The sequence below is a fragment of the Sciurus vulgaris genome (assembly GCF_902686455.1).
Source record: "Sciurus vulgaris genome assembly, chromosome: 2".
Classification (NCBI taxonomy): Eukaryota; Metazoa; Chordata; class Mammalia; order Rodentia; family Sciuridae; genus Sciurus; species Sciurus vulgaris.
The window spans coordinates 110,715,764-110,787,852 of NC_136462.1; the positions used below are offsets into that span (position 1 = coordinate 110,715,764).

The 72,089-nt window shown below is 38.4% G+C and overlaps 2 protein-coding genes and 1 long non-coding RNA gene across 9 annotated transcripts; 1 reads left to right on the forward strand and 2 right to left on the reverse strand.

Annotated features, from left to right (window-relative positions):
- Positions 1 to 20,504: 20,504 nt before the first annotated feature.
- LOC306653001 lies at positions 20,505 to 32,054 on the reverse strand. Its single transcript, XR_013761603.1, has 2 exons — positions 31,747 to 32,054; positions 20,505 to 23,381 (listed from the first exon to the last, which is right to left on the reverse strand). It is a non-coding gene; the product is annotated as an uncharacterized lncRNA (long non-coding RNA).
- On the forward strand, positions 31,224 to 53,620 carry LACTB (lactamase beta). Of its 6 annotated transcripts, none has more exons than XR_013761591.1 (6): positions 31,224 to 31,643; positions 32,061 to 32,127; positions 34,203 to 34,393; positions 34,701 to 35,046; positions 36,081 to 36,242; positions 52,843 to 52,982. XR_013761591.1 is itself a non-coding variant. In XM_079125675.1 (6 exons), exons 1-6 carry the CDS (start codon positions 31,287 to 31,289, stop codon positions 53,366 to 53,368), a joined length of 1,653 nt encoding a protein of 550 aa, XP_078981801.1. In that variant the 5' UTR covers positions 31,229 to 31,286; the 3' UTR covers positions 53,369 to 53,620. The 6 variants fall into 6 exon arrangements, 3 of the variants coding, with proteins under 3 accessions (XP_078981803.1, XP_078981802.1, XP_078981801.1); XR_013761592.1 differs by lacking the exon at positions 52,843 to 52,982 and adding an exon at positions 50,652 to 50,761; XR_013761593.1 differs by lacking the exon at positions 52,843 to 52,982 and adding an exon at positions 36,394 to 36,440.
- Positions 53,621 to 59,407: 5,787 nt separating this feature from the next.
- On the reverse strand, positions 59,408 to 62,621 carry RPS27L (ribosomal protein S27 like). Of its 2 annotated transcripts, none has more exons than XM_079125757.1 (4): positions 62,475 to 62,621; positions 61,508 to 61,616; positions 60,684 to 60,794; positions 59,408 to 59,600 (listed from the first exon to the last, which is right to left on the reverse strand). In XM_079125757.1, exons 1-4 carry the CDS (start codon positions 62,478 to 62,480, stop codon positions 59,572 to 59,574), a joined length of 255 nt encoding a protein of 84 aa, XP_078981883.1. In that variant the 5' UTR covers positions 62,481 to 62,621; the 3' UTR covers positions 59,408 to 59,571. The 2 variants fall into 2 exon arrangements, with proteins under 2 accessions (XP_078981883.1, XP_078981882.1); XM_079125756.1 differs by lacking the exon at positions 62,475 to 62,621 and adding an exon at positions 62,166 to 62,429.
- Between the last annotated feature and the right edge of the window lie 9,468 nt (positions 62,622 to 72,089).

Below are 72,089 nucleotides of genomic sequence, written 5' to 3' on the forward strand. Positions count from 1 at the left end.
GCTGGCAGAACTGGCCTTATAATTAGTTCCACTAGCAGGGGCTATTGTCACTCAGACCAGGAGGTGCCAGCTCTGTCATCTCAGTAGCTTAACTATCCATTAAATAGACCCTCACATGAAAAATTCAGTGAGAAGACCTTTGCTTACTAGGATCATATTATGATTGTTATAGACCATGGATACTTTTTCCTTTGTGGATCCTTTCCTCCATAAAATAACCTACCTCCACCCTGAATACATATATAAATTATATTTTATAGTTGCATTGGTAAGAAAACAAATAAATTAATATTATATAGTAAAACTTTTTTAACCTAAAAGTTTTCTCTCTCTCTCTCCTGACTTTAAAAGAACCTGAAGTATTTCCAAGAGTATGGTGGACCCTGGACATAGATTCCTTAGAAAACTTGGAATTGACCATTTGACCCAGCTGTCCCACTCCTTGGTTTATACCCAAAGGACTTAAAATCAGCATACTACAGTGATGCAGTCACATCAATTGTTCATAGCTGCTCAATTCACAATAGCTAGATTGTGGAAACCAACCTAGATGCCCTTCAATAGATGAATGGATAAAGAAACTGGAGTATTACACAATGGACTGAATAATACACAGTGGAGTATTATTTAGTCATAAAGAAGAATAAAATTGTGGTATTTGCAGGTAAATGGATGCAGTTGGAGAATATCATGCTAAGTGAAATAAACCAATACCAAAAAACCAAAGGCTAAATGATTTCTCTGATAAGTGGCTGATGATACATAACAGGGGGTGGGAGGAGGCAAGAATGGAGGAAGAATGGATAGTGTAGAGGAAAATGAGGGGTGGGGAGGGGGTGGGGGAAAATGAAAAATGATAGAATGAGACAAAATTATTACCCTATGTACATGTATGAATATGCAAATAGTGTGACTCTACTTCATGTACAACCAGAGAAACAAAAGTTGTACCCCATTTGTATACCATGAATCAAAATTTAAAAAAAATAAAATAAAAGGTGGGGTTGGGGAGTGGTCAGGGAGAACTTGGGGGAGCCCAGGCCTAGGGACCAGAGACCTGAATCTCAGTGGGCTTTACCACTTGACTCCTCAGCTGCCCCACCGGGACACAGCTCTGGCTCAAAGGGTAGGGTGAACATCAAAGGAACCCAGAGACCACATTAGGAGCAGATGAAAATGAAACCAGAATTCAGATTTATTTTAAAACTTTCTATCAGTGAGAACAGGTCAAAGGGCAAGCAAAATCCTTGTCCTGATAGATCATGAGGTCTCCATTCTGGGAAATGTCCTACCCTGAAAGTTCTGGAGATAAGATGCATCAGCAAATGGTTATGAAATTAGATGGAGAAAAATGTCATTCTGCAGGTTCAAGGGAGGGAGGCAATGCAGGTGTTCCTGGAAGGTCTGCTGTTTGAAAAAGAAACAGCCAAAAAATGGAAAGGGACATTAGTGTGCAGGCTCCCCACAGAGCTGTGCTGGGCAGGGTGGCCATGCTGCAGGCAGAGGCAGTTTGGAGAATGCAGAATGAGAGAGGGTGGGCACTGGTCGAAAAGGATGGAGACAACAAGATGGCAGAAGGTTGCAAGGTATCTAAGAGACTGCTCTTCATGGCCCTCAGAATTTGCTATTAACCTTACAATACAATGTAACAATGGTTGTTGCAGTTTTACCAACTGCAACAAAACAGGCAGATAAGTAGGATCAAGGAATCAGAAAAGGTGTTGGAAGGGAAGTAAGGGACAGACCAAAATCTTGGCAAGGGCTCTCAGCAAACACAAGCAGAGTCATCTGGTCAGTAGGTCTCCCTGGCACAGAGCTACCAGACAACAAGCTTTTATCAAAGGCCTGTGAGAACATTTGAGACATACGCAGAAAAAGGTTTTTGGCTCTAAAACACAAAAACAATAAAAATGAAGTAATACATTTTAATTAAATGTCTATAAAACATAATCATGTGAACCTTGTTCATTTTTAAATTCAGCATTTCTAAATTCTGTGTATGGAAATAATGCTAAGGTTTGATTTTCTCACTGTATAAACTTTCTTGTGCATGTACAATGATGACCCAGAGAGAACAGCCAGCCGTGTAGTAAATGAATACTTGTCGTTAGTAATTCCGAAAGCAAGAATAGTAAAAATCCTTTGGATCCTTTCTACACACAAGAAAATTATATTTATTGTGAAATATCTATATATGCTAATGTGTTAGATATGATATAAAATGTGGACTCCATAATTAGAAGACTCTGGGGCCCCAAGATACTTGATCTTAGTCAAAAAACTAAGACACATTTGTAGATGTCTTAATAAATCAGTCCTGGTCACAGTCCCTGGAATTGGGGTTCAGTCTAAATTGAATCAGATCTCTGAGGGGTGAGATGGGGGGCACATATCTGTCTAATAACTGGATTAGGTGAATCTCAGGACCTTCCAATTCAGAGTCTGTATACAGGTGCTATCACCCCTGAAGGGCTATTCAGAAGGAGAAGCATTCAGATGGAAGATGTGAAATTCTCTAGAAGGAAAGAAGTGCCTTTCAGGTGTAATGAACTGTTACGTTAAGTGCCCTCTGGGGCTGATGTACCCATGAAAGGGAGTGAACCAGAATCAGTGGGTGGCGTTGCACGGCTTGGCGGGTGGAAAGTGACCTGGGTGTGAGGCCAGGCACCAGAGCTTTGGCTGGCAGCGACCCCTAGCGGTGGCAGGTTCCTGACTGTAGCTGAAACGTCTGCACCCATTCAAGCACCAAGAGTCTGTGTGCACTGATGGCGAGTTTTCCTTTGAAGAGCATCTTTTTCTTCCTTTAATGATTTCACTCTAATGTTTGAGGAAAGGGAAGAAAAAAACCAGTGTTCTCCAGGCACCTCTCTTCCAACCTTATTTTTTGTCTTTGATCGTTACCTGTCACACCTGCTGGGTTCTCTTCTCCTGCTCTCACCAGCCAGGTTTCTTCAGGGTGTCAAGAAACTTCTTTCTGTGAGGCAGTGAGGGTGACAGCAGATGACCCTTCAGCGCCCTCTCACGCTGCGTGCGGAGCTGTGAGTGGTGGAGAGGATAGGCCAGATGGAAGAAGCTGCCACCGGGCCTGGCTGCCACAGGTTCTAGTTTTCCTCTCCTCCTCCCACTCCCACCACTTGCTCCCCATCTGACCTCACTCATAAAATAGCCAGTGAGAAGGCATTTGCAGGGCCACGGGTGTTTGCTTGCTCCTCACTGACAGATGACCTGGGGGGGACAGTTTATAGGTATGTGTACCTCTCTGTTATGGATGTCAATGACCAGAAAGGCAGAGACCAAAGAGCAAAGGTGACAAATAATCCTCTTACTGGGGGCAGACCCAAATGTTCTTTCTGAGGACCCTCCTCCCCCTCCTGTGCCTCCCTCCACTACACAAAGCACACAGGTCACTTTGGTTTTCACAATAATGAGCTAACATTCATCTAACACTCTACTGCTCACAGAGAACATTTACACATTTTATTTGGCATTTGTTGCAATGCCAGGAATAAAGTAGAGCAGGCACCAGAATTATGAGCTCAAAGGTGATCTGACTGTGCTCTGTGGCCAGTGAGCATATGAGCTAAGCTTGGGTCCTCTGATTCCAAGCCCCGTTGGGAGTGGGTGTCAATCCTGAGAAGCAATAGGGAAGCACCACTCTCACTATGGGTAGCTGAGTGAGCAATGAGTGGATTTGGAGTAGGGATTCACATGTGGTGAGTATTTGTGAACCTAGAACCAGAATAGCTGTCTCAGGAAGTTTTCAGGGTTCTTAAAAGGCTGACATCATATAGCCACTTGGGAGGCTGAGGCAGAAGAATTGCAAGTTCAAGGCCAGCCTCAGTAACTTTATGAAACCCTGTCTCAAAAAATAAAAAGGGCTGGGATGTAGCTCAGTGGTAAAATGCCCCTGGGCTCAATCCCCAGTTTAAAAAATCAAAATTTTGTTAGGGAGGGGGGCAAGTGTGGAGGAAGGAAGCACTGTATAGAGGGAAAAGAGGGGTGGGAGGGGTGGGGGGAAGGGAAAAAATAACAGAATGAATCAAACAACATTACTCTATGTAAATTTATGATTACACAAATGGTATGCCTTTACGCCATGTACAAACAGAGAAACAACATGTATCCCATTTGTTTACAATAAAAAAAAATTTTAAAAAAATTTTTGCTGACATCATGTAAAGTCATTGATTTTTAGATGGAAAGATGATTCCATTTATGTCAAGATTCTACAAATCCATCCATTCATCTATGAATTCAACAAATATATAAGTATATTGAGCACCACTCCATGTTCAATAAATGTAAGCCAATTTTCTTACAAATCAGTATAATCAAATACACAATCCACTGAATTGTCAATTTAATTAAATTTTCAACTGACTAATTCACCCACATTTTTGCCAGATTTACCCTCTGAAGTTGTAAATGCTTATGCAGTAATGTTTTAACAATTAAAATGTTGGCTAAACAAAAACATAAAGAAATTTAAAATTTTTTTCCACTTGAAACACTATTTTCTGGACAGAATTCCAGCCTTAACTTTGGCTACTTCAAGTTTCTTTCTTTACATGCTTTTGAAGTGTGTATTTTCACACTTAAAAGAGTAAAATTTTTATCAATTTCTCAAGAGACATTTAAGCCTTCACTTTATCGAGGCACTGTATGCAGTGGTCACACAGAAGAGCCCTATCCTGGTGGCAGTTATCCTGATCAATAAGCTCAGGTCTGCCACTTGCTCAGCTGCAGCACCTTGATGGATTTACCTGAACATGTGTGATGCGATCTCATTTGTATTATTTACAAATGTCAGGGGTGGGGACACAACACAATAATGTCAAGGTTATTTCTGGGTGACAGAATTCTGAGTAACTTTACTTACCTCCCTTATAAGCTTTCTATGTTTTAAGACATTCTTTTAACAATTTTAAGTGATCAGTATGTGAAAGGAACTACACCAGATGGCCTCATATATGTGATTTTATTTAATCCTTATAATAAACTCACAAGATAGCTAATAGTATTACTATTTTACAGACGAAGAAACTGAGGCTCCGAAGCATTAAGTAATTTGCACAAACACCTCAAAGAAGTCTAACTTCTAGTCTTATCTACCATGGAAGATATAAGGTAAGGAAATTAATATCTGAGTACCTACTATGTGCTAGGTGTGTATGCATACTTGGAACATATGATTCTAGAGGCAAGAGTGTTATTGAAAGGGCAGTGGTAGTAGGGAAAAGAGCAGGAAATAGTTACTCTGTGAGAAAAACAAATGACAAGTTTAGACTCTGTACTAAGTTATCTACTAAATAGCAGGTGTGTGGCTCCAAAAACATCTAGCTAATCATATATGACTAAGCCATTTCTCTTCCTAATTTGATGGAATAATAATTGCATCTCAAAATATGGTGGGAGAATGGAATGAAATGATAAGAATGAAAGTACACTGCAAATAATAAAGCCTCTATAAAGAACAACAAAAACAAGTAATATGTATTGTGTGCACAGTGTATGCCAGGCGCTTTGCTATTCCAAAGGCTTTGGATGTATCAGGTTTATCATCTCAATGACCCTTTTGAGTCAGGTGGCCATTATTATCCCCATTTTACACTAAAGGTTGTGAAGACTAGCAAGGTAAATACCATGCCAAGGTCACACAACTATACATTATGTAAGTATCAAGAGGAGAGTCTTTCCATTGTACATGATAACTGAATCATCTCTCCCAGTCTTCTTCCCCACTTGTTCCTCAAGGATATACTGCAGAGAATGAGAAACACCCTTCTAGAATGCAGCTAGTCCACCTGATTCAGCAAGTGAATGAGGGGTGGGAGACAGGTCAGAGATGAGAGGTCAAATATTATTCATGCCTGCCATGGTGCATACATACTGACCTTGCTTTCCAAAGACGCTGCTGCCACCTGCTGTTCTCACATTCTCCATCCAACCACTTCTCTCCAACACCTTCACACATGAGCCTCTCAAGATCTAGACCTATTCTGCAGTCTAAGTAAAAGAATTTCAACCTTTGCTCAAGTTCAAATGCAGGAAAGGTAAACCCTTAGCAGAAGAAGGGCTTGAATAAGAGAGTCCAGATATACCTTCTGACCAGGCAAACTTGGCCTTTATTCTCTGTACACCGGTTTCCTCATTTGTAAGATGAAAACCACAGTAATTATCTCCACCTCATACTACTGTTAGATGAAATCTACATCTATATTTCTACCAAAAATGAAGAGTTAAATATGTAAAGGACAAGTCAAAAGGGGGCACAAATCTCCCCAAATACCAAAATGATCACTTCTGCTTACCTGATCATTTTTTAGCAATTTTTAACAATTTTCTCTCAATAAATTATTCCCTTTGTATTTTTCCATTGACTTTAAATTTATCAAAGTTAAGTCTCTTTCATTTTCTTTGCATTAAGAGTATCTGAATCAGAATATGAAATAGTGGAAAAGGCATCTGATTTTTCTTTTTAATGAAAAAAGTTTCCCCAATGATAATTGTCCCTTCCACCTGAGATTATCGGAGTATTTTTCAAGATTCAGATTTTCAATTTTCACATCACTTCTTTCAGGCAAATGGGCAACCTAAAACTGAGAAAACTGGAGTGGGCTGTTTCCTCTCAAGTTCCCTAGGGAACTGATGCAAATGGCAAAGCTTAGAGACCTGGCTCCTCTAAGCAGCTATAAACATCACACCAGATTGTTTGCCTGAAAATTCCTTCTGACTGAGTCTAGATGCCAGTTGTTGGATGGTAATCAACTTGAATGTTGCCAACCTGGATTCTTAACTTGTGTTGGTGGTTTAAAAGTTCAACAACACTAAAACTATCTATTAGTGACTTTCAGCAAGTACATGTCTGTGTGTGTATACAAATTATATATTATATACCATATCATTTAGAAACAAATTATAAATAAATATTTGATACTATCCACTCTAATAGATATTTCAGGCCTCGATGTGATGGAGATGAGGAAGTAGATCTGGCTGCTTTCACCCTCTAAAAGGAGGTTGAATACCAACCTGCTCTCCTACATCCTTGGTCAAGACAAAAAGCTAAATGAAGATATTATCTGCTACCTGGATTTCTCTTTGTGTTGTCAAAAGTTTGCCCCACAAAAAGTAACCCTGGAAATAAAAATCGCATTTTTAAAAGAGCATTTTATTCTTATTAAATTCATAAAATTTTATTATAAATCACTCATTGCTGGAATGTTTGCAGTGAAATCAAACATGCCTGATGGCATTATGATTTTTAAGATTCTTTTGGGAATCAATGGAAATATATTTGTGATAACTAAAAATTTTTCATAACTTTGATGGTATCAAACTAAAAATCTTCACTGCAAAGAAAACAACCAAGAACATGAAGAGAGAGCCTACAGAATGGGAGAAAATCTTTGCCACCTGCACATCAGATAAAGCATTAATCTCCAGAATATACAAAAAACTTAACACCAAAAAAACAAATAACCCAATCAGTAAATGTGCAAAGGAACTGAACAGACACTTCACAGAAGAAATAAAAATGGTCAACAAAGATATGAAAAAATGTTCAACATCTCTAACAATTAGAGAAATGCAAATTAAAACTACACTGAATTCCATCTCACTTCAGTCAAAATTGCAATTATCAAGAATACAAGTAACAAGAAATGTTGGCAAGGATGTGGGGGAAAATGTTCACTCATACATTGCTGGTGGGACTGCAAATTGGTGCAACTACTATGTGAAAGGAACGAGGCTGTAGTCATTTGTCCCCTGATTCTGCCCCCTCTGCACACACTATTTTTCAGACTAGATTGTTAACTTCCTGCTTAGTCATTGGTCTAGTTAGCCCGTGGACTAAGGGTAGTTCCTCGGCTATTAGCTTCCCCTCTCCCTCTCTCCCTCTCCTTCTCCCCCCCTCTCCCTCCCTCCCTCCCTTAAGGGCAGTTCTAACATCCAGAGTGGTTTTCTGGGTGCTTTCATTGGTGCCATGACTTGGATGGGCTCTTCTACTGCCACTTAGGTGAGTGGAATCCCATCTGATGCCCCAGACCCCCTGACTCTGGTCTCACCTTCCATTTGCTGGGACACTCTCCTTCACATCAGACACATGCCTCATTCATTTGGTAAGTGGCTCCTCCCCCCACTTTTGGTTAAACAATCAACCAGTGACACCTGGGAAGTGACCGTTGAGCGTCCAGTACCCCTGAGTCTCTCTGCAGGTCAGGGGAGCCCCAGTCATGGTTCTTACAACTACAGCTGAATCCCTATACTGATTGATGTGGGAGAGCTCTGGGCTGATGGGGGACTCTTTCCTGAGAGGCAGGAAAGCTCCAGACTGATGGGGGATTCTTTCCTAAGAGGACTGCCTCTTGCAAGACCTACTCCCATCCTGGGTTCTCTCTATGACATTTTTGTCAATACGAAAGCCCCGGCGCTGGGCACCCAGGCACCCTACAGACTTACTCTCAATGCTTACCTAGAGGGGAGTGACAACTCCCGCTTGGTAATCCATCCTTCACTCAGGTGATTCCCTGGGGGCTGAGGGACACCTCGCCTTTACATTCACCAATTCCTCTCTCTCAATGGGCAGCTCACTCTCAATCCCCACTCATATCCCCCTGGGTTGCCTCTTAGCTAATTTAAAGTCCCTCTGTCTCACCCTGAGCCTCAAACCAAACAGCACTCTAGATCCCAAATTCTTTGGGATCTTTTTAACTTCTGAGAGTGCTCAGGGAAATGGAAAGGGATTTCCCTACATTCAAACTTTCTCTTTCTTGCACACTAAACCTGATCTTTATTCTTCCTTCAAACCCAAACACCTCCTTTTGAAGTCTTCTCCCCTCTCCTAATCCCTCCTCCTCCTCCTCTGACTTTGACCTGGCTAACAAGCCACCCCCATACCAGTCCCCTGAAGCAGAGTTCCCTCTGGCTCCTGCTCCTCTATCTTTTTTGCCCTGCTCTGTTTCTGCTTAGGCCCCCCTCCCCACCAGGCTACCATCACATGATCCCTCCAACACATTTTAGCCCCGCTATGGGAGGTGACTAGTGTGGAGGGAGTGACCAGAGTCCATGTTCCTTTCTCATTCTCCTATCTTTCCCAGATAGAGAAGCAGCTAGTCTCCTTCACCTCCAACTTCACAAACTTCATTAAGGAATTTCAGTTTCTTACTAAGTCTTATGACCTTACCTAGCATGACCTTTATATGATCACGTCCAACACGACCCCTGAGGAGCACAGGAGAGTCTGGGAGCAGGTGTGCAATTATGTAGATGAGGTTCACCAATCGACCCTGACCCATCCCAGTGGGGCTGAAGCAGTACCAGATAGGGAGCCCCAATGAGACTATAACATGGGGATGGGGCGTCTGCGGCGGGATGAGTCTCAAACCTGCATCCTTTCAGGTCTCCAAAAGGCTGCCATTAAACCCATTAATTATGATAAACCTCAGGAAGTAATACAGGACAAATTGAAAACCTATCCGCCTTTCTAATTCACCTCACAGAGGCCATGCTCAAATATACTAACCAGGACCCTGAAACTCCAGAAGGATGACAGATACACATGACTTTTTTTTTTTCCCCCAAAGCTACCTGGACATAAAGTCTAAATTGAGGTGGTTGGACAGGGAGCCCCTCACCCACAGTCAGAAGTTCTAGCAGTGGTATTCAGGGTATATAATGGAAGGGAAGAAAAAAATGCTAACCAAAGCCTTTGGCCAGCTAGACCTGCCCAGCCTACCACTTCTAGGGGCACCCTAGCTCCCAGAAGACCTCCAGACCCATGCTTCAAGTGTGGAAAAGAGAGCCACTGGGCACGAGCCTGCCCCAACCCTGGCAGCCCCCAGGTTCTTGTCCAAAATGCCACCAGCTGGGACACTGGGCAGTGGATTGCTCTGGTGATCATAGAAGTGCCAGGTGACCCTCTCCCACTTCCCCCAGTAACTGGGATTGAGAATGGATTACTGAAGGGGCCTGGGACTTCTACACCTGATGACCATCACTGTTCAGGAGCCCCGGGTGACCCTTGCAGTGGCAGGCAGGCAGCTCCCTTTCCTTATGGATACTGGAGCCACCTTTTCAGTGCTGTGGGAGTTTGGGGGACCCACTTCCCCTGCCAAATCCTCTATTGTTAGGGTAGCAGGAAAACCATACCACCCCCTACAAACCCCTCCAATAAGTTGCCATATGGGACAAATCTGCTTCACTTATTTCTTTTTGATAATTCCTATTTGTCCCACTTCCCTCCTGGGAAGGGACATCCTAACCAAACTGGGTGTCTCTATTTCCTTCTCACCCACCATGCGCCTCCACCAAGACTCCTCTGCTATTCCTCTCCTCATGACCTTGCAGAAACATACAACCCAGCCTGAGTCTTCATATCCCCTTCCTCCCTCCCTTGTTGACCCCAAGGTCTGGGATACCCACACACCTTCTCTAGCTACATGTTCACCTGTACTCATTTGGTTGAAGGACCCAACATCCTACCCAACACAAGCCCAATATCCTCTTCCCCAAAGGAACCTCTTAGGGCTTCAACCAGTTATCTGGAATTTAAGGCAGAAAGGCTTCCTACACCCTGTCAGCTTACCTTATAACACTCCCATCCTGGCTGTCAAAAAGCTCAATGAATCTTTCCATTTGTTGCAAGATCTCCACATCATCAACTTGGCAGTTGTCCCCATCTTCCCCACTGTTGCCGCCCGCAGCAACAATCCCGTGGGAATTTATCGGAGGTGGACACGAACTACTTTTATTATCTTTCTCTGGGCTACTTCCTTGCTTGTTTGCTTGTTCGCTAGTTTATAGAGGAAGAGAGGCTTTGCTTAGAGGAAGAGAGACTTTGCTTAATTTTAGAAGTGTTACTCTTTCAGAGAGGCTACGCTTATCAAAGGCTTCTTAAAGGTGGGTCGCTTCTTAGAGGTGCGGGGTGTGGCATGCGGCCTGCGGCCTGCAACGTGCAACCTAGAGGTGTGTGCTTAGTCCCACGTTCTGCGATCCGCAATCTGCGACCTGCAATCTGCGAGCTAGAGTTGTCTGCTTAGTCCTGTGTTCTGCAATCTGTAACCTGCGACCTAGAGGTGCGTGCTAGAGGTACGTTCTTAGTCCTGCATCCTGCCATCTCCGCCCAGGTGAAGAGAATGTCTTATATACACTAAGGCAGCCAATCAGCTTAGGATTAAGTAGCACGGTTGGAGCATGTGCCACTGTACTAATCAAGAATGAGAAACATCTGTTGACCACTAGGGCAGAGGAGACATTAACTAATCAGGCAAAAGTAGATCACGCCGTGTTGACACTAACTATGTGCCACCTCTTGGCTCAACACCAGCCACCATCCTAGGGCTACTTAATCATGTCTCTGCACCCCACTGTGTCCAGTCCCTACACCTTGCTTTCCTCTATCCCTCCTTCACCACATACTTCTCTGTGTTGGATTTGAAGGGTGCCTTTTTAACTGTCCCTCTTCATCCTGACTCTCAGGATCCCTTTGCTTTCACCTGGACTGACCCTCTCACTCAAGTTTCTTCTCAACTGACCTGTACAGTTCTCCCACAGGGATTTCAGGACAACCCTCACCTCTTTGGCCATTGTCTCATGATCTTGCCTCTCTTACTTTCATTTCCTCCTCTCTTACAGTACGTTGATGATCTTCTTCTTTGTAGTCCCTCTCTCAAGGACTCCCAAGGAGACACTATTAAACTTCTAAATTTTCTGGCTGACAGAGGATATAGGGTCTCTCCAGCAAAGGTACATCTTTCCCAACCTCAGGTTATTTACTTAGGAGTCAGCCTTCACCTAGATTTAAGGTCATCACTGTAGAGAGAAAAGCATTGTTGCAGGACAAGCCCACTCCATCTACCAAGGAAGAAATCCTTTCCTTTTTAGGGATAGCAGGATATTTATGATACTGAATCCCAAATTTTTTTGTCCTGCTGCCCCTTTGTCTTCAAAGTGCACTCCCACTGAACCTCTTCTCAACCCAGTGGCAGCCCTTTTCCAGAACCTAAGGAAAGCCCTTCTTCATGCCCCAGCCCTACATTTCTCTGACATCACAAGGTCATTCTACCTCTTCATCTCTGAGAAAAATGGGTTCACTCTGGGAGGTCTTAGTACACGTTTGATCTTGGTCCAGTAGCATACCTATTAAAAAGGCTAGACCCCACTATGAGAGGCTGGGCACCATGTCTTAAGGTATGGACTGCAGCATTTGTCTTAATCCAGGAATCAAAAAAACTTTCCTTTGGGGCTCCCACTGAAGTGCTCTCACCTCATCATCTGTCCAAGCTTCTTACTTATAAGGGTCTGTAAACTCTACTGCTCTGTCGGGTATTAGCTTTGCAAACTGTTCTTATTGAGGACTGTTCGTTTCCTTTGAGACATACCCTCCTTTCAATCCAGCCACCCTCTTACCCCCACCTTTCAACATACATGTTTTAGCAACCCTAGCTGCCTTGAGAATGTCTTAACCAAACTTTCTTTAGAACTTCACCTTGACTGAGTTAAACTCCTGCCTCTTGCTCTTCTGAATCTTTGCTGGCTCCCAAAGAAGCCTGCCAATATCTCCCCTTTTTGAGCTGAAGTCCCATCCTTCCCCTGGGGTTATTGCCCCTTCCTTCCCCTCTTCCTTCTCAGATATTCATTCCTCTCCTAAACCACATTTGGGCATTCCTAGGGGATTACACTGACTTCCTCCTGCCTAAACCCTTACCTGGCCCCCTGGCTCAACCTCTTCAAATAGGAGACCAAGTTCTTATCTCTCTTCCTCAGAAGGCCACAGCCCCTCCAACTCCCAAATGGCAGGGACTCCATATGGTGATCCTGGCTACACCAATGGCTGTCAAGGTGCGAGGTTTACCAGGATGGCTACACATTTCTCCGGTTAAGCTCTACTCTCAATCCACAAACTCTTCTCTAGCTTCTAACCCTCAGGCTTCTTCCAACCAATACTCAGCCACCCCAGTGGGACCTCTCCACCTCAGGCCAAAGGCCATCAAGCCCTCCACCCTTCTTCCCATTCCAGAGGCCAAGGACCAGAACACCGAGGCACCAGGAAACTACATCCAGCCATGAGGACTGGATTGCCAGCTACATTCTTGCCTCCCCTGCCATTCACCCTATCTGCCATTTTCCTAACTATCTGTCCAACTTGTATTACAGGACTGTCAGAACCTTATAAAGGATGAATCAGAGTCTGGCTACAAGTGCACTTGCTGGGAACTATCCAGTCCCCAACCTCCACCTAGGGCAATGACATCTCCCTCCCCTGAATCAGTTCTACACCCATGTCCAGCAGGAAGCAGTCATTGAAGATGGATCTTCACCCATATGCCCAAAAGGGATCTTCTTATAAAAACAAAGGGGGAATGAAAGGAACAAGACTGTAGTCATTTCTCCCTTGATTCTGCCCCCTCCCCACACACTATTTTTCAATCTAGAGTGTTAACTTCCTGGTTAGTCATCGGTCCAATTAGCCCATGGGCTTTCACTACTTAAGGGTAGTTCCCCTGCTATTAGTGCTCTGTCTCTCTCTCTCCCTTAAGGGCAGGCACTCTGTTCATCTTCCTATTAAAATCTCTTGTGTGAGTTCCCATGTCCAGAGTGGTTTTCTGGGTGCTTTCACTATGGAAAGCAATATGGGGATTTCTCACAAAACTTGGACTGGAACCGCCATTTCACCCAGTTATCCCACTCCTTGGTATATACCCAAAGGACTTAAAATCAGCATACTACAGTGACACAGTCACATCGATGTTTATAGCTGCTCAAATCACAATTATCAAGCTATGGAATCAACCTAGGTGCCCTTCAACAGATGAATGGATAAAGAAAATGAGGTATATATACACAATGAAATATTACTCAGCCATAAAGAATGAAATTATGGCCTTCGCTAGTTAATGGATGGAACTGGAGACCATCATGCTCAATGAAATAAGCCAATCCCAAAAACTGAAGGCAGAATGTTCTCTCTAATATGAAGATGCTAACGCAATATAGTGGGGGAAGGAGGGTGATGGGAAGTTCATTGGATTAGACAAAAGGGAATGAAGGGAAGGGAGGAGGAATGGGAATAGGGAAGACAGTAGAATAAATTGGTCATAGCTTTCCTATATTCATATATGAATACGCAATCAGTGAAACTCCACATGTACAACCACAAGAATTGGATCCTAATTAGAATAAGTTATACTCCATGTATGTATAATATGTCAAAATACACTCTACTGTCATGTATATCTAAAAAGAATAAAAGTTTTCATACCCGTTGAGCTAATAAATCCACTGAAACTTTATCTTTCAAAAGTGGCAAAAAATTGCATTTAAGAAGCTATCACTGCAGAATTAATGCCTGTAGTAGCAAAAGAAAAACCTGGAGACAACCTAAATTCTGACCCAAAGGGAATCATGATTATGTTCATGGAGTATTACTTTGACATTAAGATGATAAACATGGAGGCCAGGTGGAAATACAGAGCAATGTTTGCTATAATATTCAAAAAAGGTAGAAAATAAATGATGCCATTGTCATTACAGTCATCTTAAGCTATCCATGCCAGTTCTAACAACTTAAGAGAAAGTATCACACAACAGAATGGGGAGTTATGTTCTTTCAGAGAGAAGCTAAATCCTTAACCCACTGATATAAAATAGCAACTGTTTTAAAGGAAAAGAAGTAAATAGCTTAATTCTGAACCAAATATGAATGACTATGACTTGGAAAAAGGATTCAAGTTACTCGGAATGGCATGTTCCACAGTGGAATAGGTTACACGAACTTCTACAGTCACAGAACAAAAGAAAATCATAAACTGATGTATTTACCAGTTACATTGGTGGGAGCATTAGAGTAGCAGGCTACCACAAGGTGGGGAAATCAGTTCTGTGGGTTTCAGATGTTAGAGTATTCTTAGACTGAAGGTTGATGGAGGCTTGGGGTCTGCTAAGCTTAATGATACATTCCAAGAAATTTACATAGTAGTCATGAGAATATTAGGCTAGATACAACAGTCAAGGTAAATATCTATTAAAGACCCTGAGATAACAAAAGAAAATGTTGGCTTTCAACCTACAATGTTGTATTTCTCCATGATCATGGTGTTTTAGTCAGCCAAGGTCAAACGGTCTGCAGGATCTTCAATACAGATCCGGCTTCTTCAGAGAACTGTGGAGGATGCATTTGGAGATAATTACTATCACTGGGATGGATCCTACAGACCTGCACTTGGAATCTTTTCCTAACATCCTCTTCACCTATAGCTCTGGGAATAAGAAAATCTGCCTTGCAATTTAGCTTTTCCCTTTTCTTAAGGTAGAAAGATTGGCTAAGCCAAGAGGGGTTTTAATCCAAAGTGGAAGTCACAATCTTTAGAATTGGGGAGTGTATTGAGGGTGTAGAATTCCTGAGTATTTTCATTTGTGTGAAAGACCAGCCCGACCAGAAGAGAACTTTGAAAGGAATAATGGAAGTTGTTTTGGATAACCTTTCCTGGGGCCCAAGTGCAGAATCTAGACCGAAAGCTGGCTCCACCCTCCCACCCCACTGGGACCCTCTTCAGGAAAGGAGGCTGAGCAGAGATATGAGTTACTGGGAAGGAATGTGCAAATAAAGTGATGATCTTTGTGTTCTTTTCCAATTCTGAGATTCAATGATTTCTCTAGAAATGTGCTTATATGGATTTATAGAAATTGTGTCCTATAAAATGCATGTGTTAAAGCACTAATCCACAATATGACAACACATAGGGATAAGGCCTACAAGAAGGCAATTAAGGCTAAATGAGGTTAGTAGGGTAGAACCTGATGTGATAGGATAAGAGTTCTTATCAGAAGAAACACACAGAGCTCCAGCAAGCTCTGTCCCCTCCTCCCCTCTGCCATGTGAGGCTATAGGGAGATGGTGACTGTCTCAAAGCTGGGAAAAGAGTCCTCACCAGAACCTGACCATGCTGGCACCCTGATCTCAGACTACCAACCTCTACAACTGTGAGAACGTAAGTAATTTTTATTCAAGTCATCCAGCCTGTGTGTTTCCTTAAGGTACCCCAAGGTGATGGAATACAAAACCCTTGGGGCAGTACCCAATGCCTACAGTTTACTTTGTTGGTTCACAATGACTCCAGCCATTTTTATTGTAATCTCACTAATTTTGCATCTATGCCTTTTTTTGTGGGGGTCAGGGGGTACCAGGGATTGAACTCAGGGGTACTCAACCACTAAGTCACATTCCCAGTCCTATTTTGCATTATATTTAGAGACAGTCTTATTAAGTTGCTTAGCACCTCACTTTTGCGGAGGCTGGCTTTGAACTCATGATCCTCCTGCCTCAGCCTCCTGAGCTGGGATTACAGGCGTGCACTACCACGCCCTGCACATCTGTGTCTCTTTAATCCTCATCACCCAAGTAAATGAATGACAAACTTTGATGTTTTTAGCTAAAATTAGAATAATGTATCCTCTGAATTACAAGATCAAAAGCAGTAAGCTCCAGAGTCTGCTAAGAATCACTTAACCTTTCTGGGCAAGAAAATAGGAAAAGCAGGGGTAGTATTTGCTCTATTTCATGGATTGCTTATAAGGATCAAAACATCTACCCACAGTCCCCTGTGGGAAGTGTATGGGTTGAGTAAGCATGACAGAGCCCAGATCTTATTGCTGGAGCACAGAATTAGGGGAGGCCAAAAAGGAGAGAGCAGAGGGTAAGGGTCCATGTTTTTAAACAAACACAAGGTTCAGAGTTCCAGTGCTAAGACAACATGTAGGTACTGGCCTCAAATGGACAATACCTGCCAGTGTCTCGTGGGGGAGGTATGTACTGAGAAAGCTGAACAAATGACAGAATGGAACAGAAGTGACCACATCTTGCCTTCCAAACAGACCCCCCAGGTAAAATGCAAATGGAGTTAAGTTGGAGTGACTCACATATAGCATGGCGATGAATAAAATCATTACCATGGGAATTCGTTATTTTTAAAAACACACCTCCCAACTCTACTCCTTAAGTGAATCAAAGTGCAGACAAGTCTGAGAATCATAGACATTAATGATGAAGTAGGGGGGAATGATGTCAGGACTCAGGTATGAGGTTCTGGAAACTTCCTTGGATGTGTATTGGATGCAATAATTATCAAGCATTAATTTGTTTTCTTCATTCTTTCCCCTTCCCATAATGCACAGTTGAGTGAAAATAACCACCAGGTTCAGTGCCCACAGGTCAAGCTCCCTGATTGTGAGCCTTCAGCCTCTTCCCAAGGCATATACGTACTCCAATGCCCCCACCCTACTGCCCCTCTGCTGAGCTGGGAGACCAGGTCTCTGATTCTTGGGTAGCAGAATCTGACTGGATATCCCACAGGGCCCACTTGCTTTATAAAGTCACTTTAATTAGGACTTCAAAGTGGTGTCACCAGGATGCTTAGGATCAGAGACTCAAATTTGAGATCTTGGAAATTCTTTCCCAATAAAGTAACTAAATACTTTAAATAGGAAAGTACGTTGAGAAAAAAATGTAGATTCTCATTGTACCAAAGAATCTGTTCTAACTGAAAAAAGTAAAAGGGCAAGGATTCCAAGACCTGCCCATTAGAGACAGACACCTAGTCTGAAGCAGGGAGGCAGACTGTTCTGAACTCCATTGACCCTTGCACCCAGAGTTAATTGGTTTGACTGACTGCCAAATCCTAAAGTTCAAAAAACAGTCACAAGTTGGGGCAGGGGGCCAGCATTCCTGGGGTTGAATTCCCAGAATTCTCTAATTTATTGTAAGCCTCTCACTATAAGGTCAGCCTCTCTCCATGGTGGTTTGGTTTTAGAGACAGTTCCTCTTCTTGCTATAAAGAATGTTAGGGGGATTCTGATGATGGAGGTATCAACAATGTTGACCACCCACGGACTTGAACTTGGAAATATAAACTTCTCCCAGAAGCCACCACCACAGTCATTCCTGAGGCTCCCAGGATGGAGAAACCCCCACACACCAGAGGCAGCTTTGCTCATAGGCCTGTTGTGAAATACATGAGAGCTAGCATTTCCCTCTTTTAAAAATGTTTCATTGCAATTCAGTGTAAACATCAGTCCAGTTAATAGTAACTTTCAAGGCCATGAAGATGGATTTCATCTTTGAAACTTCCACTCTCTTACCCCATATTCAAACTTTTAGCACGTCCTGTTGTGTTTTTATTTCTAAATTACCCACCAGGAAACCAACTACTTCTATCCTCCTCTGCCACCACCATGATCAAGTCAACTTCATGTCTCCTTTCTGTAACCACTAGAACCTCCTCACTGTTCTCTCTGTTCCTGTTTTGCCCTCTCCTCCCCACAAAATCTGTTCTTCAGAAAGATGGTTTCAAACACAAATCTGATTGCATTTCACCACCCTCCCCTTGCTGGAAAGCTTTTACTTCTAAGGTTAATGCTCAAAACCCTTCATACCTGACCCTGACATACCTCTGCAGCCTCACCTGGACTCTCCCCATCTGTTCCACTCTGGCAACCACATTTACCTCCCAGCTCCCCTCACTCTCCCCCTCCCCCGTCTGATGATCACAGTTCACATGGTACTTAGAAAAGTTTCTCTTGAGGACCCCCAATCTAGGGCAGTTCTCTTTGTTCTAAGCTTTCATTAATCATGTTTTTCCCCTTAGGAGCAATTATGTCCATTTATAATTACACATTTATGAGTGTGATTAGTGATGAAAATGCACCTCCCTTACTGGTCCCTAGACTGCCTGAGCACAGGACCAAATACACTCACCATTGAATCTCTGGGGCTATACCTGGCACCTGGCACATAATTGGGTTTCTCACAGAACATTTATTGAATGATTTTCAGAAAAGAAGACATTGAGTGGGAAATACAGAAAACTGAGAATCCAAGTTTTGTGGGATTTTGTTTTCTTTTCTTATTGCAGTTCTGGGGATGAAATCCAGGGGTACTCTATCAAAGGGCTACCCAAAAGCCCTTTGTATTCTTTTTATTTTGAGACAAGGTCTCACTAAATTGCCCTATCTGGCCTTGAATTTGCAATCCTCCTGCCTCAGCTTCCAGGAGTAACTGCAATTACAGGTGTGAGCAACCACACCCCGTCCCCCAAGTTTAAAAAAAAAAAAAAAATAGCACAAATGTGCTAATGTGTTCCCAAACTTCAAGACAAAGTTACTCATAAAACTCAACGCATAAAGGATGAGATTATTTGTGCATAAAATCCAGAGGGGAAAGTCCTAACAGGTTTCCAAAATCACAGGGAAAAGGCAGAACAGGTGTTATAACTAGAGTGGGTCCCAAAAGTCAGAGAGGTGGGAGAGAAGGGCAAGGAGCAGTGAGGTCCTGAGCATAAACACATGTCACATGCTGTCACCAGGGGCTACTTTACAGAAAGGTCTGTTAGAGAGGCTAATGGGCACAATTAAAGGGAACCCAAGGTGGGACAATTTTCATCCAGCAACCAAAACAGACCAGTAAGACTGATTTCAGACTTGACTTTCAGAACTATAAGAAAATAAATGTTTTGAAGCCACAGTTTGTGGTAATTCACTACAGCTGCAATTAAAAAAAAAAAAAAAAAAAAAAAAAAAAAAGGCCAGTGAACATGAATACAGTACCTGGTCAACAGATTAGTACCTAGATCATACATCAGTCTCTGGAGAATTAGGCCAGTGTATATAGTCCCCTGAGCTAGAACCATGCTTCTGAATTGGTAAACCAAGAACCAGTGTGGCTGATTTCAACTTGTCTAAGGTCCCCAGGTCTGGGGAGCCTGGTCTGGCCTAAGAAACTGCTGACTCTTCCTTACAAAGACCATGCTGAGTGGTCCCTGAAAGCTACTCATCTCATGTGGGCTGATGGGTGAGCCCTTGGGAATAGAGCATTGACTTTGGTTCCAGGGAGGCCTGAATTCCAATTCTCTCTCTGATCCACTTAATTGTCACATGACAATAAGTGGATTACTTAACTTCCTTTAATCATAGTTTCCTAACCTGTAATGGAGATGACATCTTCCTGGTTTACAGTGTTGTTATAAAGATTGATAGAGATAAGCAAACACAGAGAGGCATCCCAACAAGGTTGCCTCTGCCTGCTTCTTCCCAGGAAGTCTCCCCTGTGCTCACCTCGGTTACTTGCTCTTCAGTCTTGTAAGCCCTTTGGTGGTTCTGTATTCTGTTTCCCCCATGACTACAAGTCAGTGACCTTACTTATCATGATCCTAGTGACCTGATGTCTTGGTTGAGATTTCCCTGAAGTGGAACCTGAGACAGGGATTCCAGTACAGTTGGTTTGCCTGAGAGATGATCCCAGGAAACACAAGTGGGGAAGTGAGGCAGGGGAAGGAAGGAAATAAAGGATGTGTGATCATGCAGGTTACCACTAGGGTGGAGCTCTAGTTCCCCAGGGAACTCTCGGGGAACAGTGTTATCCTTCCTAAGGGGCAAACATACAAAGCATTTTACTACTCCCATCAGTCCTTTTGAGGGGGAAGCCATTCTGCCCTTCCTCCCATCAGTCAGTTGTTTTTTGTTTTGTTTTGTTTTGTTTTGTTTTTGAGACCTGATTGGGTTATATTGCAAGGCTGAACCTGTAGGTTCAAGTGGTCCTTCCACCTCAGCCTCCCAAATAACTGGAACTAAAGGCTTGTACCACCATGCCCAGCTCCAGCAGTCTGTTTTTGAAAGGGTAGAAAGAGATGAGAAACAGCTTCTGCCTCAGCTGGGGAGCGTCACTTTGGCCACACTGTCTTCTACATACCTGTCTCTCTGATCACAGCTTCCACTCTGGCTTTTCCCATTCGTTCACCAATAATGAGCTCATTGTGCTTATACATTATTCTAGCCTAAGTGGCCAGAATACACTCAGGCTCCAATCTGCAAACTGATAAATAAAATTTTTTAGATGTTATTGTATATGTTTAAGATACACAGTATGATGTTTTGATATACTTATAGATAGGGTTATGATGAGAAGAAATACCACTTACCCAGCAAAAATCGAAGGATGCTTTCCCTGGTCTGTGCTTTCTCTTTGACTTTCAAATGTCACTCACCACTACCTCCATTTGGCAAGTTTTAAAAGGTACAGTCTGCATACATCAATGAATTCTACGAAAAACTTTTCATCACCTTTAAGATCCTTAATTTTCCCACCATCCCACAACTACCTCAGAGTTATTATTATGTCCTGGTTATTGTACCCGAGAACACTGGAAAACACCAAGATCACTGAGAACCCTAATTGACCGAATCCTGGAAAATAGGCAAGTCTCCATATTAAATGCTTGCTTATCACAGGTGGGTGAGGTACTGACAAAGGAGTTTAACAGAAATGTCCAGACCTGAAGATCAAACTCTGACACCCTGGTAAAAATAAATGAATAAGTAAATAAATTTAAATGTGTTGAGTGCTTACTGAGTGCAGAGCACCGTGCTGGGGTCTGTGAGGCACACACAGAGGCTCCAAAAGCTTCCAGAAGGAACTTCCCTTTTCCAAAACAATTTGAGCCTATCCCAACTCCCAATAGCAGAGTTTGATTGTTTCACTTTATTTTTTGCCTTCTCCATTATTGCCTTCTCTAATGAACCTTTTGGGAGATTAAGATTTTTTTTCACAATATTACTGAAAGGGACCTGAGTGTGCATGTTGGTTCACAGATATAGACTGAGATTGAGGGAAGATAATTAGCCTGAAACAACCCACCCAACTTGGTAGAGCTGGGCCTGGAATCCTTGTTTCTTGTCACTGCCCTCTGCTTTCTTTACACTTTAAAATGTTACTAGACCTGCTCACTCATAGAAGTGGTGTGTTAACTTTTCATCACTGTGACAAAATCAGGTTAGAGGAAAAAAAGATTTATTTTGGTCTATAGTTTTAGAGGATCTGATCCATGATCAGCTGGTTCCACTGCTTTGGGCCTGAGGTTAGGCAGAACATTGTGGCAGAGGGAGTGATGGAGACAAGCTGCTCACCCTATAGTAATAGTGAAGCAGAGGGAGCAGGTAGGAGATATACCCTCCAGAACATGCCCACAATGGCCTACTTCCTCCAACAGTGCCCCACCTCCTACAGTTTCCACTATTTCTCAATAATGCTATTAAATTATGAACCTATCCATGATGATGTCAGAGCTCTCACAACCCAATCATTTCCCAAAAGCTCCACTTCTGCAACACTACTGCCTTGGGTCCAGGCCTTTAACAAATGAGTTTTTGGAGGACATTCCAGATCCAACTATAACAGGTTCATTAAAAGAAGGGCTGGACTCTGAGGTAGCTTATCAGGAGCACTACAAAGAGAATTCTACCAGCTATCCTTCAAACTCCACCTTGCAGCTGATAGTCTTTGCTCTGTGAGCCCACCATATACTCTGCCCTTTAAACATCCTTATTGCTCAGAGCATTTTCTCCCCCTGACCACTGTATCAAAACCTGGAAGAAAAAATCATTCAAAGTGCTCATTCTTGGCCCCTGCCAGACCTGCTGAATCAAAATCCATCTCTGGGGTTTGATCTAAGGAAACTACATTTATCATAAGACTTCCATGTGTTTCAGATCACACCAAAGTTTGAGAACCAACAGCTTACAGGTTGTAGCCCAGGATCCTCAGTGTTACTTATAGGGTATGTGTCATCTGGCTCTGCCTCCCTTCAGCCTCATTTTAGTCAACCAGAGTGAGATATTCTCTGCTCCAGAAACAAGTCTCATATTGTCAAGCCTTTGTAGCTTTGTTCAGTTTCTCCCATCTTGTTTGCCTTTCTTTGACCAGTTCTACTGGATGAATTTCTGTTTCCCTTCCAAGGCCCTTCTGAAATGTCCCTTCTCTCTGTCATTTTCTTAACTCCTTTCCCTAGACAGCCTCCACTATATCTCTTCCCTTTCCAAAGTTATTCTTATTTACCTATTATAGCACTTATCTTGTTGTACTAAATGAGTCCTAAGTCTGTACATTAGTCCAGGGCTTCCAGGAGCATACATTGCTCCTTTGTGCATATTAGAAAAAGGTGCCTCTTCCTCCAGACCCAGCATATGACTTGCCAATAGGAGCCCAGGCAGGACTGCAGTGCACTCACACTATGCCAGGCTCCCTTGTGCAGGGCACAGTGTGCTCAACCATGTGAGGGGCTCCCCACCTGTCTACCCTGCTGACCTTGTTTGTGTTTGTATGTTCCCAGCTTAGAAGCCAGATGCTAGGGTGACTCTGTACAAAGCTTTATAAGTTGCAGTGACTTGAATGCAGCTTGTGAATTGCAGGTAGGGGTGGCTCCTCACACAATCAGTGTATCAAATGCTGTGCATTGCAGAAGACCCTCAGAGCAATGTGGACAGGATGAAGAAGGTATCTGTTCCCCATGGATTCTGGATTTTTAACATTTGCCCTTAGAAATTATTTACAGCTGTGAGAATAAAATAGACTTAGGTTACCTCATTATTTGTTTTTCGGACCAAAAAAAAAAAAAAAAAAAATCCTTTCCCACTTTTCCAGGAGGTAAAGGTCATCCATTGCACAGCTTGCTAGTCAGTGAAATGGGGACATCCCCCAAGCCCATGCCTAAGGCAGAGAATAGTTAGCTGGAGGGACATAGCTATGAGAGGTGCGTCAGAGTCTGTGGATCTGCAGGGACAGACCTGGAAGGGTCTGCAAGGTTTGACCCAGTTCCCAAGAGTTTAAAATTCCCATGATTACAGTGAGAATGCATTCATATATGACTTGATTACTTTCTTTTTAAAAGGTCATTATGTCATTTCAAGGAAAGGCTATTATTAATCCCAATCCAGTAGTGGCACAGGAAATTGGATTCCTATTTTGTCTTTAACAGTAGAGCAACAACCAAATAATTGAGATTGAGAAAAAACAAATGTAGGGATTTTGTTTTACTAGGTGTACAATTTGTTTTACTGGAAGACTAGTTTGTAGCAGGAAAATAGCTAGATAGTTTAGCCATTGACATCCTGTTTTTTATTTTCACTAAATTATTTCACAAATTAGAAGGGAATAAACAGTTCTGATCTCTACTTCTATTCAGTCTATTCACTAAAGTTTATGCTTTTTTTTTTTTTTCAGGATGAAGCAGTTAACCTTCATAACAAAACTTAAATGTAGTTATTATTAGCCCTAATATATAAATGAAGAAACCAAGGTTCAGAGTTTATCACCCCATTTCAGACCCATCAGACACAAAATGAGTCTGGTGCTCTGTAAATGAGAGACACAACTGTATATAAGATAAAGCTAAGACTTCAGGAGTTGCAATCTATATCAGAACATCAACAGGTACAATTTAGAAAGCAAAGATCATGGTAGAGGAAAGCATAGGTAGGGCTGATATTGATGAAAGAAGTCTACAGAAGACAGAATTTGAGTTGTCTTTGAGAGTGGTACCATAGTTACATTCAAGAAGGGACATGAAAACGTTCTGAAGCCAATAAGGATTAATTAAATTTCAAGAATTAGCCTTCTCATCTTGAGACAATTATATATTAATATGCACTGGTAAATAATACAGAGAAGGAACTGGGAATTTTGTCCTGTGGTACAGCACTTGCCAACCATTCACCAGGCCTTGGATTCAATTACCAGCATTCAAAAAGAAAAAAGGAAAAAAAAAAAAAAGTTTTTGGTTGGGGATGTAGCTCACTGGTAAAGCACTTGTTTAGTATGCATGAGGCCCTGGGTTCTATCCCCAGCACCACACACACACACAAAGAAATAATAATAATACGAAGAGATCCTATGTACCCTTTACTCTTTTACCCAGTACCTCCAATGGTAACATTTTACAAAACTGTAGTATAATATCACAAGCAAGATATTAACATAAATACAATCTTATCAATCTAATTCAGGTTTCCATTGTTCTTTTTTTTTACTTGCTTGTGTGTGTGTGTGTGTGTGTGTGTGTGTGTGTGTGTGTGCTTATTTCTATGACATGTAGAGTCATATGTCTGCCACCACAGTCAAATTAAATAGTGCTGTCGCTAGTATTCTTTATGTTGCCCTTTTATAACCACACCCACTTCCCTTCTCACTTTCCATCACCCCAGTCGGCAACCTCTTGTCACCCACTAATTTTTTTTCCACAATTTTGTCATTTCAAGAATATTATATAAATGGGCAAAATATCTACATAGAGAGTTGTAGAAGATATAAAAGTGGACAATAAGCTCAAATGCAAACCAAAACTACAATGAGATACCACTTCCCACCTGCAAGGATGCTTGTATAAAAAAGACAGTGCTCAGAAGGATGTGGAGGAATTGGAACCCTCTTATGGTGCTTGTGGGAAGGTAAGATGATGTAGCTGCTTTGGAATACAATCTGGCAGATTCTCAGAAGATTAAACATAGAACTATGGAATAACCCTGCAATTCCACTCCTAGTTATGTTCCCAAGAGAAATGAAAACATATGTTCACACAAAAAAATTGTATATGAATATTAATAGCAGATGTATGTGTAATACCCTTAAACTGGAAGTAACCCAAATGTCAATTAGCAAGTATGCAGAAAAACAAATTGTGTTATACCCATAATATGAAATGTTACTCATCAGTGAAAAGGAATGCACAATTGATACATGTATTAACATGTATTAACTACAAAATAATAAAAGGAATAGGATATGATTTGATATATTCTAGAAAATACAAACTAATCTACAAAAACAGAAAACAGATCAATGGTTGCTTTGGGGAAGGTGAGTGGGAGAGAAGGAGGAAAGGATTACAGAAGAGCAGAGGATATATTAATTATTTTGATTGTGGTAACAGTTTCACAGATATACAGATATCAAAACTTATCATGTTGTACACCTCAAATATATGCACTGTTATATTTCAACTACATATCAATAAAGTATTTTAAATACATCATTAAAAAATTATTTTAAACACCACCTGTAATCATACCAAATTCCTATTCATCCATGTTCTCATGTTCTTCATGTTTGTGTTTTTGCCAATGCAAATCAGAATGTCGTGCTTTTTCTTTTTTTTAATTTTTAAATTTTATTTGTTCTAATTAGTTGTGACAGTGGCATGCATCTATACATTTTGATAGGTCATACATAAATAGAGTATAATCTCTATTTTTCATATTATACATATTGCAGGATCACATTGGTCACACAGTCATGCATGTACATGAAGTAACAATGTCTGTTTTACTCTACTATCATATCTTCCCCCATAACTTTTCTCCTCCCTTCACTTCCCTCTACCTAATATAAAGTAACTCTAGTCTTACTTTTTCTACTTAATGTCATTTCATTATTTCTTGAATTATTCCTCATCAACATTTCCTCAGGTTTTTATTTTGTTATATATGAACTCATATTAAAGTATAATATACAGACTGTAAAGTACAGAAGTCATAAGTGTACAGCTCAATGAATTATCACAAAGTAAACATACCCATGAGAACTTGTTTTGAAAATAAGGCTCTGTTTCTCAAGGGCTATGTTTTGGACAGGAAAATTTGATGTAAACACAGATGGACATTAGTTAAAGTGCTGGTTTTATTCAGTAGCTACCTACAGTAGGGAAAGACCTGGGCTCCACTGGGTTGGGCAGAAGTGATTGGGTTCATTTTAGAGGAAGAAGGAAGAGTGAAGTAAGAACTTGAGTGGAGGCAGGGAAGTGAAAAATTACCAAAAAAGTAGTAAAGGTAGTGGGTCCTCATGAGATGTATCTGGTTTACTAACTGGCCCTTACTGGAATTTGGCTCCTACTGTCCCACAGAGACTGAGTCAGAGACACTATCTTCAGGTATTGGTTGGAACAAATGGTAAATTCTTTTGGCAGCCTTCAGTTTTCTCAGGCAGGCACTTTAAAGGGAAGTAGGGTTTTCCTAGGGAGGTGGCCTTGAGTTGTTAGAAATAACGTCAGTGTTTGTTCAAGTCTTTATAGGCCAAGGCTGAGGCCTAGTCAAGAAGAGGACTCAGAAGAGCCTAGCTAGAGTTTGGTCAAGGAGAGAATCTTTGTAGTGCAACTGACCCACAGATTTCAGGACTATCAAAATCATTCTGGGTCCACCTCTACTCAATGTCAGGACCCCCAGTCTCCATTATGATAAACCAAAAAGTAGCCCAGAGCATTTCTAAATGCCCCATCTCACAAAAGCTACCAAGCTAGATAATGCTTAAAGTACCTCCCAGCTTTGAAATCCTATGTAACACCATCAACTATATTGTCTCCATTTGAAGACATTGTCAAAGATACAGGCTGAAAAGACAGTGTACAGATGTGTTAAACAGTGGAGGATACAGGAGATTATGGCCTTCCCTCCTCTGGAAATCAACATGGAATACACAATCCCTTGCCTAAATCACTTTGTACAGATTCCCAGGGAAGCCAAGCAAGCAAATGGCCAGACCCTAGAGCAGATCCCAATTCAAATCCTGATTCTGCCATTTAACCATGAGCATGCAACCTAGCCTCTCCCAACCTCAGTTTTCTGACTTATAAGAGAGCTAACCCTACTACTAAGTGAAATAATGTATCTAAGTCAGCCAACACATAAAAATAGTCTAATAATGGTGAACTCTCTTCCCAAAGGGTATGCCTAGTGCTACTTAAGGTCCCCTCCTCTCTCAAATTTCATTTTCCAAGACCCCAATAGGATTCTCTCAAGCTAAAAGTCAAGACCTACAAACAAAAATCTTCAGAGAATTAAACTTTAGTAGGAGACTGCTAAAACTACTCTGTAAATAGGTAATTATATCAATGTTAACTATTTTTCTATGAAAAGTACAATTTTACACTCACTCATATAGAGTTTTCAGTAATATTTCTTGAAGCTTACCATGTGCCAGACACTAGGCTAAACCCAGATGAAACTAAGACTCTACTCTGAAGAAACTCACATATCATAGACAGAGAGCTCTCAAAGAACAACCCGAAAGTTAAATAAAATTTGTAACATGAGGCAAAGTTCTGCAATAGGGAAATGTAGGGCATGATGGTAAAAAGGAAATGGACACTGGGGAAAAGAAAATTCTAAGAACAAAAAAAACCTATGCAAAGGACTGAAAACATTTACGAATCTTCTGTTTTCAGAGAATTGAGATAAAAATCACAGGTGAGAGGTGGATGATGAGCAAGGTAGAAAGAGAGGGGTCTGATTCTGAGGATCCTTTTATATCACCATATCCTTAGCTGCAAATTCAAAGACCAGTCCAAGGAAAAATTAATTTATTAAAATATATTGGGGGGATGGCTGCATATTTCATCCCCTGATTTGAGAGGGAAAGGGGGGCATTTTAAATTATTCTGAGATAGCAGGTGTATAGGAGACATTCCATGGAGGAGTCTTTCAATCTTTTTTCCCTGAGAGTGCTACAGGGAATAGCATAGGGCATGGTAAGGTAGCCCTGCCAGTGTGGGCATCACCAACCAGGCTATGAAAACACCTGCCACCACTGCTGCCTGGGGAGCGACAGCTCTATGTCACCTCCCTCGATGGTACTGCCAACTTCCAAAGATATGCATCTCTGATCTGGGGAAGCCTACTTCACACACATGCTCCCAAGAAAAGGGAGAATGGGAATGTTGATTCCTGGGACCCTACCTACCTACTGACTAGCTTTGGGCAATTTTCTTAACCTGCCTGTACTTCCATTTCCTCATGTGCAAAATAGCAATGCTAATAACATAATCTATCTTCAGAGTTGTTATGAGGCGGTATGAGATAATATATATAAAGTGTTCACAACCGTACCTGGCACAGAACATGCACTGTGAGAGTATGTGCCACTATTATTATCATTTGTTAGGAAAATGGGATTCACAAGGTAACAAATTTGCCCAAGTCATAAACAGAGGCGGCAGACCAAAACAATGAAAAATATCCACTACACCTTGATTCAGTGATAAGGAGTATGACAAGTACAAATTATTCATTTATGAAATGTCAATGTCCATAGGGCTCAGGAACAGATAATGCCTTATTTTTTTATTTATATAAATCAAATCAAATACAAATGGAACTACTCCCCCACATCAAAGTTAACAAAAAGCACCTATTAACCTTTTCTGAGGGAAGGGGTTCATCTAATATTAAACTAAAGAGCCTCCAGATAAATGTGGGGTTTGAGTTACAAGCCATATGCTCTGTGAGGGTGGCTAGGTCTGTGTACAATACTTGAAGGTGGGAATCTTCTCTGGAGGTTTAACCCCCCTCAGTGTCTACCTGAGCCTAAGGAGGATTTCACCAACTTTGGCAAAGCAAAGGTCTTTGATGGTTCCTGCTGTATGCACACAGTCAGCAACGCCCCCTGAGGGCAGTCACACCAAGCTTTGCAGCTGTGTGGTCCAGACCCAAAGCCACACTCTTGGAATCTGCTGGAACCATCAGTTTCCATGTACTCCCTTTCCTCACATCCGTCCCCTGAGAGTGAACACAGGCATGGGGTGGTGTGCAAAAAGAAGGAAAAGGAGGGGTGAAAAAAAGAAGGCAAACCTTCCCCACTGCACTACTCCTACTCAGTTTCTTCCAGGACCTCTCACAACTTCAAGAGGTACCCTGCTTAATTCCTGGAGAGAGAGAGAGAGAGAGTATTGACAGAGGAAACAAGTCTAAATATTCACTTTAAATTTACCCTGTTTTGATAACTAGATATGACTAAAAAGGTATTTTAGCATGTGTGAGGCACTGGGTTTGATTCTCAGCACAGCATATAAATAAATGAATAAAATAAAAGTCCATCAACAACTAAGAAAAATTTTTTTAAAAAGGTATTAAAACAGATGGAACCATTACTGAAGTTCTCCTTTACCCAGTTGGAGAAGGATTTGGCTAAGCAAAGCATGTAGCAGTTATTGGAAAAAACAAGACCTTCTGCATTTATACTTCAGGGGGTTGAGACCACTTGGGGATAATGAAAGTCCACAACTTCAGGACTCAGAGGCTGACTACCCTTTTGACAAAGAGGAAATCAAGTTCATTCCTTTATGGTAAACTCAATTCTGGAAACAAACTTTTTTTTTTATCTCAGTAGATTCTCATCTGTACCACACGTCTAACCCCAGAGTCTGGGCTTTCTCTTGTTTATAAAGGGGATTTTAAGCAGGGGATAGATTCCTATTTGAATTTCAGAATAGTCATCCTGGTTCATAGTATATTTTCTTATTTTTAAATTAAATGTCTTGTTTTGAGAGAATTTTAGATTCACATGTAGTTCTAAGACATAAGACAATGAGATCCTATGGAGCCTTTACCCAGTTTCACCCATGGTAACATCTTGCCAAACTGTCCAGTATCACAACTGGAATATTGATAATGGATAACATTTCTGTCATCACAAGGATCCCTGAAGTGGCTCTTTTAAAGCAATCCCCACTCCGGTCCTGCCCTTTCTACTTCTTAACCCAGGGCAACCACTAGAACACCTCATATATTTGATGTAGTGTGGCACTAGTTCTCCAAAAGTACGAGATTTTAAGAGAAACTTGGGCGAATGTAAGAAGATGAAATGAGACTTAAAGGGAGATTGAGAGAAAAGAAGAAGCCTGGACAGGTGATGCATGCCTATAATTCCAGCAACTCCAGAGGCTGAGGCAGGAGGAGGCCAGCTTGGGCAATTTAGTGAGACCCTGTCACAAAATTTAAAAAAAAAAAAAGATGGTGTTGGTGGGGGATGAGGGCATGTAGCTCAGTGTAGAGTGCCCCCTGTGTTCAACTCCCATTACCATAAAGAGAGAGAGAGAGAGAGAGAGAGAGAGAGAGAGAGAGAGAGAGAGAGAGAGAGAGAGAGAGAGAGAGAAAGTTTTGCTGTCAGGTGCTATTCCTGAAGCTGAAGTAAGTCACAGTTTTGTAAAGAATCTAGCCACTTCAATGATGCATTCAATTCCAGGTACCACAAGCAAGTTCAGTTATGCGAAGTGTTAAACATTATTAAGAAGGTGTGCACACTGGGGTTGGGAGGAGAAAGTGTGAAAGTGTGGGCGAGAACTCCCAAAGGATGGGAACTAGGAATATTTCTCTGAAGAGGTAACGTTTGATCTGAGGTGAGGAAAAGGGTAAAGAAAGCGAGAAAAAGTGAAAGAAGGAAGGAAGGAAGTGGGGGAGAGAAGGACATAGAAACAGAGACAGAGAAACTGAGAGAAAGGAGAGAAAGATGGGAAAATATCCATAAAGAGAAGGAATGGAAGAAGGGCTCGATGCGCTCGGTGCTCCGGCCGTCGGGCGTCGACTGCTAAGGTCTGCACAGGCCCGCCCCTGACTTTCCCTCCGGCCCTCCCTTCCCGCGCCGCCCCCGGCCCAGCCTGCGCGAGCTCAGAAGCGGTCGGCTCTCTAGAGACGCCATGTACCGGCTCCTGTCAGCCGTAACGCTGCGGGCTGCGACCCCCCGGGGCCGGACCTGGGGCTGCGGGCTACGTGGGGCCCACCAGCGGGCTGGGCTGCCGCCGCTCGGCCATGGCTGGGTCGGGGGCCTGGGGCTGGGACTGGGGTTGGCGCTTGGAGTGAAGCTGGCCGGTGGACTGAGGGGCGCTGCCCCCGCTCAACCCCCGGCGGCTCCCGACCCCGAGGCGTCGCCTCAGGCCGAGCCGCCCCTGGAGCAGTCCCTCGCCCCGCGGTCTCAGCAGACTCTGGCGCCTCCCCACTCCCGGTGCTTCGCTAGGGCCATTGAGAGCAGCCGGGACCTGCTGCACAGAATCAAGGTGCTGCGACTGGGGAGGGGGGCGCCGGCGGCCGGGGACCTGGCGCCCTATTCTCGGTTCACCCCGAAATGGGACCCCTCGGTGGTTGTATCTCCGGGCTGACCTGACCCCACCCTGGGCGGTGGGGTGCGGGCTGTCGGCTTCCGAGAAACAGCTTCCCGTTTCCCGACCGCTACATCGCGGTCAGAAGCTCTTGAGGGTTGCCCAACTCCGGGCTGAGGTCACCTCCCGTCTTGGGGCTTGCCCCTTCGCTGCCAGTGTGCGGACTCAGCGCACCCCTAGAGATTAGTTGCGGGGCAAGGCCAGAGCCCGGGTGGGCGGGACCCGTTGGGTGGGCGGAGCCTGCGGGCGTCCTGTGGTGTGCGAGGTTATCCCGCCTGTCTTTGAACTGTCAGGTTTCCCCTTCTTTGCTCCTAGGACGAGGTGGGCGCACCGGGAATAGTGGTCGGAGTTTCTGTAGATGGAAAAGAAGTCTGGTCAGAAGGTGGGCTCAGAAAAGTGTTATTTAGCGACTTGTTTTGTACCAGTTGGTGAATAAAATATTGGCAGTATAGTGGTTGGAGTGAATCCCATAAATTGTTTACTGTTCAGTTTAAATAAAGTGATACATATTGTCGAGACAATGTATACAGGATAAATAATCAGGTTGTTATTTTTTAATCAGTAAGAATTAAAATGTGACTATTGGGCTGGGGTTGTAGCTCAGTGGGAGAGCACATGCTTAGGCTCTGGGTTTATCCCCAAACCAAAAGTGATAATTAAAATGTGACTAATAAAGAAATTGGAGTCTTAAAAATGACTTGTTTCTAATCTCACTCTTCTCTTAGGACCGGATTTATTGGTTTGAAAAGGGTATATAGAACAATCCATTAAATATCCACTATTGCATACTTATAGATAGCCCTTATGGGTGGATAAAACTCCAGAATTTATGTATTTTTTTTTGTAAATTCAGTCACAAATTAATGAGTTTTCTTTTTTGTAAAAGGCATTACTCTGAATACTAGAAATACACTATCTGTCCTCCCTAATGAATGTATAGTTTAACTCTTTTTTGCTGGACAGAATGTTAACTACTTTCAAATAAAAAGCCAGGAGCTTCCAGAGAGGCATTTCTATTTATTTTATGATACTTTCATCAAAACATTATAATGTGACTTCTCTAATGCACACAAATTGGTCCAGTAAGTCATCCTAGGTTTTTAGGAATCCTACTCTTTAAAATTGAATTTCAGACAAAAAAGTAGTAGTTTTAGAAGAAGTTGATTGGAGCAGTAGGGTTTTGGAAAGTTATTTTTCTCCAAGTATACTTTGTATCAGTATACCTAATTATACATAATTAATTTATGAAAATTTAATAAATGCTAACTATGGGTGAGAGCTTATTTTATGCAAATATTTTCAGCATAATACAGTTTTAAAAAGTCATTGTACTCCTTTTCAGAATTCTGTTCCTCATATTTTTTTGATTTCCATGCATTCACTATGTGCAAAAGATGAAAACCAATTTTTTTTGTAGGAGATTTAAATTAATAGTACATAGTTTTTCTTATGATTTGCAGCTGAATTAAATTGATAGCTGGATTTGCTTTTCAGGACATCTTTTCACATTCATTTTGATCGAATGGCTATTTTGAGGATGTCAGTGGAAACTCAAAAATCAATAATGATTACAACCTGAAGAATATTGATATTTTCTTTTTTCTTTATTTGGTACTAGGGATTGAACACAGGGGCTATTAACCACTGAGGTACATCCCTTGTCCATTTTCTGAGACAGGGTACTCCTTTTCAGAATTCTATTCCTCATATTTTTTTGATTTCCATGCATTCTCTATGTGCAAAAGATGAAAACTAATTTTTTTTGTAGGAGATTTAAATTAATAGTACATAGTTTTTCTTATGATTTGCAGCTGAATTAAATTGATAGCTGGATTTGCTTTTCAGGACATCTTTTCACATTCATTTTGATCGAATGGCTATTTTGAGGATGTCAGTGGAAACTCAAAAATCAATAATGATTACAACCTGAAGAATATTGATATTTTCTTTTTTCTTTATTTGGTACTAGGGATTGAACACAGGGGCTATTAACCACTGAGGTACATCCCTTGTCCATTTTCTGAGACAGGGTCCTGCTAAGTTGCCAAGGCTGGCCTCAAAAGTGGGATCCTCCTGCATCAGCCTCTGGAGTTTCTGGGATTACAAGCATTGGCCACCATGCCCAGCTATAAAAATGTTTTCTTTAAAAATGTAATTTATTTAAAAAATGGAATAATCAAATTGTTAACATAAGCTAAGACAAAATAGTATTTGAGTCAGATGAAAATTATACACAGGGTACACTTTCAGTTTAGTTATAATGTTTTAAGTGTTAGGCTTGTTTTTTGTCAGTGTTGCTAAGACTCATTCTTACATGTTCAGTTCTAAGTAACTTATAAAAGTGGAATATCTTTTTCTTAAGAAAAATACCCAAGGTGTTTTAAGATTTCAGTTTCGAAGACTTGTTTGGCCATGAAGCTTTATTAATAGAGACGTTTTGGTTTTCTTTACCCAAAGGTTTAGGTTATGCCGATGTTGAGAACCGTGTGCCATGTAAACCAGAGACAGTTATGAGAATTGCCAGCATCAGCAAAAGCCTCACCATGGTTGCTCTTGCCAAACTGTGGGAAGCAGGGAAACTAGATCTTGATGTTCCAGTACAGCATTATGTTCCTGAATTCCCAGAAAAAGAATATGAAGGTGAAAAGGTAGTGAAACTCACAGTTCAGTGTACTAATTGGGTAGTTAAATGGTTTATGCTGAAATTTATGTTTGAAATGTTTCATAGGATTCTTTGCTTTGATTTCAGTTACTGTTACTGGATTAAGTTTTTTTTAATTCGTATGATAATCTGGTAGGTATTTTTCTGACATTTGAGGATCAGGATCTATACATGACCTTTTTCCTGCAGGAATTCAAAATGGAAAATATTACTGAGGCATTCATTCCTAGGCTGTTAACTTATTATCATGCAGTTTAATATTATAATTGAATTTTCATGTTTTTTATAATTAGGTTTCTGTCACAACAAGATTACTAATTTCCCATTTAAGTGGAATTCGTCATTATGAAAAGGACATGAAAAAGGTGAAAGAAGAAAAAGCTTATAAAGCCTTGAAGATGATGAAAGGAACAATGGCATCTGATCAAGAAAAAGAATTGAAAGAAAAAGGAAACAAAAGTAATGAAAAGAATGACTTTGCTAAAACTAAGATGGAACAGGATAATGAATCCAAATGTCGAAAACATGGCAAGAAAAAAAATGATTTTGAACAAGGTGAATTATATTTGAAAGAAAAATTTGAAAATTCAATTGAATCCCTAAGATTATTTAAAAATGATCCTTTGTTCTTTAAACCTGGTGAGTGTTCATTCCTTCTCTTAACAAAGTCATTATTATTGAAGTGTTAAATTTTCAGGAAATCCAAAATGTGTATCATCCTGAGTGCATTCAGTGAGGCTGATAGTGATTGTATGCGCCATTCCTGTTTTTTTGTTTATTTTTTAAAATTTTTAAAAATTTGTTCTTTTTAGTTATACATGATAGTAGAATTGGAAAGACAGTGCCTCTCTTTTTTTTCAGTACTTCCTAACAAAACCTGGCATCCAGGCAGGTGATTATTTAGCCCCATGGAAGGCTATGCAACCATTTAGAGGAATCTCAGTATCAAGATGTTCATGGGAAATTTTGGAGAATGTTGGAATAATTGTCCCACAAATAAAACTTGGACCAAAGTAGAAAAGATAATGTGTTACTAATAGGAATATTTAAATGTTGTTAGAATATAATATTTAGTTAAAATTAAGTTGCTGAGTCCAGTGTGCCTATAATCCCAACATCCTAGGATGTATATTTGAAATTATATACATATGTACATATAGACTGTATTTAAAATTATACATATATAATGTGTATTTGAAAGTTTTTATATCTACATATATTTTATTAAAATGAGAACTTGTGTATCTATTTATACCTTGAACAGTAGATAGTAGATGAATTGAGAACAAGACAATTGACTAAAGGAATCAAATTTGTTTTTCTTCCCCTTCCTATTTTGTTGTCAGTTTGAATGATTTTTGTTTTGTTTTGAGATAGGATTCATTTGTTTATTTCATTATCAGAGAAAGGAATAGAGTCATTGAAAATTTTAAGTACATATACTGATCATCATTTTACTCTTGTATTATAGTGAGATGCAGTAAGCAGGGTTATTTATTACAAAGTTAAATGAATTTGTTGATATATCATCTGTAATCTTTTTCTATATGCTGAAGTAAAATATTCCAATTTTAAAGGTATTCCTGTTTTCAGTGGGAAAATATTTTACATATTTTTTAATAATAATCAAGCATTTTCTTTTTTTTCCCTCTTGCAATGATGTCTCAAGGTAGTCAGTTTTTGTACTCAACTTTTGGCTATACCCTACTGGCAGCCATAGTAGAAAGAGCTTCAGGATATAAATATTTGGACTATATGCAGAAAATATTCCATGACTTGGATATGCTGACAACTGTGCAGGAAGAAAATGAGCCAGTGATTTACAATAGAGCAAGGTAAACAAATACCTTCTGGTGTGTCTAGCTATATATCGCATCTTAACACTGTGTTACCAATTAAAAGTCAAATTTTCTTTGTTTCCATTCCAAAATCAATTTACCACATTTTGGGCGCTTTTGTACATGTTTCTTTTTTCTATTTATACAGAGAGGAAAATAAAACATGTTTGTAAAGTGCCCCAAGACACTTAGATAAAAGATAGCAATAATAATGTAAGTACATAAATACTTAAATCAAAATTGCACCCTTCATGTGCATTTCTAATTTGCTCTTTTAATTGCCTCTTTTCTTATGTCTTATCTAATGATTTGTTTGTTTTCCTTTTATTATTTTTTGTTTTAACATTTATTTTGAGATAATTTTGTTCTTACAGAAAAGTCGTGGGCATAGTACAAACAATTCATATATACCCTTCACCCAGTTTCCCCATATGTTATAATTTTACCACATTTTCATTATCTGTATATTTTATTTTTTTCTGGACCACTTGGGAATAAGTTGCAAACATGGCATGTCATTACCTAAAAATATTTAAATGTGTATTTTTAAAAAACAAGGAAATTCAAGAAATTGATTCAGACTCTTTGCCAATTGTTCTAATAGTGTTCTTTATAGCAGAAATGAAAAAAAAAAAAAAAAGTAGTTTTTCTGGTCCAGGGATCAATACAGAATCCCACATTGCTTTAGTTGACATGTCTTTCAGAGGTCACATGATGTCAGTATGTCCCATTATTAGTGATGGTATCTTAATGGCTTTGTTGAGGTAGTGCCTGTCACATTTCTCCACTGTGAAGTTGCTGGTTTTTCCTTTGTTCAATTAACGTGTATATTTTGGGGAGCTACTACGTAAAATTCCTAGTTCTCATCAAACTTTTTACTTGTTTTAACATCCATTTATGATTCATGTCTGGATCAGTTATGACAATAATGGTTGCTATTTTTGGTGGTGATTTTCTAATTCCATCATCATCCCAACATTTGAGTGGTGACTTTCTAATTTCATCGTCATCTCAACATTTGTTAATTAGCATTATCTTTTGAGAAAGTACTTCCCTCCTTATTTATTCATTTATGTACTTATTTATTCATACCAGTATGCTCTCATGGATTATTATTTTAATCAATGAGCTGTGATCTGTCACTCTTATTTAATATCTAGGTTTTGAAATATTAAGTGTATGAAATATTAGCAAAACTTTTTGTAAGGGTAAATAGTAGGTTGTTTATGTGCATATGTATTTTAATGAGGAATTTTATGTTTCAGTTTGTGTGTGTTAATAAATGACCATTAATATGCTCTTCTGATTTGGATTATGTAGATCCCTGCTACCTGTCATTTGTGAGAGTAATTAAGAGTTTTGGTGTACTACAAAAATACTAAGTGCTACCTAACTAAAAAAATGGAACATTTTAAATATATCTAGGTTTAAAGTACTTTTTTTGTAATTAGGCATCCTTAGGCACCTTTTAATTATAAGGATTAAGATTTAAAATGTTTAATCCTTAGTTCTTCCCAGTTTTATTTTACATCTTTTAGATATAAAATATCAAGTTGAAAATACTTATGTATAATTTGAATTGAGTATTCAGACAAAATCCTAGGTAAATAGCTTAAGCAGGTTTTAATATAATTTATGGAGAAACTTTAGAACACTGACCTTGATGTATTAACTAGAATCCTTGGGAAAGAAAAATGTTGTGATTTTGGATAATTTTATATTTGACCATTTACCATTATAACACAAAAGGGTTTGGTCAACTTTTTAGCCTTTAATATTTTAAAATGTAGCTTATGCTTTGTGTTAGGGAGTTTTCCATCATTTAGGGTTTTAACTACCAATTTATGTTATATAAAGTACACAACTATATGAAAGTGCTAAAAAAATTTAAGTGTTCTGTTGAGAACTGGCACACTTCGAAAACACTCATAGAAATATTTGAATTTTTAACCTATTTCATTAAATTATTTTTAAAAAGTTTATATTATTAAAGGAAAACTTTGAAACACTTCAGAAAATTTAAGAAGTTCAAATTGAACATAGTGTTAGCAAATTAAATAAAGTTTTATTTTACCTCTTAAGGTTATTTGAAGTCCTATTATTAGAGGAAAAATATATTTGAAATACAAATACTTGATAACTTTTCAAAAAAATTAGAATGAATGAAAGGACAATTATGTCAAATGTTAGGAAGAGGTAAATCAAAAGTTTACAAAATGATGAGTTGTATTATCTCATGATTATTTATGGTTAGAATTATTGAGTGTGCTAAGCATTTGTGTTCCTTACCAATTTTTTTTCTTTTCACTCCTTTTTCATACTGTATAATAGTTTGCAAACTAGACCTATGACCAGTTTGAGTTAAAGAATCAGTTTAGTGGGTATGTCTATTTTTCATAGGACAAAGTAGAATAGAAAATAATTATAAAATGTGTTGCAGGTATCAATGGTAAATATAAACTTTTAGGGAGAAGACTGCTGCTGTAGGAAAAATCATTAAAGTACAATGGCTTGAAGAAAATAAAAGTTTCATTCTCTCATGCATCATTCCCAAGGTTAGCAGTTCATATTGGCAGACAGCTGCTCCACGCAAACTTATGAGAACCCAGATGATAGACTGGGTGCCATGGCACACACCTGTAATCTCAGTGGCTTGGGAGACTGAGGCAAGAGTTCAAAGCGAGTTTCAGCAACTTAGCAAGACCCTGTCTCTAAATAAAATATTTTAAAAGGACTGGGGGTGTGACTCAATGGTTAAGCATCCCTGGGTTCAATCCTCAGTTCCAAAAAAAAAGAACCCAGATGCTTCCATCTTATTACTTCTTTCTCCGTGGTGGTGTCCCCATCTGTATAATACAAGTGAGATCCCAGACTCCCTAGAAAAAACAAGAAAGTGAAGAGGCAGTGCACTTAATGCCTTGATACCCAGACTTGCAATTGCAAACTCTGTTCACCTTCTGTTGGCAAAAAATGTACTTAATGGTCAAACTTAGTGACAGCAGTAACTCTATTACTAAGGATGGTGAGAAGAATCAATATTGTGAACAACCAGCCATCTGTGCCACTGTATTATTTTATAAAACTTCTGTTTCAGATGGGTGGCACATTCATGGTATGTGTGTTCATGTTTGAAAAAAGTTTGAAAGTTCTTCAGTGAAATATATCAAACTAAAATTTTATCCTAGTTTTTACAAAAGGGGCATTGGCAGAAAATTTTGAGACTAATTATTAATGAGTTTTACTGTTATGATGTTTTCTGTTGTCTGATTTGTTAGAAAGACTACATATTTACCAAAAATCTATTAATTTTACTTCGCATATTTCATTAGTATATGCTTTCCACGTGGCTTAATGGTACTTGCTAAAGAAGCAGAAAAAAATGGTAGTATTTTTTGGAGTTGTTTAAGCTTTTTGTCCAGTCTCCACTTTTACTTTGTTCAATCTTCTGTTGTATTCAGCAAAATTATCATTTTAAATGAACAGTTTAAATATGGATTAAATGTGCATTTCAGATCAGTCTATGACCTGAAAGAGATTTGGGAAACACAGAAGGAATTAGGTTAGCAACAAGCAGTGAATTTTAATTTTTTTTAAAGGTCTGTGGTTCTTGACCACTTCAGACTCTGTGTGTCTGTTTAAAATAGTGCCACCTGATTACTATTTTTAGGTTTAGCATTATATTCTTCAGGGAAACATAAGGAAAAGGGACAAATATCAGCGGTTCTCAGTTGAATCTAAAAAAAATTCTCTAGTAAAGATGGCATAGATGCTTGAAGTTATTTTTATTTAGACCTAAAGATTTGAAAATGAATGTCTAGGTATTTTAAAAATGACAGGACATTATGGGTCCTCATTGACTCTCATTCTAAATTGAAAATTAAGGCTGTATGAATTTACAGACTGCAGAGCAGCTGTCATTTGCTATTTCCTGATGAGTAACTTGCAAAAATCAAAATATGGTGTATGATGGTGAGTTAATGTCATTTTAGCTCTTATTCCTTGAAAAAAGGCAGTGGCTTTCCATTTTTGTTGAGGAAGGTTCCTGTCAGCTCTGAGGTTGATTTGTTTTTTGGATTTTTGATAGGACCGAGTAGTTCTTCAGTGGTAGTTGATTAATTTTAGTTAAATGTGTTCCTGAAATAAAATAGGTCACTAAAAAAAAAAAAAAAAAAAAAAAAAAAAAAAAAAAAAAGAAGGAAATGTTGCCTAAGAAAATGTTCTGTCCATTTGCTGTGTTTTTATCTTGTTAGATACAGTACCAATATGGGTCCATAAAATGCTCTGATTCTTTTTTTGTAATAGTTGTTTTTAAAGAACTTAAAGATACTAACTTTTAGGGAGAGTTTTTGGTACATACCTTTGAAAAGATACCAAAAAAATCCTTAAAGTAAAATTTAGTAACTGCAATATGTTTCTGTTTATTTGTTTTATGGTACCATTTTGTACAAAACAAAATGTTTGCTATTTTGTTAGTCTACTGACTTCTTGGGCGTAATAATAAATCCGTTACTGATATCCTGACCAAAGCTTTTTAGAGTTATTTTCTCTCCAAAGTAAATATGTTCTTTATCAGTTCTCTTTATGTGTATGTGTATGTTTAAAATAGTTCCACTGATGTCCATCATCCTTTTAAAGTTTTTCCCCACAATCTTACCCCAGAATATTACTTAAGTTTCTGTGGCCAGAATTTTAACTATAGCTACAGGCCCCACTTAGTTGTAAAGGAAGGAAGGGAATTTATTTTTAACTAGGAACATTATTGTCCTAAATAAAATTAAGGCTTTCTTAAATGAAAGGGTTGGACCATAGATTCCATATAGGCACTAACTATAATGATTTGAATAGCAAATATATTCTGTCTAGGCAAGTAAAGAAAATAAGATGGTAGCAGACATCTCCAAGGGAATAGATTGAATTGTTCTTGCCACTGAAAGATACTCAGTTTATTGATAGGGAAATCCTTAGTCAATGCCTTAGCTTATTAAACCTTGTAGAATATTTTCTGTTTGGCACAATGCTTGCAGCAGAAATCTCTAATTTTGTGCTAGAGATATAGCTCAATGAAAGCACTTCTCTGGTATACACAGGCCTAGATTTGATCCCCAGCACCACAAAAAGGAAAAAAAAAAAAACCCTCTGATTTTATAATTTGATAGATTAAACCAAATAAATGAATGTTTTCTGAAGTGTTCGCTGTATTTTTATAGTATTTATCTTCTATTTATTTATCCTTTATCTTCTATTTATTTTCTGGTGTTTTCCAGAATTAAGCGTTATTCCTTCTCAGGCTCTTTTTTATTCCTTTTGCTGACAAATTCTCCACTAGTAGGTTCAATTTAATTGTTAATACTAAATGTTAAAATGGGATTGGTTTTTGTAATGTGCATTTTTGTTGTGAGGTTTTTAAAAGTATTTAAGAAGCATTTTTTAAATAAAATTATTTTAAATTTCTAAGTTTGTAGATGTAGATTCCTGTGGTTATATAATGTCCTTATACAAAATATTTCTAAATAAGTCGGAGGAGGCTGTTTGTCATCTGGCATCACTCCATCAGTTATTTATTTACAAAGATGTCTCAATAACTTACCCAAGAATTTTGAGTAACTTATTCCATTCTTTTAAGTCAAAATTCCCTAGGAATATGAAATAGTAATATTTATAATTCAGCTGAACAAAATTACTTTCATGAAAAATTACTAATTTGTTTTCTGTCCAAAGGAACCAAGAGATTAAAGTCTAGAATTTGCATATTTAAAGTTTAGATTTCTAGTGTAAAGTCTAGAATTCTCTATATTTTTATATTTTAAGGAGGAATGACTGAGGAGTCCTCACTTCCAACTTTAATATTAGTGGTATGAAATACTTTACGGTTAAAAATGCAAAGCTGATTATTAGCCAAAAATATTGGTATTTCTGGTTTATAGGCTTCGAGTTCACTCTAAGAAATATATCTCAGTGAGAAAATATATATATTATATAACTTCTTTTATATTTAATTTTACTCAATTGGCTGACTTTATAATTGTAATCAGAGTTGAGATTGAAAGTGATAGGGCCTAAAATATGTAAAATATGGGAGTGGCCATAGGAATTGAAAAAAGGCACAAGGGTAAAAAGAATTTAGCATCTTATTGAAAAAAAGAAATATGAAAGAAGGTTTGTAAGAGATTGTCATTTTAGGCATGTGAATTTTGAGAAATCCAACTATCAAATCAATGGTTCTCAAAAGAGCATATTGAGATTCCTTGTGGACTTTTTTTTTTTTTTTTCAATAATCAGACACATACCTGTGACCACCTCCTTCCTAACTGCCAGTCCTCCTTCACCTAGTTAATAACATTGACTTTTAAGGGACATAAAGGAATCTTAAAAGATGAAGGAGGAGTCATTTTTCAAATATGCCTACAACCCCTCCAAAGTTACAAATTTTGAAAGAAGGGTATAATTTTGGGAGGGAGAAGGCCCACAGGTGATTTTGATAAACATCATTCTTACCTTCCTCCCAAACTAAACTGGGGAATTATTAATGTTAGTAGAATATCCACTTGTCAATTTGTAGCAGGGGTTGTGGTACAGATGCAGATTTTCTCTGCAGAAGAGAAGACCTGGTATAACTGAACCCACTGGTTACTGAAAGAGTAGAGAATCTTAGGGTAGAGAGTACTCTGCAGAATGGACTAAGAGGAGTGCCAGGAAGTGTGGGTCAGTGATGCTGCAGGGGATAAGTCAGATGAGGACAGTAAAAAAGAAATGAGAAGATTCATGATAATCCGTTAGACAGCTGTTTATCAGTTCTGATTTTAAGGGGTTGAAGAATGAATGGACAGGATGTGTACATGAAGATAACAGGTATGGACTATTTTATGTGGTTCAGCAGTAAAGGAAGAGAGAGAAGAGACTGGCAACTGGAAACTGTAGGAATACTTTTTCTTCCTTTTTTCTTCCTAGGAGGAAACTTGGGCATTTTGTAATCAAAAGTTCTTGGCATGGCACAGAAAGGCCTTTGTGATCTGTCCCTTGTCCCATGTCTACTCCTCAAGCATTACCTATTGTCACTTATCCTCTCAAGTTTTCTGCCTCAGCCACACTGAACCACCTTGCTTCTAGGTGTGGCCTCTGAACTCACATTTCAACCATGCTCATCCCTATTAGTGCTCAATATTCCTCACATCCATCTTTGAGTTATTTCACAACCTGTTACTCAGAAAGGAGTCTGGGAACCAGCAGATGGATTTCATCTGGAAGTTTGTTAGAAATGCAGAATTTGTAGACCTGCTGAAGTAGAATCTTCATTTTAACAAAATTTTCCAGATGACTCATAGGGCTTTGAAATTTAAAAATTGCCCAAAAAGACTGTTAGCCCCTGGAGCCCAGGCACTGTATGCTTTTACTTATCTATCCTGTGCATTGCCAGGTGTCATTAAGAATTTGACTATCAACAATGTTTTGATTTTATCAATATGTTTAATGAGCACTGACTGTATGACCAGGTACTGTTTGAGGTAGGGGAATCATCAAGGAATATGGTAGAAAGTTTTACCCTTATGAAACTTATCTAACATGGGAAAAGATAGATAGAGGTTTAAAGAAATAAGAATTTCAGATATTGACATAAGAAAAATAAAATGGGCTGAGCACAGTGGTGCATGCCTGTAATCCCATTCACTCAGTGAGGCCAATGTAGGAAGATTGCAAGTTCAACACCAGGTTCCACAACTTAGCAAGAACTCATCTCAAAATAAAAAAGGTCTGGGGATGTAGCTCAGTGTTATACACCCCTAGTTTCAATCTCCAGTACCAAAAATAAAATAGGGTGATGGGATATAAAGTTAATAGGCAGAATATATAGGGAATCAATTTTAAAAATATTAGTTTTAGGCCATACCAGTTAAGTTGAGACAAGAATGCTGCCTTTTTGCTAGCTAGCCTTTTTGCAAATACAAAAATAAGTCTGGCATAAAAGAACAAGGTAAGGTGTCATCGGTGATGAGATCTAAGAGGTAAGCAGGTACTAAATCATGTTGGACAATGAGTCTCAATGCTGTAGACCTACCACCCCTTTAACGAATCTTTCACAACACCTACTTTAATATACTGGAATGAAAGTCATAGCTAATATGACACACCAGTGCTTTAACTGCACTATAAAGAAGAAATAGAATGAATGTGATTTATAATAAATATTTCAGTATGTTTTAGTTTACTCTGCCAACATTATAAGACATAATAAAGTCAGATGAAATTTAATACATAAAAGTATTGTGAATGTGAACTGCAAATGCAGACTGATAAAGATGAAATTATTGCTGTTCCAATTTGTGTCCTTGGTGACCAACTCTGGATAAAGTTTTGAGCAAAATAGAGTACAATCTTTGATTTTCACAGTAGTTCTACGTTGAAGAAAACTTAATGGTAACATGCAAAAAGTACTTTGTGTTTAAATATAACATGGAGAGGGTTCTAGGGTAAACTAGTTATAAATACATTCTTTACTTACAGAATCTCCAGTGGGATAGTTGAAGGTCTTGCAGGATATGCAAGAATACATCTTTTTTTTTGTGGGGGTCTTTTCCATACATCACAGAACATTTAGGATCTTGCAGCTCTGTGTAATAACTGCCATTAAAAGCCCTCTAGTAATTGTGACAGCTAAAATAATATCTCCAAAAAAATCCCTTAGGAACTTGATACTACTGTTGAGGATCACTGAGTGTGTTATGTGCTGTGGTAAGAAGTTTGGATTTTATTCTTTTTTTTATTTTAATTAAAAATCATAAATTTACATAGGGCAATATTGTTTGATTCATTGTTATTTTTTCCCTCCCCCCCCACCCCTCCCACCCCTCTTTTCCCTCTGTACAGTCCTTCCTTCCTCCATTCTTACCACCCTCCTTATCCCTAACCCTAACCCTAACACTAACCGCTCCTACCCCCACTTATATGTCCTTATCCGCTTATGAGCGAGATCATTCATCCTTTAGATTTTTGAGATTGGCTTATCTCACTTAGCATGATATCCTCCAATTTCATCCATTTGCCTGCAAATGCCATAATTTTATCATTCTTCATGGTGGAGTAATATTCCATTGTATATATATGCCACAGTTTCTTTATCCATTCATCAACTGAAGGGCATCTAGGTTGGTTCTACAATCTGGCTATAGTAAATTGAGCAGCTATGAACATTGATGTGGCTGTATCTCTGTAGTGTGCTGATTTTAAGTCATTTGGGTATAGGCCAAGGAGTGGGATAGCTGGGTCAAATGGTGGTTCCATTCCAAGCTTTCTGAGGAATCTCCGTACTGCTTTCCAGAGTGGCTGCACTAATTTGCAACCCCACCAGCAATGTATGAGTGTACCTTTTTCCCCACATCCTCACCAACACGTATTGTTGCTTGTGTTCTTGATAATCGCCATCCTAATTGGGGTGAGATGGAATCTTAGGGTAATTTTGATTTGCATTTCTCTTATTACTAGAGAAGTTGAACATTTTTTCATATATCTGTTGATTGCTTGTACATCTTCTGTGAAGTGTCTGTTCATTTCCTTAGCCCATTTGTTGATTGGATTATTTGTATTCTTGGTGTAGAGTTTTTTGAGTTCTTTATAGATTCTGGAAATTAGTGCTCTATCTGAAGTATGAGTGGCAAAGATATTCTCCCACTCTGTAGGCTCTCTCTTCACATTACTGATAGTTTCCTTTGCTGAGAGAAAGCTTTTTAGTTTGAATCTATCCCAGTGGTTGATTCTAGCTTTTATTTCTTGTGCTATGGGAGTCCTATTAAGGAAGTCTGATCCTAAGCCAACAAGTTGAAGGTTTGGACCTACTTTTTCTTCTATAAGATGCAGGGTCTCTGGTCTGATTCCGAGGTCCTTGATCCATTTTGAGTTGAGTTTTGTGCAGGGTGAGAGATAGGGATTTAGTTCCATTCTGTTGCATATGAATTTCCAGTTTTCCCAGCACCATTTGTTGAAGAGGCTATCTTTTCTCCATTGCATATTTTTGGCACCTTTGTCTAGTATGAGAAAATTGTATTTATTTGGGTTTGTGTCCATGTCCTCTATTCTGTACCATTGATCTACCTGTCTATTTTGGTACCAATACCATGCCGTTTTTGTTACTATTGCTTTGTAATAGAGTTGAAGATCTGGTATTGCGATACTCCCTGCTTCGCTCTTTCTACTGAGGATTGCTTTAGCTATTCTGGGTTTCTTATTCTTCCAGATAAATTTCATAATTGCTTGCTCTATTTCTGTAAGGTACATCATTGGGATTTTAATTGGAATTGCATTGAATCTGTATAGCACTTTAGGTAGTATGGCCATTTTGACAATATTAATTCTGCCTATTCAAGAACATGGGAGATCTTTCCATCTCCTAAGGTTTTCTTTAATTTCTTTCTTTAGTGTTCTGTAGTTCTCATTGTAGAGTTCTTTCACCTCTTTTGTGAGATTGATTCCCAAGTATTTTATTTTTTTCGAGGCTATTGTGAATGGGGTAGTTTTCCTAATTTCTCTTTCTGAAGATTCATCACTTATGTATAAAAATGCATTGGATTTATGAGCATTGATCTTGTAACCTGCTACTTTACTGACTTCACTTATGAGCTCTACGAGTTTTCTGGTGGAATTTCCAGGTTCCTCTAAATATATAATCACGTCATCAGCGAACAGGGATAGTTTGAGTTCCTCTTTTCCAATTCGTATCCCTTTAATTTCTTTGGTTTATCTAATTGCTCTGGCTAGAGTCTCAAGAACGATATTGAATAGAAGTGGTGAAAGAGGGCATCCCTGCCTTGTTCCAGTTTTTAGGGGGAATGCTTTCAGTTTTTCACCATTTAGAATGATATTGGCCATGGGCTTAGCGTAGATGGCCTTTACAATGTTAAGGAATGTTCCCACTACCCCAATTTTCGCTAGTGTTTTGAGCATGAAGGGATGCTGTATTTTACCGAATGCTTTTTCTGCATCTATTGAAATAATCATGTGATTCTTAACTTTTAGTCTGTTGATATGGTGAATGACATTTATTGATTTCCGGATGTTGAACCAACCTTGCATCCCTGGGATAAAACCCACTTGATCGTGGTGCACTATCTTTTTAATATATTTTTGTATGCGATTTGCTAAAATTTTGTTGAGAATTTTTGCGTCGATGTTCATTAAGGATATTGGTCTGAAATTTTCTTTCCTTGATGTGTCTCTGTCCGGTTTAGGTATCAGGGTGATATTGGCTTCATAGAATGAGTTTGGGAGGGTTTCCTCCTCTTCTATTTTATGGAATACTTTGAGAAGTATTGGAATGATCTCTTCTTTAAAGGTTTTGTAGAACTCGGCTGAGAACCCATCTGTCCTGGACTTTTCTTTGTTGGTAGGCTTTTGATGATTAGAAGTAAATGACAGAATAAAAAATAGAAACTTCTCCAATACCTGGAGATTAAATAATACACTATTATATGATGAATGGATAACAGAAGACATCAGGAGGGAAATAAAAAAATTTTTAGAAGTAAACGAGAACAAAGACACATCATATCAAAATCTCTGGGACACTATGAAGGCAGTACTTAGAGGAAGATTTATTTCATGGGGCGCATTCAACAAAAGAAGTAGAAATCAACAAACAAATGATTTAACACTACAGCTCAAAGCCCTAGAAAAAGAAGAGCAGACCAACACCAAAAGTAGTAGAAGACAGGAAATAGTTAAAATCAGAGCCGAAATCAACGAAATTGAAACAAAAGAAACAATTGGAAAAATTAACAAAATAAATAGTTGGTTCTTTGAAAAAATAAACAAAATTGATAAACCCTTAGCCACAATAACAAAGAGAAAGAGGGAGAAAACTCAAATTACTAAAATTAGAATGAACAAGGAAATATCACAACAGACACGAGTGAAATACAAAACATAATTAGAAGCTGTTTTGAAAATCTATACTCCAACAAAACAGAAAACCTCGAAGACATCAGCAAGTTTCTAGAGACATATGAATTACCTAAACTGAACTGGAGGACTACACAACTTAAATAAATCAATTTCAAGCAATGAAATGGATTTTATTCTTAATGCATTGTAACCACTGAAGGATTTCAAATGTATGAAAAAAGGGTTGAAGGGAGGGAGCATAATCTCTTGCTTCTGACTGGACAAAGGATTTCAAGGAGAGAAAATAACCTAAGAAATATAACTGACAGAGTAAGATTTTAGAGGCAAAACAAGGCAATCAAAGATTCAGGTAATAGAATTACTTTTAAAAACAATAGGAAAATGTCTTAAGTGACTGAAAAGAAGAAAGAATGAATGGTGTTGTCAGTACGCTTGGAGATGAAGGTGAGAATTTCTGACTTTGGATGGTCTCAGTCTTCTCATTAAAAAACTATATGGCAAATGAGGTAGTTTTCTTAATTTCTCTTACAGTAGATTCATTACTGATGTATAGGAACACATTTGATTTATGGGTATTAATTATATATACTGCTACTTTGCTGAATTCATTTATTCTAGAAGTTTTTTGATGTGGTTTTTTGGATCTTCTGTATATAGAATCATAACATTGGCAAATAGTGATAGTTTGAGTTCTTCTTTACTTATTTGTATGCCTTTAATTTCTTTCTTCTAATTTCTCAGGCTAGAGTTTCAAGAACAAGTTTGAATAAAAGTGGTGAAAGAGGGCATCCTTGTCTTGTTCCAGTTTTTAAAGGGAATGCTTTCAATTTTCCTCCATTTAGAATTATGTTGGCCTTGGGTTTAGCATATATGGCTTTTACAATGTTGAGGTATGTTCCTACTATCCCTAGTTTTTCTAGTGTTTTGAACATGAAGGGGTGCTGCATTTTGTCAAATGCTTTTTCTGCATCTGTTGAGATGATCATATGATTCTTGTTTTTAAGTCTATTGATATGATGAGTTACGTTTATTGATTTCCGTATGTTGAACCAACCCTGCATCCCTGGGATGAACCCCACTTGATCATGGTGCACTATCTTTTTAATATGTTTTTGTATGCAATTTGCCAGGATTTTATTGAGAATTTTTGCATATATGTTCTTCAGGAATATTGGTCTGAAGTTTTCTTTCCTTGACGTGTTTTTGGTTTTGATATCAGGGTGATGTTAGCCTCATAGAATAAGTTTGGAAGCATTTCCTCCTTTTCTATTTCATGGAATAATTTGAGGAGTATTGGCGTTAATTCTTCTTTGAAGGTCTTGTAGAACTTAACTGAGAATCTGTCTGGTCTTGGGTTTTTTCTTGGTTGGTAGGCTTTTGATGGCTTCTTCTCTTTTATTGCTTGAAATTGATCCGTTTAAATCATGTAAGACCTCCTGATTCAGTTTAGGTAGGTAATATGTCTCTAGAAATTTGTGGATGTCTTCAATATTTTCTATTTTATTGAAGTATAATTTTCAAAATAATTTCTAATTATCTTCTGTATTTCAATTGTGTCCCTTGATGTATTTCCTTTTTCATCACATATTTTAGTAATTTGGGTTTTCTCTCTTTTTCTCTTAGTGTGACTAGGGGTTTATCAGTTTTATTGATTTTTTTTTTCAAAGAATCAACTTTCTGTTTTGTCATTTTTTTCAGTTGTTTCTTTTGTTTCAATTTCATTGAATTCAGTGCTGATTTTAATTATTTCCTGTCTTCTGGTTTTGGTATTTATTTGTTCTTTTTCTAGGACTTTGGGATGTAATGTTAGGTCATTTATTTCTTGACTTTTTGTTCTTTTAATAAATGAGCAATGCAATAATAAACTCTCTTCTTAATACTGCCTTCATAGTGTCCCAGGTATTTTGGTGTGTTGTATCTGTATTCTCATTTACCTCTAAGTATTTTTTTTATTTCATCCTTGATTTCTTCTATTATCCATTCATCATTCAATAGTATATTATTTAGTCTCCATGTGTTAGAGTAGCTCCTATTTTTTATTTTATCATTGATTTCTAATTTCAGTCCATTATGATGTGATAGAATGCAGCGTATTATCTCCATTTTTTTTTATATTTACCTAGAGTTGCTTTGTGGCATAAGATATGGTCTGTTTTAGAAAAGGATCCATGTGCTGCCAAGAAAAAAGTGTATTCACTCATGGATGGATGAAATATTCTATTTATGTCTGTTTAGTCTAAATTATTGATTGTATTATTTAGTTCTATAGTTTCTTTATTTAGTTTTTGTTTGGACAATCTGTCCAGTGGTGGTGAAAGAGGTGTGTTAAATTCCCCCAGTATTATTGTGTTGTGGTCTATTTGATTCTTAAAATTGAGAAGGATTTGTTTGATGTACGTAGATGCTCCATTGTTTGGGGCATAGATATTTACAATCTTTATGTCTTGCTGATGTATAATTCCCTTCAGTAGAATGAAATGTCCTTCTTTGTCCCTTCTGATTAACTTTGGCATGAAGTCCACTTTATCTGATGTGAGGATGGAAACTCTGCTTGTTTTCAAAATCCATATGAGTGATGTGTTTTCTCATCCTTTCACCCTCAATCTGTGGATGTCTTTGCCTATGAGGTGAGTCTCTTGGAGACAGCATATAATTGGGTCTTGTTTTTTAATCCAGTCTGCCAGTCTGTCTTTTGATTGAGTTTAGGCCATTAACGTTCAAGGTTATTATTGAGATATAACTTGTATTCCCAGTCATTTTGGTTTATTTCTGGTTTTTAATTTGATTTAGTTTCTCCTTTGACTATTCCTGGGATGTAATTCCTCCCTTTTCTGGTATTTACTTTTTTTCACTTCATCCTCATGGAATATTTTGTTGAAAAATTCTATAATATACTAAATACCTTTATGTATGATTTATCAAAATGCATAAATGTATTCTACTGTCATGTATAACTAATTAGAACAAAAAAATTACAAAAAAACTACATAGTGATCTGCTGACTGGGATCAAAGCTGGGGTAGTGGATTATTAGTGGAAGAGATTGAGAATAGCTAGTATGAAGAATATATTAAGGGATAACCAGGAAAAGAATGAAAAAAGATTTAATAACAGCAGTGAAGTCCCTTAGCAAGAGTATAAAATGTCAGATTTGTTGTATGAATTTCTATAGCCTATCTTGGAAGATGGGTTACAAAGAAGGCAGTACCTAGTTTTTTTAGGATTGTTGGAGTTATGTGATATAAGGTCAGAATGAGGAACCTAAAGGTGCCAGTGACACCTTTAGTGACAACTAAAATAATTAAAATGGCTGATGGTATAGCGCAAGCTAGAACAGAAAAAGCAAGTAAAATCCATAGGGACTAAAACACCTGAGAAAATAGGGAAGAAGCAAGGGGAATATATGGAGTTTTGGTTGAAGAGCTAGATTGGAAGTTATAGTCAGAAGAAGATATTTCTGAGCTTGAGATGTTAGAAGTAAAACAATTCCAAGTGATAGTTTCAAGTTGAACAGTGCTCATGAATAGTGGCACTAAAAGAAGTTGCATGCCAATAGAAGTGAGGCAGTCAGAAAACTCAAAATCTAAGAAAGGATTCTCAGGGTGAAGTTTAATTTTTTGTTTGGTTATTTTGCGATTTCATTTCATTTGCCTAATATTTATTGTACAGTTTCCTCTTATTGGAATATAAAACCTAAAAGGTTTGTCTTTGTCTCTTTCCTTAATTCTTTATCATCAAAATAGTACCTGGCACATAGTAATTAAATGCTCTGTCATTAATTGTTAATGCATGAATAATTAATAGCTACCATTTATTTATTAAGTACCTTCTAGAAATATGTAAAGTACCTTAGACACATATTCCAAATTCTATAAAGTAGGTGTTTTAAACTCCATTTTACAATGGACACTGAAGCAGAGAAGTAGCATAGAATAGGAATGGCGGATTGCCTGGGTTTGAATCCAACGTTGCCATTTACAAGCTGTGTGACTTTGTCATCTGTGAATGTGTATGTACCTTCTAATACTGTTATAAGAATAAAATAGTTCAAATTTGTATACTTGTTAGAACAATGCCTGGCATATAGTAAAAACTGTATGAATATTTGTTAATCAAATAAAGTAAACATTCTAGTAAGGGTGAGAGTTGAGATTCAGACCAATGTTTGCTAACTCCAGCTTTTCCCACCGTACTAAGAAAGTACCATGTAACATTATTATAAATCATATTTCTGTGGTATTTTATTCAGGAAATCTGTTCATTCAAATATCAACCTTAGTTCCACACATCCCAATGTTCATACTTTTACTATGAAATTCACTTGTGTCACATGATTCAACATTAAGCCCAAGGACTAGGAGTACCAAATGGTAAGTATTGCTCCATATGCTTAGGGAAAATGTATTGTGTAATATTAATGAATATATTTTTGCAGGTATTTAAAGTCTAATATATTTAGCATGGGCAAACCAAATCAATAAAAAAAGTACTTTCTGTGCTTTAATTCACAAGGTAATTAGATTACCATACCCAGGTATCTATGTGTCACTAGTATCTGAATCATACTGGAAATTAGTGGTTAGTTTGTAGCTTAATATACAATCACTACATTGAAATACAATTTGTCTTGAATGAATTTTCTTATTATCCTGTGTAAAATTAATAATAGACTATTAAATTTTTAATGACCCTTCTTATTTCATTTTAGATTTTATGTTTACAATAAAAAGAGACGTCTTATCAACACACCTTACGTGGATAACTCCTATAAGTGGGCTGGTGGTGGATTTCTATCTACAGTGGGTGACCTTCTGAAATTTGGGAATGCAATGCTGTATGGTTATCAAGTCGGGCTGTTTAAGAACTCAAATGAAAATCTTTTACCTGGATATCTCAAACCAGAAACAATGGTTATGATCTGGACACCAATCCCTAACACAGAGATGTCTTGGGATAAAGAGGGTAAATATGCAATGGCATGGGGTGTTGTGGAAAAGAAACAAACATATGGTTCTTGTAGGAAACAACGGCATTATGCTTCACATACTGGAGGTGCAGTGGGTGCCAGTAGTGTCCTACTAGTCCTTCCTGAAGAACTGGATACAGAGGTCATAAATAACAAAGTTCCTCCAAGAGGAATAATTGTTTCCATCATATGTAACATGCAATCTGTTGGCCTCAATAGCACTGCTTTAAAGATTGCCCTGGAATTTGATAAAGACAGATCAGAGTAATACCTTAACACCACAGGTGCAAAATGAGCTGTTCTGTTTTTTGAATCATTAAAATTCCAAAATATATGAGATTTTTAAGACTAAATTTGTAATAGACTTCAATGGAATGCAGAAAATTATGTACCTCTAATTGCTTAATTTTGTAATTGTCCTTTATTATAGAATTTGTTCTTTACACTCAGGGAAGTAACTATAGTTTCTACTTTTTGAAAAAAGTGTTGACTCTTGAAATAAAATATTCTGATAAAAAGATGTACTTTTTGAATGTGTAATGAGAAAATCTCAGCAGGAGCCTCTGTATTTTACCTTTTAATATGACAGTTGAAACAAGATTATGAGTATTTGTATATCAGTTCTCTATTACATCTTAAAATAGCAAACATTTATCATCTCACAGTTTCTGAGGCTCAGGAATTAAGAAGTAATATTGTTGGTTGGGTCTTTTGCAGAGTCTCCAGCAAGGTTGCAAACAAGGTATTGTGGTTTTCTCAAGGGTTCTCTGAAACTAGAGGAAATACTTCCAAGAGTCAGTCCTGTGACTGATAAGTGGGATGAGGCCTCAGTTTTGTCACTACAAGGACCTCTCTGTAGGGCTGCTTGAGTATCTTAACGTCATGGCAGTTGGCTTCCCCCAGCAAATGACAGAGCACATACATGAGCAAATGTGAGCACATCAGGCAGAAGTCAATATATTTTATAAGCTAGGCTTGGAAGTCATACCATCACATTTGCCATATTTTGGAGGTCACATGGGACCCAATACAATGTTGACCAGACTACATGAAGTATAAATACCATGAATTGTAGAGATCATTGGGAGTCAGCTTGAATGTTGGCTGCCACAGTTTGATGTCTGGTCTCCATTAATTTATGTCATTCCCACATGCAAAATAAACTTATCTCCCAAGTAAATCTTCCAGGTTTCACCCCATGTTAGCAGCAGCACAAAGCCCAACATCTTATCATCTAAATCAGGTCTAAATGTGAGTAAGTCTCCTTGGGAGTAGTTCTGGTATATTTCCTGAAGTACAGTAATTCAAGTACAGTTCCTTTTGATATTAAGACCTGTAAACAAGACAATTATTTGCTCTCCACAGGTACACCATATAATGGCACAACAGATGTATAGTTACTGCTATAGTCCCTCCTGTTCAAAAAGTTTTGAAAGGGAGTCCATGGCAACCCCAAAATCCTCTGGCAACTAAGTTGGCAGCTCCTTGATTAGTACTTAAGGCTTGATTCTTGACTGTTTTCTGGGCTCTTGGTTCAGCTGTTATTCTTCATTCATGTAAGGTAGCGTGTGTTTCTAGCTGAATGGTATTTCTCAGCCTATTTCCTGCTTGTTAAAGGTGGGAGGGCCAAAGGTCTCTTTATCTGCCCTTTCAGTCTAATTAGCAGTTTTTCTGCCAATATAATATTTTTAAAAGTGAGTATCCTGTTAATCTTACTGCAGTTTATGCCAGTAGACAAAATCCACCCAAAATCTCCTTCAAAATAAGCCTCTAATTTGGAATTACCTTGAGACCAGGTTTTCCTGGAAGTGTTCTAGATTTTATCTTCACCTTAAAGCCATTTCTTAATTTAAGCATCATTTGTCATCTGAAGATACGAGAATTTTAAAAACCAATTATTTATTCCTTTTTATTCATTTATTTCCTTTGTCTTATCTCTTGCATGTTGGTATAAACAGCAAGAACCGAGGAGGCACATTCAGCAGAGTCTGGAAATCCCCTTTAGATTACCCAGTTCATGAGGCACAATTTCTCTTTCTGTGCTACTGCAAGCAACAGTGTTGCTACACTTTCTGCTACTACACAACCAGAACTACCTTTCCTCTAATCTCTAATTAAAGATTTTCGTTACTTTCCTTAAGTTCACATCTGTAGCATCCTCAAAGCCTATATCAGTTTCTTCAAGGTTCTTCAGGTCTTCACCATCACTCTCTTTAAGGTCCTTCCAGCTTCCATCCACAGCTTCGTTCCAGATTCGCGTTATGCATATAGATGTGTGTGAGTGTGTGTATATGTGTATACAGTTCAGATAAAATGCACACTTATTGCCACAAGACTCACCCTTTTAAAAATAGTGATTTTTAGTATATTCACAAGATTACCATTATCCAATTCCAGAATGTTTTCACCCAGAAAAGAAAGTCAATTCCTATGAGCATTTGCTCACCATTCCTCTCTTCTTCCATCACCTAGTAACCAGCAACTTAGTATGTCTTTGTAGTTTTCAATTATGATTTGTATATATACAATATGTGGTCTTTTGTGTCCAAACTTTTTCATTTAGTATAGTGCAAATGATCTATTGCTGCATTTAAAAAATTACCCCAAAATTTAATATCCTCTCATGGTCTCTGTTTTAGAGGTTTGGAAGCAGCTTAACTGGGTGGTCCAGCTCAGTCTCATAAGGTTGCAGACAAAATGTCGACAGGGCTTCAGTCAACTGAAAGCTTAACTGAAACTGGAGCATCTGATTTTAAAGTGGCTCTCTCACATGGCTATGGGCAAGAGGCCTCTCTTATTCACTGGGTTTTGGCAAGAGGTGTCAGTTTCTCGTCACTTGGGCTTCTCCATAGCTTCTCTTAACTGTAGTATGGCTTCCCTCAAAGTGAATGGAGAAAGAACCAGGCAAAAGCCAGTGTTTTTATAATCTAGACTTGGAAGTCATTTTATTCAGAGATCAACCCTGACTTACTGTGGGAGAGAACTGTACAAAGACATGAACACCAGAAGTTGCAAATCACTGGGAGCCATCTAGGACTGGCTCCTCAGATGACTTATTATAGTGTTGACATTGGAATATTTTGTTGTACAGCATAGATGAATCCTAGAGATTACCACTATACCACTAAAGTCAGGAAAACTAAAAAAGAAGTCAAAGTTCTGCACACTCTTAATTAGTACGTTTCACAAGTTCTGAGCCCTAAGTTCTTCACTTTTTTTTTTTTTTAAGGGAATTTCCAGGTTGGTTTAAGTGTAGAGTGTCTCACTGTAACAGATCCATTTCCTCCTTATTTCTCCTGATCTCTGTCTCGTATTACTGTTTGCCAAATTATTCAATCCATGTCCTCTTTGAAAAACATAAAAGTCACACCTTCCCTTAAAGCTACTTTAAAATTTAAATATGCATTATTGTCACTAAAAATCAAAATAATTGTTTAAAAGGTTTCTGATATTGATATAGCTTATTGTGTGGTTGAGCCTTTGCATGTAAACCATATAGTAGTTACTTTTAAGGTTTTTTAGAATTCTTGTTGAAGCTCTAAGAGATATGAACCTTCTCAGAAAATGAGGCAATATATAAATATCAAGGGCTCACAGACCCCAAATTTATAATTTCTCTTAGATGTTTTTGCCACAATAACTTATATTCTTAATGCTATTAGAAACAGCATTGATAAATTTTAATTGTCCACAAAATGATCTCTCTGGCATGACTCATCCTTACTATTAGGGAAAAAAATAACTGAAGTTCCTTGTGTTTTTTGTTCTTTTTGTTGAAACTTACAACTTATCAAGGTGATCATTGGCTACAAATGATTTGCTTTATTTTTCTTCTATTAAGTTGAACTTTTGTGAAACTTAAAAAAAAAAAAAATTAAAGACACAAAAAACTTCACATAAGACAAATACCCAGAACTTAAAATGTTAACAATTAGTCAAATTCATCTTTTTAAAATAACAATAAATAAGGTGAAGATCCCTTTAACCATCACTCTTTCTGCCTAACAAACAACTCTCATCAGGTATTGGTGTATATCCACTTCATTGATACTTCCACATGTATCCATATCTAATATGTAGTATTAACTTTTGTTATTTTTATTCATACAAATAGTATCATACTATACATGTTTTCTACATTAATTTACATTGTTTTTGTGATCTGGTCAAGTGGAGACACATGAATCCAGTTTGTTAACTGCTACAAAACATTACATCACTTGCATTGCACTATCCATTCTCTTATTGAGAGGTGTTTTTAACTACAATGTAAGAAACATCCTTTTCTTGGGTTGAACCCTATTAAACAGCTGTTCTTGTATGTCAAAAACATTTGAATATGACAATGTTATATGGTTGGACCTGTTTATATGTCACCACTCTAACATAACCTTGAATTTTTTATTATGCAAAATGCAAACCTATAGAATTTTTATTTGCATTTACCTGCCGTTAATGAAAGCTAGACATGCTTTTATATATTCCTTGGTCATTTGTGTTTTCTCTAATATAAATTTTTCACTTACAGTATGCTTATTCAGACTAGGGAAAACAAAGTACTTCAGTAAGAATTGATTGTAGACATGTTCATGGATTAGGGAATGAATAACCTTGATCAACAATGGAGTTCTCCCAAAGGTAACAAATTGTGTAATGGTCGCAATTTCCTCCCATTCCATTGTGCACGTAAGTTTGCAACATGATTTTGTCCTGCTTTTCATCCAAAGGTGGAGCTGGGTAAGCAATTCTCTTGAAGCTGGCAAGCTTTGACTTGCTTTGACCCATAGAATGTAGTAGAATAATGTTGCACAAGTTCCTGCTTTTAAGCTTTAGGATACCTTCAAGCTTCTGTCTTCACTATCTTAAAAAACTACCCCAAAAATGCCATGTAAAGACAAACTAGCTTACTAGAGAATTGAGATAACCCAGCTGCCAGACTCGTGACTAAAGCCAGGTTGGACTTTCCAATCCAGTTGTGCTTCCAGCTGAAGGCAGCCACTTGAATGAACCTAGGTGACACCAGCAGAGTAATCAGCCAACCCACATAATCGTGAAGAGTAAAAAAATTATTATTTTAAGCCAATAAATTTGGAGGTGGCTTGTTTTACAGCAGTAATTAACATAATTGTGTTCCACTATGCTAATGAGGTGGGTAAATTTCAGGGAAAAAATAACTTGAAAATACTTGATTTTGAATAAATAATACCCCCCTTGTTTTTTTATTATCAATCAAGAACTTGTTGAGAAAAGCATTGTGCTAAGCACTTTGTAAGTTATCTTGTTTTATCTTCAAAACAACCCTATGAAGTTGTTCTGTTATCCTTATTTTTCCCAGGATCACAATCCATTAACCACTAGAACTTGTTTCAACTAAGCTATATCTCCCCACAACACCTGTTTTTAAAATTATCCTGCCTTCCCAAAGCGGGGAAAAAAAACCTCTAAAAATTTACCAGAGCAAAAAGTCACATTTTGTGGCATGCAATTTTATCGATGGAATTCAGTAAAAAAAAATTATTTTAAAGTCAAGGGCTAGGGTGTAGCTCAGTGGCAGAGCATACGTGCCCCTGTATTCAATCCTCAGCCCCACCAAAAAAAAAAAAAAAAAGTCACATTGAAAATATATTGAGATTCTAATTAATATATCTGGCTACAAATAGAATATACAACCTTCAAACTAATATAAAGCAAAGATGTCACAGTAAAATCATATTCTTATATGACCCCTCTGTTCTAAATACACATCATGAAGTTGAGAGCGTTCTGGGTTCTGAGTAGCAGTTTCAAGTTCTGTTCCTATAGAATAATCAACACTAAAACTGTGTTAAAATGTCAGCTTTGAACCCATTTTGTCCCATTGTCCCAGATGTGAAACACCCATAAAAACTTAAAACTGAGCAACATATATACCACTTATAATAATTTTGAAATAATATTTGAATATGTACTTTCAGAATTTTAAAATGTGGGACTTAACGGGTTAACTAAATTTGACAGGACTAATGTGAAGTTTTGCTAGAGAAAAAAAGACAAAAAACAGTAGACCTGATACAGTAGGGAGGATGTGAGCCAGTACAGGTAGAACAGAAACAACAGAAAATTTGCTATTCTGGCATCCCCTTAGAAATGAGCTTAATGTAAGCATGGGTCAACAGTAAATACATTACTTGACAGACTCAGATATTAAGGGTTTATAGTCTTAATAAGACACAAACTAATTAGAAGAATTTTTTAAAGGTTTAAACCAAATTCACATACATAGTATAAAAGATGGATAGCATACGCATACTAAAAAAAGGGGGGAGGGTTTGTCTATAATTAAAACTTTATTGAAAAACACCAAAATAGGAGATCATTGTTGTATACCTTACAAAATCAAATGTAATTACATTATCTTGGTAGAGTAACTAGAATTACTGAACTTATAAGGCTTCTGTGAGAAAACACAAATTCTGGAAGTTGCATAGATCATTAGTGTTGCTTTCTTCTAAATGAACAACCTGCAAAAGAATCACAAGAGTATATTAAAATGAAGTTTATTTCATCTTTCGTATAACTTGAATAGTAAAAAGTACATTTTATAAGATAAAAACTTCAGTTTTAGGAATATTTCATAAATATTTACATACAACTTATCCTTTTTTATCATAAATTTATTATAATAAATCCATTATAATTGGGTTTATTCTAATATGACCATTATTGTCACTCTGGTTTCTCAAAACACATAATGGAGTCTACTTAGACCATTAGCCTGAATTCAAAACTGTTTTTAAGATAGTTTTTGAGAACTATTTTGAATAGTTTTTCCCCAAAAAGTAACTTTTGAGTTCTTTACAGATCTGTTAGGAAAACTGAATCATGTCAGTAAATGCACACAAAATTCCAAGATTATGCCATGAAATAAAGGTTTCAAATTCTTGCAAGTACACTTTAAGAGTAATATTACTCTTAACTATTATATGCTGACTTTGAACTCATATCTTACCAGGTCACACTGACCTTGGATAAACTGTTAATCCCCTTGTAACTATTCCAGTGAAGAAAACAGAGCTCACAGCTACCCAAAATCATAAAATTTCATATCATTATAGAGTTGTAAATCTGCAAGTATTATTATGAAAAACTATACACATAATTTTTTTTACTGCTCCAAAGTGAAAGAGGAATTATGATTTTTATATTAACCATTAAGTAGTTGTTCATAAAAATAAAACCTGTGGCATTTTAATTTATATGTTATCTGTTCTTTAGTTGGCAATGATAAAACTATCTCGTATCAAATACATATGGAATATAAGAAAAATTTAAATCCTATGATTTTTAAAATTCCTATGTCCTACTATATGTAGTTACTCTTGCTTCCATTCTGAAGCAAAAAAAAATGTATTTTTAATTTATTCCAAGCTAAGCAAATTGAGTGAATAAGTACAAAGAACTGAATGTTCCAAATTTAGAAAGCAATAAAGGTAAAATCAAGAGCATGAACTTATCCAAATGAACTGGGCACTCTTTACTAAAAAAGCCCACAATGAAAGATGAAAAAATCTCATCACTGGGTTAGAAAATATCAGATGATATACCTTCTGTGAGTCTGGCCTTTCCTCCTGTAGGCTGGCACAAGACTGTTGAACAACCTACACAAAGAACCACTGTCTGGGCATGGCTGAAAACCGTGGTAATCTTGTAGCAACCTTGAAGGAAAAAAAAAAAAAATTTAAAGTGAAAAGCAGATGAAACCATAACACCTGTTTGTCATATTTCTAGTAATATGTAAATACATATTATTCATATTAAGTAATGTTTTATTTATCTCATGTAAGGATTAAGAAGTTTAGTGCTCCGACAGCAAGTCACATGTGTGACAAACTTTTCTAGTAGCCACTTAAAGTTTTTTTAAGGGTAAAAAATTAGTATTTTCTTAAATTTGATATTAAAAATACTAGTATTTCAACATGTAATCAACATATATATATATTATTATTTTTTTTTTTTAATGCTACATCTTCAAAGTCCAGTATACTCTTTACCCTTTAAAGACCAGCTCAGTTTTGGACACATTTCAAGTGCTCAGTAGCATATGGCTAATGGCCACCACACTGGGCAGCTCAGCTTACACTGAAAAATCAACATACTATTCATCATATCATAAAAAAGAAAAATCATCATCTGAACAACTTGTGGATTTATTAAGTCAAATATCAGATTCTCTTTGGATGCTCATCTTCACCTCTCCCCCCATCATGTTTCTACAATGGCTTTAGTATTTATTATGAAAACGTTCCTTATGACATTTTCAGTTCTATAAATTCTCACTTCTATTCAACAGAGGGTACTAACACCTATATATACATAACAAAATAGCAACCTCTTTAGAAATTTAGGGAAAGAAGATTTGAAATTTTACCTGGACATTTTACATCCATAAAATAAGAATTTGGACTTTGAACTAGCCGTTTCTTTTTATGTTTTTTCTTTTCCTCTTCCAAGGAAGGATGTAGCAAATCTCTAGCCAACTGAATAAGAAAACATATTATTACTATTGGAGTTAAACCAAAATGCTGGCGTGTTTAACTATACAGGAAATACAAATGCAAAACAGGAACAACAGTCATACTCGGCAGAGGCAACAATTTAGGCATTAAAAAAATTTTAATAATCTGATCATTTTCGCCAATACTTTGCGTTTCTAAGTACCTGCCATAGGACTTTATGACGATCACAACGCCAATGTTAAAGCTAAGATCGTTCTTTACTCGACTAAATAATAGTCTTCAATAAAAACAAAACTGACTCTGGACTCGCTGAAAGTAGGAGCCGCTGAAGTAGATTAGAGCTCGCCAACGCCAGGGTGATTTCTGCCCCCAGGGTTCAACATCTGATCTGACAGATGAGCTTGAGATGTGACCGCCCTTGATCGAATTAGTACGTAAGACAACTGCGAAGACAATTTTGAAAAGGAAACAACCAAGAAATAGCTTCCCCGAGAAAGGTACGGCGGTGAGAACCACCAAGCACTAGAAAACCAAAAAGATCCCAACGATCAGTGTCTCTTCGGCGCCCACCAAAAACCAAGAGGGCTGAATAAGTGAAGCTAGGAGCTGTTCCACTCCTAGCCACCGACTCCAGATGGCAGTCCAGGGAGGCTGCGGGTCCGCCCTGCTCCACGCCCATGCAGGGCCCGCCATGCCGCGCTGCCCGGGCAAGTCACAACAAGCCCGCCACACGCAAGAAGCGCCCAGCGATTCCAGCCCCCGGCCACTTTCAGCAGGGAGCGTCGTGGGCCTGGGAAGCCGTTAGGCTCAACTGCCTCCTGTGACCCTGGAAAGACCGAAAGCCCAAAATAAACCCTGAGCCCGAAGTAAACAACTCACAGGCATGGTGGTCCTTTCGCAAGCAGTCCAACCAGACCGCTCAGGCGACAGACTCTTCTAGCTAGCAGCACGCGATCCGGCGCTCGGCACAACTTCCGGGATAGAGGCGGCTGGGAGGAGCGGAGCGGACAGGGGCGGGTCCGTCCACTCTAGGCATTCTTCTCGGTGGTGAGGACGCTCTGGCTGGGTCAGCGGGTCCTGGCGAACGGAGATTCTCAGGATGGCGCGGGTGCCGAGGTCCTCAGCCCCACAAACCTACTGCTAGGCCGCCGGCTCCGCCCTGGTCCAGCGGCATTCGGGTTAGGTTTAGGCGATAGTGTGCCGGGCTGTAGGGCCACGGCGGGCTTAGGCCACCGAGAGGGACCCCACACCCGGCGGGCCGCTCACAGAGCTCTCGTTTTGCCCTGCTCTGGTGCAAGTATTCTCTCTTTTGTGTGTTAAGAAATTCGATATTATTAACAATATGCGCCAGAAAGATTATTAAGCTCCTATCCTTGTGCCCCCGCCTTCCAAGTTGCTGGTTTCGAAGTTCTCAACAAGATGCGGCTGTGCTTTGGATTTGCTTTGATCTAAAACAGCACTTAACAGCACTCATTCTCTGCTGTGCTGCGTGTACCTAGAAGCCCCTTCCTGCCATACGAAGATAATGCATACTTTATAGAGTGGACAACTCCAGCCTGAAAAATCGGCGAATACCACATATAGCCAGATGTAAAACGTGTTTGATGAGGAGGACAGCTTGAAGGATGGCATGAGCATGTGTGACTGAAAACTAAGAAACCAGGGAGACGGTTGGCTGGAAAATTGTCCTAAGTAGACATTCCTAATTACTTTTTATCTCTCTTTGCAAAAAGAATACAGGTATAATATTCAATTTGGAAAAATGCAGAAAAGCAAAAGAAAATTAAAATTATCACCCAGAAATAAACATTGTTAAATTTTTACCCATATCCTTCCAAATATTTTTTACTCACTTGCATAGGTCTATTTTGGGTTTTGATTTTTTTCTGATTAGGATCATCTTGTGTATTATCTTTGACAGATTTAAATTTCTCCCCATTAAAAATATACAATGAATATCTCTCCCTGATACTATGTATTCTCCTGCCTTATGATTGTTAATTGTCACATAGCATATTTCCTATGGATATATGGATATATAATATGGATGTATATTTTGTGTCATTGGTACATATGACATATATCATCTATCAATATATAATACATATGTGTATATCTCATTCAGCCATACATTGAATTGGATATTAGGTTTAAGTATTTAAACAAATGATATTTAAAATATTAGTAAAATAATAATAAATTTTAATATTGTCATACAGATAAGTGTATAGAATAATACAATTCTATAGGCAGGATAATGGTCCTCAAAGATATCAGTCCTCAAGATCAGTAGTTACTAGGCAAGTGTAACTAAGGTTGCTAATTAGTTGACTTCAAAAAGGTTATGCTGGCTTATTTGTGTAGGCCCAATGTAATCATAAGGGTCCTTAAAAGTGGAATAGGAAAATAGAAGAGAGTCAGAGAAAGAGATATGGCCAAGGAAGAAGGGACTGAGAGATGCTATGTTGCTGGCTTTGAAGATGGAGGAAGAGGGCTATGAACCCAGGAATGTGGGTGGGCAGCCTTTACAGGGTAGAAAAGGCAAGGAAATAAGATTGTTCTTTAGAGCATCCAGAAGGAACACAGCCCTGCTAACTCCTCAATTTTAACTGTGAGAAACTTGGATTAGATTTTGGAAATACAGAACTGTAAGAATAAATTTGTATTCTTTCTAAATAAATTTTTGGTAATTTCTTACAGCAACAATAGAAAACTATTACAGAAATAAAGATCATCTATCCCCCCACCAACTCTGTAAAATCTTGGCATTCATTATTCCCTGCCCCCAATTTTTCACTCTTAACACTGAGGTGAACATTTTTGTAGTTAAGTTTTTGTGTACATCTTTGATTATTTTCCTAGGATATATTCCTAGAGGAGGAACTGCGGAGTCAAAAGTTGTGCACATTTTAAGGTTTATAAAATAAACTGCCAAACCATTCTCCAAGAGTTAAGCAATTTTCATTCCAGAAGAAAATGTATGAGAATCCCCTCTTTTTGCGCCCTTGACAATACGGGGTATTATGTCTTTTCTTATCCCAGTCAATTCAGAAGAACTCTGTAGTATTTTGTCCTACAGTTTTTTTAATTAATGTTTTTTATATATCAATTCTGTTAGCATTTTGTATTGGAATTTCTTTACTTTTGCTTCTATATGAAGGATTTTAACCACTAACACCATATATATTACAAATATTTTCCTCAATGTTTCCTATTTATTCAATGATTTTTTTTAATTATACAGAGGTTTTTATATTATCTATTCACACACGTATTTCAAATCTATTGGTTTTTCCCTTTTGCTATTGTACTCAGGTGTGGGTCACCTTGCCTTTAACTAAATATTTGCTCATGCTTATCTCTAATTTTTTGTTGTGATATTTATTTCTTTGACTTTTTAATTATCCTGGAATTTATTTTGGCTTTTAAGGTTAAGTAGGCTTCAGGCCATTTTCAAATGATTAAGACTGTTGCTTCGGTTCTTTAAACAATTCCCAGTAGGGTGTCAAAAACCCTTCACCCTCTGAGACACTCAGAGGCAGCATAAGAAAGTAAAAACTCTCAAGGTCAAGAAGACCTAGATTCTTCTAACTCTGTCTCCCTTCTCCCCCAAAGCTCAATTTCTCCTGACCTGTCCCCAGTGCACTGATGGCAGATTAAGGGACCTGCAGGCAGATACAAGGCCCCAGATCCTCTGTCTTGGCACCCTGCTCTTAGGATCCTACAGAAAAAATTCCCTGCTGGCTGCCCAAAGAACCATGAGATACAAATTGGAGTTCTGGTTTCTGCCCTGAGAACTCTCCAACTGTCTATCTGGTCTGAGAAAGTGCCTCTGAAATCTCCCATTTGGCACCTGGCTCCATTCACACCAGAAGTGTGTAGCAGCCATCTCTATTCCCTTCTCCATGTACCAGCTTCAGATGCTGGGAAAACTCACAGGTATTCACACAGGTTTAGTCAGGAACCCAGTTGGTGCTAAATTATAGGCTCCCAAAAGAGCTGTTCTAAATCAGATCCCTGCCTTTCCCTTGGACTGAAGTTCTTCAGTTGTACCTTTGTTTTCCCAGAAAGAGGGTCAGAGTAGTTTTGTTTTCAAAAAATTTGGAGTGGGAGGTGGGAACCCTAAAGATAAACTTTCACCCCCTCCATTTCTAAATTTTTTTTCTGAGAAGTTCCCAAAACATGTCATATGCAAGCTATAACAAGGCTGAATTTTCTTTCTTCTATTGCCTACCTGTCATTAGGTTTCAAAGCATTCCTGGCTTATTCTCAACCATTCCCAATTCAGCAGCAACTTCTGAAAGGCCGGCTCTCTCCTGCCTACCATTCTCCAACAGTTGCACTGCCTTTGCACCCAAAGAACCAACTGTAGGGTTTGCAGCCCATCTGTCATTCATAAGAATGCCTCACATACTCTGGTAAGCTCCCACTGATAAGGACTAAGACTCTCAAACCCAAATTCTGGTGTCATTTTCTTTACTTTCCATACCAAAAGGCTGACTGATTGCTGCATCCACTGAATTCCCTACGTCTCTGATTTGTAATTGGGATGGACCAATGGCAGGCATCAATAGAGTGAGAGTGCCAGAGAAGAGCGATGTTGGGGTATTTACTCCTCTGGATCTATCTTTGATGGGCCATTTTTCTCCCAAGTGACTGTTTTTCCATTTGCAACAGTTGCATCTGCCCTTTCCTATAGCTTTCATAGGGCTCCTATCACCACATCTTTCTCCTGTTCTTCCCCTTTGTGCTGAGACTTGGTGCCTCATAATCCTTTGTCTGTTTCTGTTAACCCTGTCCCAACCATGTAAATACTCCCTGCAGGAAACTCTCTTCAGTCATACCTTTAAGTGGGCCATCTTTAATCTGCCAGGACCCTAATGTGGGATTTCCCCACCAGGATATGCGTCTCTCTTAGCCTGGAAGGCTTTGCAGACAGGATCTATCTACTCTTAGTCATTAATTCAACTGGGTCACTACAGGAATGTTCATTGTCTCTGTCTACAGGACCCTTCAGACTGAGTCTCCTCTTGTTCTATGCTTGAAATGCATATGAGAATATTAAAGAGATGACTTATAGGCTGGACCATGCAGATCCTTGCCACTTTGTCAATCAGCAGCATTAGTATCATCTGGGAACTTTTTGGAAATACAGATTCTCAGGCATCATCCCCAATCAACTGATTCAGAATCCATATTTTAACAAAATTCAGTTATATGTGAGCATATCCCAGTGAGAAGCATTGGCCTAGCTAGATTCACCACATTCTTTTATTTTGTCTGATGCTGGAGATTGAACCCAGGCTTTGCACATGCTAAGCACATGCTCTACCACTGAGCTGTATCCCCACCACCCCACTACATTGCCATTTTCTCTAGAGTCTTCCTGTTTTCCCAGTGGAACTTTCAGGAAGCCAGAACCCAAACTACTACTATTCTGGGGTAAGAAAATCAAGGATATTTCTCTAGATGGGAGTAGGTAAGGTACCCCTTCCCCTACTTCTCTAAGAAATCTCTATTCCAACAAATCTATTCTCCTTTATCATGTCCAGAAACTCTTTAAGTCAATGATCCTCAAACTTGGTTGCACATTATAATCACCAAAGAATAAGCCCTGATTAGGGAAATTAGAGTATTTGGGGAAAGACCCAAGTGGCAGTATTTTATCTATTTGTTTGTTTGTTTGTTTGTTTATATACTTGGTACCAGTTGGCAGTATTTTTAACAACTACCCAGGTAATTTTCATGAGCAACCAAAATTGAAAACCACTGATGCAAATTCTTCACAGGACTTAGAATTTTCAAAAGCAAAGACCAGAAAGAACTACAAGTTGCTACTCCTGAAAGGGAGTCAGAGCTCTCCTCTTCTCACCTTCCACCTTGGGAGGTCTTAGCAAGAAGGCCCTCACCAGATGCCAGCACCTTAATTCAGGGTCCTGTACACCCTTGGTAGCCAAGTGCGACGTCCACGCACTTGTCCTGCCTGCCATGGTGATCAGGTCCCTGGCCTTCTCAGCTTTCCTGCAATTACTTCCTGTCGACCCTCTCTCTATCCTCCTGAGTCTCCAGGAAAGAAAGTGAGCTACTTAGAGGCAGGTTACTCTCTCAAACTTCATTGTAATTCCCCAGCTAATAGTAAAGATGTTTAATGAAGATACTGAGGTCAGCATAAATTTATGCAAATGTAATCTCTCCCCCTTTTCTGAACTCTTATTGCCTACATTAATCACTTCTTAATAACCACTGCTGTCTTGTGTAGATTTTCTTTTTAATTCTCTTGCATTCATATTTAACTTTCCCTGAATCTGTGCCTTATCTTCCCTAAAAGTCCACAGGGTTCTTGAAGTTCAGAATTTGCTCTTATCTCCCAGTAGTGAAACAGTACTAAGCACTGCAGGAATATGGGGATCAAGTGCTATGCTCAACATAACTGACTTGATGGTCATTCTTTGAGGACTAACCATTCCATCTGGTTTATCTAGACTCTGTCTCTTCTAACTTGATTAGATCTTTCTTGATACACACCTTTGACACTCCTCTGTCTCACTTTGTGTGATGGGGAAACCAAAAGGCCACAGAATTCTGGCTGAGCCTCAATTATCTTGTTTCCAAAGTTGGGAAAATAATTCAGAGTCATTTGGGGGATGATGGTTAACAAGACACTGTGTTGAGCTCTGCTTCTTCCCTTGAAAATGCATACAGGTAAAATAAATAAAATGCTTTCTATTTTTCCATTAGATAAAAGCTGATTTTAAAAAAACAAATGAATAAGGAGCTCAAAGTATTAAGGAGGATGGTGCTCTACTTAGTCACATAGAAAAACTTTTTCATCTATTTATGGAATGCCTGTTACACACAAAGCAGCAAGCAATGTAAAAACTCTTTCCTAGGAACAGAAATATAATTCTAATAGTTACTTAACCTCTATGAGTTGTTTCCCCATCTATAAATTGAAAATATTTATACTGATTTCATAAGGTTCTATGAAGATAAAATGAAATAGTGCACAGTATACTGCAAGTGCTCAATAAATGCCAGCTGCAATCCCTTGTACTTCTTGACAAGGAAGAAGTCATTTGGCTCTGGGAATCTTAGACTGTTGGTGATTTCCCTTGTGGCATCTTGTAAAATGCAATGTCTTTACAAGACTTCTGCCTTGAGGACTATTGTAAATATGTTCACTGGGCAGAAAATACTTGCTGGAAGGCTGGGGATATAACTCAGTGGTACAGCTCTTCTTAGCATGTGTGAGGCTCTAGATTTGATTCCCAACACCACAAAAATAAATAATAATAATAGTTTTTTTTTAAAGGAAAGAAAATACTTGCTGTAGTCTATAACCTTTGAATCAAAAGCTAAGAGATGGTCCTATCCAGACCCAATAGTAGTACAAGGAACCATTTGTTGTTCAGGACAAGTGCTGGCCAGCAGAGAGCTTCATCTTCCTGTTTCAGGTGGGAGGGGAATCTTCTCTTGGAGGCAACTTTCGGTCTGTGACACAGGCACTCCACATGTAATGAGCTACTTAATACATAGACCATTGTTATTATGGGTTTTCTTTAAAAAAAAATCTACAATCAATAGTTCCTAGAAAACAGTTGAGAGTGAGTGTAGTTTTCCCTAGTTTGCCCCTAAACATTCCACTCATTTGAAACTAGTTTACCAAAATCAAACTACTTAAGTTTCAAATTTCTCTTGCATGAAAGTTAAATAGCATTGGCTCTAAATGTATTTTTTATAGAGACATATGGTCCACAAATCTAGGAGAAGTCCTGTCTTATGAACAGGACCAACTCTGCAGCCTTTGAATAGCACAAACACTCAAGAAATGGGGCATGGTAAATGAGCTGGGGGGACAGACTAGGATTTTAGGTGCTGATCTATAGAGTTTACTAGTTCCTGTAAATATCCCCACAATAGCCAAATTCAAAGCAGAAAGGTGAAGTTACTCTAAGAGAGTTGGTAAGAGATGAGCACAATCTCTGACAAGAATGCTCAGGTATTATTTTAGGAATATTCTATTATCACAAGATCTATTGATAAAATATCCACATCAACACTTTGAAGCTTCCCTTTCTTTATTCTCTGATTAAAAAGCATGGAACAGAGTATGTACTATGAGGTATAGCTTAGAGATAGAGCACTTACCTTGCATGTGTGAGGCTCTGGGTTTCATCCCCAGCACTATAAAAGGAAAGGGAAAAAAAAAAAAAAAGTCAGGGAATAGGAATGAAAAATGGAGAAAGAATGGACTACTACCCAGGTAAGAATCACATCTGTAATCCCAGTGAGGCTGAGGCAGGAGGATTGCAAATTTAAGACCAGCCTCAGCAACTCAGTGAGCCTCTATCTCACTAAAAAAAAAAAAAAAAAAAAAAAAAAAAAAAAAAAAAATTAAAAAGGGCAAAGATAAAACTCAGTGGTAGAGTATCCCTAGGTTCAATTCCCAGTACCACATCCGCACACACAAAGAATAGACTATTATACTGACCCACAAACTGAATGATCAACCTTAAAGAAATAAGAGTTGGCCCACTTGATCATCTTGCCTGCCTGAGCACAATACATTACATGGAATAAGAACTCTATGAGACATTGCCTTCTGACTTGTTAATCATATGGCAAATGTCAGGTTATGAAGGAATAATCCACTCCAGTTTTAGAGAGCTTCAGTTGTTCCTTATATCATATCAAAATCTGTTTGCTTAACTTAAATTCACCCAGTCCAGAGAGGGAACACAGAAGTACATGTCATTCATTTTCAAAAAACAGTCCCAGGGCCAGTTGAAGATGGTGTTTCATCTTCTCTTAGACTTGTTTTCTCCAAGATGAGGGTCACTGACTCCTGTAAACAGTATTTGCAATGTATCATTTTTCTGATATGCTCCCATTTGCTCATACCACTATTAAAATAGTCTAAATGACTAAATACATTGCCAGCTCAAAATAATGGAATCATTACTTGGCCTGTTTTGGTAATCGTAGGTGTATCAGCCCAATATCACATAACTTTTTTGCCAAATAATAGCATTATACTATTGATTTATGTAAACTTACAGCTGATCAAAATCCTATTAAACCTCAGACCCTTCATGCTATAATTGCATTTTAAGAAATCTATGTGCCGTGAATGTACTAAATAAAATTGAATCATATTCTTTAAGTTGGTATATGAATTATATGTTAGTAAACCTGTTTAAAAACCTAAATGGAGGAAAGAAAAACAGGTCTATTTTGTTAAATACCTATGATTTTTCCAAACATTTAATCTTACATGAACCTTTTTTTTTAATTAAAAATCATAAATTTACATAGGGCAATGTTGTTTGATTCATTCTGTTATTTTTTTTCCCTTCCCCCCCACCCCTCCCACCTCTCTTTTCCCTCTATACAGTCCTTACTTCCTCCATTCTTACCACCCTTCTTATCCCTAACCCTAAACCTAACCCTAACCCTAACGCTCCTACCCCCCCTTATATGTCCTCATCTGCTTATCAGCGAGATCATTCGTCCTTTAGTTTTTTGAGATTGGCTTACCTCACTTAGCATGATATCCTCCAATCTCATCCATTTGCCTGCAAATGCCATAATTTTATCATTCTTCATGGCGGAGTAATATTCCATTGTATATATATGCCACAGTTTCTTTATCCATTCAACAACTGAAGGGCATCTAGGTTGGTTCCACAATCTGGCTATAGTGAATTGAGCAGCTATGAACATTGATGTGGCTGTATCTCTGTAGTATGCTGATTTTAAGTCCTTTGGGTATAGGCCAAGGAGTGGGATAGCTGGGTCAAATGGTGGTTCCATTCTAAGCTTTCTGAGGAATCTCCGTACTGCTTTCCAGAGTGGCTGCACTAATTTGCAACCCCACCAGCAATGTATGAGTGTACCTTTTTCCCCACATCCTCACCAACACGTATTGTTGCTTGTGTTCTTGATAATCGCCATCCTAATTGGGGTGAGATGAAATCTTAGGGTAGTTTTGATTTGCATTTCTCTTATTACTAGAGAAGTTGAACATTTTTTCATATATCTGTTGATTGCTTGTAACATCTTCTTCTGTGAAGTGTCTGTTCATTTCCTTAGCTCATTTGTTGATTGGATTATTTGTATTCTTTTTTTTTTTTTGTGAGTTTCTTTTTTTTTTTATTGTAAACAAATGGGATACATGTTGTTTCTCTGTTTGTACATGGCGTAAAGGCATACCATTTGTGTAATCATAAATTTACATAGAGTAATGTTGTTTGATTCATTCTGTTATTTGTCCCTTCCCCCCACCCCTCCCACCCCTCTTTACCCTCTATACAGTACTTCCTTCCTCCATACTTGCCCCCCTCCCTAACCCTAACTTTAACCCTAACACTAACCCTCCCCTCCCCCCCATTATGTGTCATCCTCCACTTATTAGCGATATCATTCGTCCTTTGGCTTTTTGAGATTGGCTTATCTCACTTAGCATGATATTCTCCAATTTTATCCATTTGCCTG

Excerpts from the sequence above, each read along its gene's own strand:
- LACTB (XM_079125675.1), top strand. The coding sequence starts at position 31,287 with ATGTACCGGCTCCTGTCAGCCGTAACGCTGCGGGCTGCGACCCCCCGG. Across the intron at positions 31,644-32,060 it reads ACCTGCTGCACAGAATCAAG|GACGAGGTGGGCGCACCGGG; the intron begins GTGCTGCGACTG and ends CTTTGCTCCTAG. Across the intron at positions 34,394-34,700 it reads AAGAATATGAAGGTGAAAAG|GTTTCTGTCACAACAAGATT; the intron begins GTAGTGAAACTC and ends TTTTATAATTAG.
- RPS27L (XM_079125756.1), bottom strand. The coding sequence starts at position 62,288 with ATGGCGGGCCCTGCATGGGCGTGGAGCAGGGCGGACCCGCAGCCTCCC. Across the intron at positions 61,617-62,165 it reads TTCAGCCCTCTTGGTTTTTG|TTGGCTAGAGATTTGCTACA; the intron begins GTGGGCGCCGAA and ends TTTCTTATTCAG. Across the intron at positions 59,601-60,683 it reads AAAGGCCAGACTCACAGAAG|GTTGTTCATTTAGAAGAAAG; the intron begins GTATATCATCTG and ends ATTCTTTTGCAG.